Genomic DNA, 69637 nt, shown 5'->3' with positions numbered 1-69637 from the left:
ATTATCGTCTCTGGCGGGTTTCCTGCTGCCACAGCAGAGGTGAGCGATCGCTACAGAGACAGTATAGCCGGCCAAGCCTAAAGTAGTTACTACTGGGCGCTTTGTAGAAAATGTTTGCCAAAAAAACAGAAGGGGAAAATAGACTGAGGAGAAAACTCAATCCAAGAGAAAAGAAAAAAGGAGAAAAATAGAAAGATAAAAAATTGAGATAAGAGAACGTGCAAAGTAGGACGGCGGAAGTAAATGCAAACGCTTCTAGCCACTGCCCAATGCTCCACTTCCATCTCAGCTCGCACGGTCTCCAGGCCTCGCCTCTCTTCCCTCCCCACCGCGCTCCCGTGAGGCGCCTGTCCCCATGACCCACCGTCCCAGTTCCGGTCAAGGGTACCAACGACCTCCACGTTGCTAAGCCCAGTCGTCCAGAGCTTTCCAACCGGGGTCCCCTGAGAAAGATGCCCAGATGTGGGTTCTCTCCGCTCTTGGGGGCATTGGGTGGGGCCTGGGGTGGCCAGAGGTGCTAAGTTGGTCACCTTCATCCTTGAGCATCCTGGTGTGTTTCCCTGGGGAACACATCAATATAGGTGTTTTCTACTCGTGCCATCATCTGGAAAAGGTTGGGAGGCCCGGTTAGGGTCGACCTCCAGTCCTTTTCTTAGGCTCCTCACAGCATTTCACACAGCGGGTCAGGCCCCTTCTTGAGACGCTGTCTCTTCCTGGATATCCCCATTCTTTCCTGGTTTTTCTCCTCCCTCCCTGGCTGCTCCTTCTCAGACTCCTTTCCCCCCTCTCCCCCCCACAGCGTCAATCATTGGAGGGCCCCAGGGCGTGGTCCTCGGGCCTCATCTCTCTCCTATCTACGCTCCTCAGGAGATATCCAGTCTCCTGGCTTTGCAACTGCCCGACGACCCCCGCATCCATCTCTCCAGCCCGGCCCTGGGCGCGGAACTGCAGCGGGGTTATCCCGTCCCGACCGCACAGCGCTTCCTGGAAGTCTGGTCCGCACCTCAGTCTCGACCCCTGCAGACCACCCTCCTGACTTCCAGTCCGACAAACCTGCCCCTCCCCAGACTCCCCATCTCAGGCAGTGGCAGCTCCACGCTTCCAGTTGCTTCCAGCCAACACCTGGAGTCATCCTTGCCTCCTCTCTTTCCCCCACATCCCACGTTGGGTCCATCAGTGAAGCCTGTCAGATCTGCTTCTAAAAAATAGTTTCATTCTGACCACTTTTACCTGCTATACTGCTTGCTTCTCGCCAGGATTATTATTGCTGTCTCTAACTGGCCTTTCTGCGTCCACCCTTGCCTCCCTATCATCTGTGGTCAGCAAAGCAGCCAGAAGGATTCTGTCCAAATGTGGGCCAAGTTGTGTCTCTCCTTTGCTTAAACCCTTCCATTGACTCCTCATGTCCATTCAGATGCCTGTGACCGTTCCTCGGCCGTCAAGGTCAACACGATTCTGCCTTCCACCTTCCTGACCTTATCTCCTTGTACCCTGACCCTTTCCCCCTCCCCTGCAGCCACACTGGCCTCCCAGCAGGTCTTTGAACTTCCAACCAAGCTCCTGTCTCTAGGCTTTGCACATTCTGTTCCGCTTCCTGGCGCTCAGATCACCCGGATATCCCCACTGCTTGTTCCCTCGATTCCTCAGTCCCTACTGGAGTGTCGCTGCTACAGCGGCTTCCCAACCCCTGTATAAAACAGCGACTTCGCCCTGCTCTACAGTGTGGTTCACCACGTCTTCCCACTGTCATGTTGGCCTTGATCACCTGGCTGAGGGGGTGTTGGTCAGTCTACTCATTATGGGTTGAATTGTGTCCCCAACCCAAATTTATATGTTGAAGTCCTAACCCTGAGTACCTCCGAATGTGACCTTATCTGGAGAAAGGGTCTTTACAGACGTGATCAAGTTAAAAGGAGGTCATCAGGGTGGTCCGTAATCCAATATGAGGGGTATGCCCGTAATAAAAGGGGCGATTTGGAGACAGACACTTATGCGGGGAGAATGCCGCGTGAATGTGAGGATGGCCGTTTCCAAGCCAAGAAAGAGCTCCTCTCCTCCCAGCCCTCGGAAGGAACCAGCCTCTGATTTCTCAGTTGTGGACGTCTAGCCTCCAGAACATGAGACAATACATTTCTGTTGTCAGAATAGATGATAAAAACACAACTTTGTACTAAAGAAACTCCTCAAATATTAAATCCTAGGAAGTCTGAAAAGTCAAAGAATAGGAAAGGATGCACCAGAAGAAATGCCAACCCAAAGGGAGCTGGTGCGGCTTTAATAATCATGCATAAAACAGACATAAAGCAGGGACGTTATCAGGAAACGGTCATGTTATTGTTTGGAATAATATATACAAATATATCATTATATGTTACTAATGTGGAATAATTATACATAAATATATAAACAATACATGTAATATACCTCATTAATATATATATAACAAGGGGGTTGCCAGATAATGTTAAAATGTTTAATATTTTAGAAATCTGGAACAATGCTCAACTCATATGCTCTAATAACATAAGTTCAAAATACATAAAGCTGAGTTTCCTTTTTGCCTTGTACATCCCAGACTAAGTACTGGAGAAGCTGGCAACCCGGAAACATCAGACAAAGAATACAGACAAAAAATCCCCACGAGAGCCTGCTCTCTCTAGCCAAAGGACCAGGAAGGGGGCAGCTGAGCAAGACAGGAGTTTTCTTTGGAGGGGGGCGTGAGGGGGATTCATTTTTTTTTTATTGAGTTCATAATAGTTTACATCATTGTGAAATTTCAGTTGTGCCTTATTTCTTGTCTGTCCCCACATAGGTGCTCCCCTTCACCCCCTGTGCTCACGCCGCAGCCCCCTTCCCCCAGTAACCACGGAACTGGTCTCCTTGTCTGTGTGTTTGTTCATCTTCCACAAGTGAGCGAAGTCATATGGTGTTAAGACAGGGACTTTTCAGACAATAACCGCTGTACTCCAGCCAAGCACCAGAGAAAAGCTGTGGCCCCAGTCTCAGCCCACCAGCAAAGGCCGAGGGGGAAACCTTGACTTCCACACCATAACGGGGTGCCCCAACGCCTCAGCTGTGCTGGTGTCAGAGAGGGCTAGGAGTAGGGACGCTCCTTCTCGTTGGGTGGTAATGAGCTGCCTCCTGACCCTGTGCTAAGGTGGAGACCACGTGGGGGGCATGCTCTCCCCCACCCTGCAGCACAAGGGGCTCCTCCTCACCTGGCTGGCGGCCTAGGAGATGTGGGACTTTCGCTACCATCCAGGGTAATGAAGGCAACTCCCACCCCTGTGACATCGTAGAGGCCACACGGGGAGCAGGAACAAGGCACTCCTGACTCTCCCAGCCTGGTGGGGAGCCTGAGGTCCTACTTGGACTCAGTAGTTATCAGGATGCTCTCCTTTACAGGTGTCAGCAGGCACCCAATGGGGAACCTGCGCTACAATCTCACCTGGCAGCAAGGAGGTGGCATCCCTCTTTCCCCACTGGAGCAACGTCAACATAACATTTCAATAACATAATATTTAAGAAGAGCCAGAGTTTCTTTTCTTTTCTTTTTTTTTTTTGAGGAAGATTAGCCCTGAGCTAACTGCTGCCAATCCTCCTCTTTTTGCTGAGGAAGACTGGCCCTGAGCTCACATCCAGGCCCATCTTCCTCTACTTTATATGTGGGACGCCTACCACAGCATGGCGTGCCAAGCAGTGCCATGTCTGCACCTGGGATCCGAACAGGCAAACCCCGGGCTGCCGAGAAGCTGAACATGCAACCTTAACCGCTGCGCCAGTGGGCTGGCCCCAGAGTTTCTTAATATAATGCCCCAAATGTCCAGGTTTCAATAGAAGGTTATTTGTCATACAAAGAACTAAGAAAATCTCAACTGTGAGAATGAATGAGAAAAGACAACACACACCAACAATGAGATGACAAAGATGTTAGAATTATCCAGCAAAGATTTTAAGTCAGCTATCATAAAAATACCCTGAAGAGCAATTGTGAACACTCTTGAAATAACAAAAAAGATAGAAAGACTTAGCAAAGAAATAGAAGATATAAAGAACCAAACGGAAATTTTAGAACTTAAAAATACAGTAACTAACACAAAAACTCAATGGATGGGCTCAATAGCAGAATGACAAAAATATAGAAAAGAATCAGTGAATTTGAGGACAGTATAATATAAATTACCCAATCTGAACAAAAGAGAGAAAATAGACTGAAAAAAGTGAACAGAACTTCAGAGACCCGTGGGGTTTAATGAGAGGTCTAACATTCAGTTGTTGGAATCTCAGAAAGAGAGGGGGAAGATGGTGGAGCTGAAAAAGTACTCAAGAAATAATGGAAAATTTCCCCAATTTGGCAAAAGACACAAACCTACAGATTTAAGAGTTCTGTGGACCCCAAATAGGATAAAAAAAATCTATGCCAGGACACATCATAACCAAACTTCTCAAAAATAAAAGCAAAAATAATTTTGAAAATAGTGAGAGAAAAATGACATCTTCCTCATGAAGAAAAGAATTAGAGTGAAAGCAGAGTTGTCATCTGAAGCTGTGGAAGCCATGTGGCACATTCTCCTGAAAGAAAAGAACTGTGAACCAGAATTCTATATTTAGCAAAAATATCTTTCGGGAATGAGGAAGAAATAAAGACACTCTCAGATGAAGGAAAACTAAGAGAATTGGTCACCAGCAGACCTATCCTAAAGATATTATCTAAACAGAAAAGAAATGATAAAAGAAGGAATTTTGGAATGTTAGGAAAGAAGAAAAAACAATAGGAAGAGCAAAATTATGGTAAGTACAATAGATTTTCTTTCTCTTCTTGAATTTCCTAAATTATTTTTGATGGTTAATGGTTGATAACCAGGGATATCAAAAATTATAAAACTGTCAGATGTGATTTGCAGTGTATGTAGATAAAGTATTTAGGACGCTTATATTATAAATTGGGAGGATAAAATGATGTAAAAGGAAGTTAGAATTCTATAGTTCACTTGAACTGGTAAAATGATGACATGAGTAGATTGTGATAAGTTATGTAATACCTGCAGCAGCCATTGAAAAAAATCATACAAGGAGATACACTCAAAAACACTATAGAGAAACCAAAATGGAATTCTAAAAAATGTTCAAGGAACCCACAGGAAGATAGGAAAAAGAAAACAGAAAAACAAAATAAAATGGCAGACCTAAGCCCTAACAGATCAATAATTACATTAAACGTAAATGGTCTATATAAACCAGTTAAAAGACAGAGATTGGCAGAGTGGTTAAAAAAAAATATGACCTAGCTATGTGCTGTCTACAAGCAACTCACTTCAAATATAATGATGTAAGTAAGTTGAAAATAAAAGTATGGAGAACTATACCATGCCAACATTAATCAAAAGAAAGCAGGAATGCCTATGTTAACGTCAGATGACATTGACTTCAAAGCAAAGAAATCACCAGAGACAGAGAGGGACATTACATAATGGATAAAAGAGCCAATTCACTAAGAAGACTTAGAAATCATAAATGTGTATGCACCAAACAACAGAGCTACAAAATATATGTAGCAAAAACTGATAGAACTGAAAAGAGAAATAGACACATCTACAATTATAGCTGGAGATTTTAACACTTTTTTCAACAATTGATAGACTAGTGAGAGAAATCAGCAAAGTTACAGAGGAACTCAACACCATCAACCAAAAAGATCTAATTAACTTTTATAGAACACCCTACCCCATAGAAGCAGAATGCACATTCTTTTCAAGGACCTACGGACATATACCAAGATAGACCGTATCCTGGGTCATAAAACAAATCTCAAAAAATTTAAAAGAATTGAAATCATACAGAGTGTGCTCCCTGATCACGACGGAATTAAAACGAAAATCAACAGAAAGATAACAGGGAAATCTCCAAACACTTGGAAACTAAACAACACACTTCTAATTGATACATGGGGCAAAGAGGAAGTCTCAAGGGAAATAAAAAAAATGCATTGGGCTGAATGAAAATGAAAATACATCATATCAAAACTTATGGGGCACAGTGACAGCAGTGCTGTGGGGAAATCTAGAACACTATGCTTACATTAGAAAAGAGAAGAAGTCTCAAATCAATACTCTAAGCACCAACTTTAAGAAATTAGAGAAAGAAGAGCAAAAGAAACTCAAAGCAAGCAGAAGGAAGAAAATAATGAAGAGCAGAAATCAATGCAATTGAAAATGGAAGAACAGAGAAAACGAAACAAAAAATGAAATAAAAAAAGCAAAAATGAAAACAAAGTCAATGAAACAAAATCAATGAAACAAAAAGCTAGTTCTTTGAAAAGATCTCTAAAGTTGACAAATGTCTAGTAAGACTGACAAAGAAAAAGGAGAGAAGTCATAAATTATCCATATCAGGAATGAAACCAGAGATATTGCCAAAGACCCTGCAGATGTCAAAATAATAATAAAGGAATATTACAAACACCTCTACACATATAAGTTTGACAACTTAGATGAAATGGACCACTTTCTTGAAAAAACACAACCAATCAGAATTCACCCAATATAAAATAGATAGTTTGAAATAGCTCTTCAACTTTTAAAGAAATTGAATTCATGACTTAAAAACTCCTGAGGGGCTGGCCCCGTGGCCAAGTGGTTAAGTTCGCGCACTCCGCTGCAGGCGGCCCAGTGTTTTGTTGGTTCGAATCCTGGGCACGGACATGGCACTGCTCATCAGACCACGCTGAGGCAGCGTCCCACATGCCACAACTAGAAGAACCCACAACGAAGAATACACAACTATGTACCGGGGGGCGTTGGGGAGAAAAAGGAAAAAATAAAATCTTAAAAAAAAAAAAAAAAACCTCCTGAAAAAGAAACCTCCTGGCCCAAAAGGTTTCACTGGAGGATCCTACCAAATGTTGAAAGAATTCTCCAGTTCTACAGAATCCCTTCCATAAACCAGAAGAGAAGTTGTTTCTCAATTCATTTTATGAAGCTGGCATCACCCTGATATAAAAATATACGAAGCTAAACGGACTGAACCCCAAGAATTGGACAAATCTATCATCAAAGTGGGAGATTTTAACATGTCTCACAAACTGATAAAGCAGACAAAAATGTTAGTCAGTGGAAGATTTGACCAGCACAAATGACAAGCTGCCCCAGTCAACATAAACGTGCATCAGTCGTGCATCCAGCATACATTCTTCTCAAGCCCAGGGAACAGAGATGGAAGCTGGCGTGTGGATACTGGCTGTAAAGCAAGTCTCAACAAAATCGAAATAAATTATATCACACTGACCACATCCTCTGACTCTAATGCAATTAACTTAGAACTCAGTAAGGATAACAGGAAAAACCCATTGGTTTGGAAATTTAAAAACCGTCTTTTAAATAACTCATCAGTCAAAGGGATATTGCGGTTGAAATGATGAACTGAACAATAGTAAAAAGACAACACGTGAAAACTCTTGGACTCAGCTAAAATGGTTCTTAGAACAAAACGCATAGTCTTCAATGTTTACGGTAGAAAATAAGAAAGGTAGAAAATGAGTGAATGAAGCACCCAACTAGAGAAGTTGGAAGAGTAACAAGATTAACCCAAAGAAAGGAAAGATAATATAAAAGTGGGAGTTGGTGAAAAAAATAGGATTTTTAAAAAGTCAAATTTGGTTCTTGGGAAAGATGAATTAAATTGTTAAACTTTGGACAAGATTCACGGGGGAAAAAGAGAAAGGCAGAAATAACGGGATTTAATGAGACAGGACAGTATGAGTATGAAGATGTACAACAGGAAACAAAAGGAAGCCAGCTGGGTGCCTGAAGCGGACGGGTACCATTTTGGATCAACTGGCCTTCAAAGACCGGGGTCAAGCACGATCTTTTTGGGGAGCCAACTTTGTGTCTCTGGGAGCTTCATGCTCATACTTGCCAACAGGCAGCAGCTCAGAGAGGGGCCTGCTTCCCCTCCCAAGGAAGCCCCCAGGAGCATGGTCCCTTCCTCCCACACCTCCTCCTGTCTCGCTCTCCTCCTACCAGAGGTAGAACTGTCATGTCACCACACGGCTGCACCGTGCTGATTTCCCAAGGAGCGACACCATTTTACATCCACACCAGCGATGTCTGAGGGCTCCAATTCCCCCGCATCCTACCAGCACTTGTCATTATCTGCTTTTTTTTTTTTGAGGAAGCTTAGCCCTGAGCTAACATCTGCTGCCAATCCTCCTCTTTTTTTGCTGAGGAAGACTGGCCCTGAGCTCACATCCATGCCCATCTTCCTCTACTTTATTTGTGGGATGCCTACCACAGCATGGCTTGATAAGTGGTGCATAGGTCTGCACCTGGGATCTGAACCCTAGGCTGTGGAAGCAGAGCCTGTGAACTTAACCACTGTGCCACCGGGCCGGCCCCTCGTTATCTACTCTTTGATAGTAGCCATCCTAATGGGCATGAAGTGGTACCTCATTGTGGTTTGGGTTTGCATTTCCCTGATGACTAATGATGTCGAGCATCTTTCCGTGTGCTTATTGACCGTTCACGTATCTTCTTTGGAGAAATGTCTGTTCAAATCCTCTGTCCATTTTGTAATTGGGTTGTCATTTTAATGTTGAGTTGTAAGAGTTATTCACATATTCTGAATATTAGGCCCTTATCGGATATATGATTTGCAAATATTTTCTCCCTTTTTGTGGGTTGTCTTTTCACTTTCCTGCTCTTGTCCTTGGAAACACAGAAGTTTTAATTTTGATGAAGTCCAGTTTATCTATTTTTGTTTAGTTGCTAAAATTAACTTTAAATGAAGAGCAAATATATGCCAAAAAATGTGAAAACTTAGATGAAATGGACAAATTTCCAGTAAAATATAACTTATCTGTACAACCAGTGGTGGACTGGTAAACGCTTAACAATTGACTTTCCAAACACAACGCGCACACAAGCAGAACGCCCTTGTTTGTAGCGTTTACCAGTTTCCGTCGTGTACGTATTCCCGCCACAGCCAGTTTCAGGCTACCAGCGTGACGTCACCGAATGCGGAGGCGGGAAGAGATGCTCACGATGCGCTCTGCAGGGCGGGCGGCCAGCACAGGAAATGGAAACCTGCCATGTCCTCCTGCCAGTGAGGCCCCACCGGCCACCCTCCACCCTGCGAGAGCTGCTGATGCTGCAGCTAGTGAGGGATGACATAAGCAGAGTGCCACCAGAGAGCGGCAGCCGCGGAGCTCATACTCGCTCCTGGCCTGGCTGTCTTTCTGGGACCATTACTAAGCCATGGTCCTGCCTGAGCCTTTAAAGCTAACCAGGCATGTGTAGACTCATGCATCCCAGAATGTCAGTGACCAGTTTCTTGCAACTGAGGTTCAGAGAGGGCCAGCAACATGCCCAAGGTCACACAGCAGGACGTGGGAGAGTTCAACTGGAATCCAAGCCTCTGGACTCCTGTCTCAGCTTTGGGGCTGTGCAAACCCATGAGTTTGGCCCATGAACCCTCTTGAGCTGAGCCTCTGGGGCCCTCGTGCAGCCCTCCACCGGCCTGAGGATCCACTGGCTGAGCACATGCCCAAGGCCAGGTCTGGCTCTGCCTGCCCCATTGCTCCTCCTCGGGGAGCTCAGGGAGCTCCACAGCCAGGGCTGCAGCCGCGGGGGTGAGGGCGGCAAGGCCAGCTGTGAGCCGGGGGAGAGCCCAGCCCCTACAGGACCAGGTCAGTGGGGTGAGGTTGACGGGATGCGCTGGGCACACCCAGAGGAGGTGAGCGTGCCCTGGGGCTCTCCAGAGGCCGCGGGTTCAGCGGAGAAATAAAGCGTGGGCTCCGGAAGCAGACAGAGCTCGGCTGGCACCCCAGCTCCCCTCGTGGGTGCTGCCTGAGCTGGGGCGAGGTACCTCCGCATCTTTGGACCTCCGTTTCCTCTCTTAAAGGCGCCTGCTCTCGGGACGGCCGTGAGACCCGCAGGAGGGAACGTGCAAGCGCTCTGCTCTGGGCCAGCACCTGGTAGGGGCTCAATAAGAACTAAGTCCCTCTCCTGCCCCAGCTGTCTCAGCAGGGCCGTGTCCCTGCTTCAGGGAGCCTGGTGGTGGCTAGGGCAGGGGTGGGATGGAGGGGTGCTGTGACCTTCCGTGCCCCCTGACCCCCATCTTGACAAATTCCTACCACAGCTGGAACCCGGGTCGGCCTCCTCCCGGGATGCGCGGGGCGGGGCAGAGAGCCAGGAGTGGGGGGTCCAGCCCCAGTGCAAATCCCTGAATACCCCAAAGGCAGAAGACCTTTCTGATGTCCTGAGCTGTCTGCACCGGGACCGCTTGATGGGAAGAGCTGCTCCACCTGCCCCAGTGCCAGCGAGAGCCCTGGCCAGGGGACAGGGGGCCAGTGGCAGATCCAAGCCCTACTGCTGATGTGCTGTGTGACCTTGGGCAGGTCACTGCCCTTCTCTGGGTCTCATTGGTCCCTTCTGTAAAAGGCCCTGCCACGCCTCCTTCTGGGACTCAGTTTCCCCATCTGTCAAGCAGGGAGGCCAGCCCCTGGCTGGTTTTGCTCCTGGAGGGAGGAGGCCCAAGGCAGAGAGCGTGTAGAAGCTCTTTGCCAGAGTGAGCAAGTGTGCGGTTTTGTTTTTTTGTTTTTCTTTTTGAGGAAGATTGGCCCTGAGCTAACATCCGTGCCCATCTTCCTCTGCTTTATATGTGGGACGCCTGCCACAGCATGGCTTAATAAGCAGTATGTAGGTCCACCCCGGGGATCTGAACCCATGATCCCCAGGCTGCTGAAGTGGAGCATACAAACTTAACCACTATGCCACTGGGCCGGCCCCAGTGTGCGGTTTAAGAGTGACCCTCATTGTGGTCTCCTGAGGGCTCCTCCATCACCTGGAGATTCCCCCAGGACGGGGGCTGTGCCTCTCCCATTAGATCGGAAGGTTTGCAGGCTGTGCCAGCCCCTTCAGACTGTTCCTTCTCCATCTGTCTCCACCACAGCCAGCACCCAGGAGGCCTGCGTAGTGGGTGGCTGCTGTGTGTGCGCCTGGCACTTGGGGACCAGAGCTGGGAAAAAGGGGCGCACACGTGGACTCAGGGGAAGTGGAGCAGGAATCACGTATTAAAACAAAGCAGTGGGTAGGAACGAAGTGCCCGCCCTGCTAGGCGGCTCTGGCACCGTGAGCTCCCAGGGCACACAGCCATGGTCGGGCTGGGTGATTCAGGCCTGCACCGCGGCTGGTTGGCTCTCAGACTCAGCCAGGCCCTGACTGGTCTCACTGTGGGTTACTGGTTGGGGGAGTCCCAGGGGCTGGGGGCACTGAGATGCTGTTGGGGGAAGGTGAGGGGCGAGGGAGCAGGAGGGGTGGACCCGGTCTAGTCTCCCTGAGTCAGAGCTGGACAGCTCTCTGAGGATCAGCTACCCAATGCTCTGCTGGTACTGCTGTCAAGACCAAGGTCACAGAGAGGATGCCCAAGGTCACCCAACCAGTCTGCCGGGTGTTAGGACTGGCACCCGGGGCTCCTGACTCCTGGCCCAGCGCACCTTCCCCTCTGCCTGCCTACTTCTTGGGGAGTCCCAGGTTGTGCTTTTAGGGAGCTTCCTCTCCCACCGGAGGGTGGAGGGAACTCCCCAGGCCCATGCGGCTGTTAGCATGGAGCCCAGACCCCGGGGGCGAGTCTGGGGCCTGTCTGGGAAGACTTCCTGCCTCTTCTCTTTTCTTCTGGTGTCATTCACCCTCCTTCCTTCTTGGCATTCTTCTCTGGCTCTGCAGCCCGGCCCCTCCTACCAAGAGCAGGGGACAGGAGACTTTGCAAAATTTACCCCTGAGTAAAGGCACAGTGGATACAGAACTTGGAGAGGAGTGAGGGCTGAGGTCGGGGAAGCTAGCTGTGAGCACAGAATCTGGAATCTCCTCGAAGGCTCCACTTAATGTCTGCGGCTGTGAATTTTGAGTCCCTTCTGCTACACAGGGCTGGTGGCTTGTCTTTTTCATGTTGATCTGCAGGCATTCCTTGTATATTCTGGAGGCGAGTCTTTTGTCATGTCGACGAAAATAATCCATAACCAATCTATAAATGAAAATTTGGGAGAGTTTATTCTGAGCTAAAATCTGAGGGCCATGGCCCGGGGCCTTTCTTCTCAAAGAAAGAAAGGGCACTGAAGAAGTGGGGTGCACAGAGTGGTTATATACCCCCAAACAGGATGTTTCACATATGATTCAAATGTCCCTTTTACAATAGTCGCGAGACTGCTCTGTTGGCACAGCAATTGAAGGACACAGCAGGTAGGTCTGCTGTCTCAGTAGACACAGCAGGGGGGCAGGTCTGCTGTCTCGGGCTGGGTGGTCACAGGTGAGCTGGGTGGTCAAAGGTGAGTGCAGCGATCAGTTCCTAGCCTAAGGAAAGATGCTTATCCCTAAGGAAATGCCAATGTGGGGGAAAGTTGTACCTTTATCTTAAGGCCATTTGTTCTTGCCATAGGAAATGTTTTAAAGCAGATATGCAATGCGTGCTCAATGGCCACAGTCAGGCCCTTTTGGAAAAAACAAAGTCGGACCGAATTAGGTTTATACCAAATGGCTTCCTCATATACTCCAATATATCCTATTGCTTGCCATTTTTATTTGTCAGTCAGATACACCGATTATGAGGATCTTCTGCTCTACCTGGAAATTTAACTCATCTAGTCATCAGCCCATTCCAGGAGCATCAGTAACGAATGGGCCAGGCTCTGTCTGTGCTGGGTGCTGGGTACCCAAGTGCATACGATGTGGCCCCTGCCCTCAGAGGTGCTCACCTCTTGGGGAGGAGACAGACATTTAGAATAAGAAAGAAAGAAAGGCGATTGTTGAGGGACCAAGCTCTCACCAAGCTAACGTGAGTTTCTTTACAGAAGTTTTATCCAGGAGGATCTCTTCTGAACCCAGGTAGGGTGAAAAGAAAGGTTTCCCATGTTTGTTTTCTGGGCTGGGTCTTTAAATCCTTTGCAGTGAGCATTGCTTCTAGAAGCTTCCCATTGACTGAATGTGTGCTCACCTGCTGACCTCTCTCCCCTGGTTTCTGCCCTGGTTTTGGGTGTTACAGCTGTACCCACTAGGGTAGGGTTGAATTCTCAGCCTGGAACCCGGTCCTTGACGCTCAGTGGAGGTCAGTCATGCAGCAAAGGAGGCAGTGAGCCTTTGCAGGGGAGAAAGGGTGGGGTCAGGCCTGGTGCATGCTCTGCAAATGGCGTCCAGTTTAGAACTCCACACCTGTCCTGGGGTCAGCGTGTACTGTGTCAGGCAAAGCCAGACTCCGCCACCCACCCCTTGAGCTGCAAAGCCTGAAGGGGACTCGGGAGGCTGTGAGTAGGACAGAGAAGAGAGGCCAACACTCGGAGTGAAAGGGCCAGGTGGATGCCAGGTTGGATGGGCGTGGCATGGAAGCGGGGCCCGGGCCTCAGAGAAGTCCACGGCTGGTTCGTGCACGGAGGGTGGGGCCTCGGCAGGTGGGGGCCCAGCATGTCTGGAGTGGAACAGTCAGCAGAGAAGGGCGAGGCGGACGGTGCTGGACAGGCAGCGAGAGGCCTGGGCTCTAGCTCTGGGCCGTTCCTGGCTTGCCACATGCCAACCAACCCCCCTCAGGGAACTCAGTTCTCTGACCTCGGAAGTGGCCCCCACCAGCTCTGGCATTCTCTGAAGCTTGCCCAGGCACGGGGCAGGTTCCAAGGATGGGGCCAGCATTGGGAAGCCCAGAGGAATGATGGAGAAGCAAGAGGCATGTTTGACCCAAGGATTGGAAACCCCATCCTGGCACATGAGGCTCTTCCATCCTCGTCCGTGGCTCCAGTGTCACCTCCTACAGGAAGGCCCCTGACCTCAGGCTAGACCAGGAGCCCATGGAATTTGGGGCCTCTCTTTACGCTTGTTCATAACGAGCTGCGTTACAATGTCTGCATCTGCATGAGACTCCTCCGGCTCCCAAATTGGGAGCTCCATGAGGGCGCAGACTCCGTCCTGGCCCAGCGCCTGGCGGCCTGCAGACCGGGGCCGGGGGCAGCAATGTGGAGATGCAGGGTACACCCATGAGCAGCCTCGGGCTGCACCGGCCCCTGAGATCTCAATCCCCACCCTCTGCCTTCCTGGGTCAGGAGGCGGGAACAGGGGCACCAGGCAGACCACCATAGCCGTGCCTCCATGGTCCCTCCCCGCCTGGACCCATGGGTGGCGTCTCCCGAAGGCCTGGCAATCCTGGGATTAACCCAAGTGGCGTCACAGGAGGGTGGAATCAAGGACCCTGGGCCCCAGAGGGCACATGGGCAGGTGAGGTTCAGGAGAAGGAAGCCCATGGGCTCTCAGAGACCATCGAACTGTCCCCTGCCTCCTGACATATGCAGACAGGAAATCCCAGGGGGGGCTCTGACTTGTCTGGGGTCTCCCAGCCAGGGAGAGTCCCCCTCTTCCCAGCCTGGTGTGTCCTGGGGTTCAGGGTGTGTGTGCAGAGGAGAGGGGGTGTAGGGCTGGGTGGCTCACGCTGTGGACCAGGACAGGGATGGGCAGCCTGGGGAGCCCAGGTAATGCCGGAGCCCGGGCTTAGGGTCCCGACCGTCCTGAATGGCTGGTGTGACCTGGGTGGCATTGGTGTCTCTGTGAGTCTTGCTTCGCTCACCTGGACCTGCCTTGCTGGGGAGCAAGAGCCCACGGGGAGCCCTGGCGAGTGCTCAGAGTGGATGCTCGGCGTGCGTCCTCCCTCCCTTCCTCCAGCGGACTGAGCACTTTGAGGGGAGCCTGAGGACACACTTTGTGATGTCAGCAAAAGTTAGGGGTGTGGGAACTGCCACCCTGCCTCTTGTCAGCTCTGCATGGGAGGCCAGATTGGAGGGCAGGGAGTAGGGACGTGGAGATGACACCAACGGGGGCCTGGTTCCCAGGAGAGAGGACGAGTTCAGGGTGCCCAGAGCTGACATTCCTGGGAAAGACAGCGGCAGGTGGGCAGGCAAGAAGGATGTGGCAGGGGGTGTAACCAGCTTTCAGGGTGTTGGCCCCAGCCCATCTGGTAAGACCTGGAGCCTCCTTGCCAAGACTTAATGAGATTTACTTTGTTTTGTTTGGAGCCAGGCAGGGTGCCAGTAGAGCTGGCTTCCAGCCTTGGCTCTGCGGCTGGTGGCTGTGTGACCCAGAGCCAGTCACTGGCCCTCTCTGGGTCCCTGTCTCCCTGTCCATGACCTCCAGCCTGAACCCTAGCAGTGGTGGATCCAGTTTAATTGGCTGAGTCACCTGATGGCTCCCAGCCTCAATTTCTTCATTTGTGTAGTAGGGATAAGCACAGGCGGGCTGTGTCCCCAGCACACAGGCCAGGAGCAAAGTAGGTGAGCAGTTCGTATCCAAGTGAGGGAGCAGGAGGCTTGGGGAAGAGGAGAGCCGGGGGAAGCGGGAGCTTGAGAGGGGCCTTGTCGGCCTGGGGACTCGCGGTGCTGCCGGGTCTCCTCTGCCTTGCCCACGGGCCTCTCTCCTGCTCCGTGTCTCTGTCCCTTCGTCCTGTTTCTGTCCCTCCCTCTGTCTTTTTGTTCGTCTCTCTCTCCCTCCGTCTCTCTCTGCACCTCGCTCTGTCTCTTGGTCTCTGTGTCTCTTCTTTTCTCACTCTCTCCCTCTGTTCTCCGTTTTGGGCTTTCTTTGTCTCTGTCTCTCTGTTTTCCAGTCTGCTGCTTTCCGTCTGTTTCTCCGCCCCCTTCTCCCCTTCTCTCCCCTCTGGTGGCCCCTCTGGCTTCCTCGAGCCGCAGGGCCAGGCTGGGGTGGGGAGAAAGCTGAAGCCCTGCTCCCAGGTGGCGCTGGACCCCCCCGAGGCCGCCCAGCCAAGTACCGGGGTCGAGGCGGTAGAGGCTGGACGGCCCAAGAGCTCTCTCAAGGGGCGGCTGGAACCTCTGCCTGGGGAGCTTGGGGGCTGCTGACTGGCTGTGGCATGGGTGGCTGAGAACTGTCGTACCACCGTGAGTCCAGATATTTTCATTTAAGCCAGCTCCCTGATCCTCCGTGGCCAAGGGTCTGGTCCTCCCATGCCTCTGAAATGTGCCAGAGTGACAAGGGGAATGGGAGGGAAGCGGGCGGCATCCTGGGGCAGGGCCCGTGGGGGCTGCTTAAAGGACACAACACTCCCTGGGAGCCAGAGCCATCTCGGAAGGCTTCCTGGAGGAGGCGGACTGTGAGGGACCAGGAGGGAGACTAACCTGCCCTGAGTGCCCACCAGGGGCCTGGCCTGTGCTGGATGCTTTATAAACATCTCCTCAGTTTCTTCATCTGCAGAGTGGGGATGACCACCTGGGAGGGGTCAGGGGGGTGGATTGTAAAGCCCAGTTCCTGAACCAGGAGTGCACGTAAGTCCCAGTTTATAGATGAGGCCAAAGGAGCCCCAGAGGGTCAAGTGGCTGCCTGTGGTCACATAGCCAGTGAACGGTGGGCCAGGGCCGGACCTGCCTCCCGGACAACGCTCTGTCCACTGTTGGTCCAGCCTGCCCTTTGCGACCCCCTCCACCCTCAATGCCCCTCCTTCCCTCTCCAGGTGTGGGACAAAGAGAATGGGCTGTGTGGCCTTGGGTCAATGACTGGCCCTTTCTGGTCTATTCTTGGTGACAAACCAGGCTGGTGGCTTTCTGAGAGGATCTGTGGAGCCCCAGGCTCCTGCACGAGGGCTGCAGGGACTGCTGGAGGGGAGGGGCTGAGCAGGTGGGCTTTGAGTGCACCAACCCCTCCCCCGCTCCCCCCGCCTTGGCCCTGAACGTCTCCTCTTTTATCTGTTCGAAATCTGAACCCCTGGACTTCCAGGTTATCTCCAAAGTCTCACCTTTTCCTGACTTTCTGAGAGAACGTGTGCCCCCGTATCCCCACCCTGGCCATGGGGACCCTCTCTGAGATGGGTGTCTGTCCCCAGGCTAGTCCCCAGCCCTAGGACTCAGGCCAGGCCAAGGCCAGCAGGGACAGGATGGCCTGGGCCCATATCTCAGGAGGCCCCAAGGCTTGAAGGATGTCAGAGTGACAGAGCTGGGCGGCCAGGGCCCAAAGGACCTTAGTGACGTGAGGCAGCTGGGGACTGACTGTCTCCAGGGTCCTCCTGCCATCAGGTTTCTGCTCGGAGGGGCTGGCCGGGGCCAGCAGGCCAGACACAGGACAGGCTAGACATGGGATGGTCTCGCCCTTCCCAGGGCAGAAGTTGGTGCAGCAGGAGGGGCTGAGGCCAGCGGCACCCGCGGCCTGTATGCACCGACAGCACACGCCGTAGCGAGAGCTGCTCCGGCTTCCTCAGAGACGGTAGAATGGAGCAATTAAAACACAAGCTCCGCGTCCCAGGGACTGAGGTTGCAGGTCTGCTTCCACCCTCATTAGCAGGAGACCTTAGACGTGTTGCTTGAACTCCCTGAGACTAGTTTCCTCCTCTGCATAGCAGAGGCGACAGCGGAGCTCACCGCCGAGGTGTGATGCTCGAATGAAAGATGTTGCCTGCAAGGTGCCTGGCACAGAGCTGGTACTGGGAGCGCTCAAGAGACGCTGGCTCCTGTCCCTTCCCTCCTCGTGTGCGTCCCCGGCCCTCAGCACACCCCCTTATTGCGGCTCTTGCAGAATCCTCATTACAGCAAATTCACACGTCCACATTCCCATAACCCACCGTCTCCTGTAAGGCAGCCCGGGACCAGGTCTCGTTCATTTTCTCATTGCCCGGGCCATGAAATGTTTGTGGAAGAAATGAATGATTTGGGGAAGGATGCTGTGTCCTTCTGTGCAACGGTTTCTCCACTGGGGGTCTTGGCAGATGATGTCTGGTCAGCAACACAGGTGGCGAGAACAGCAGTAGGACAGGCCAGATCTCGAAGGAGTGCCTCCATTGGACCGAGCTGCCCTCCTGGAGAGAAGGAAGAGCTTTCAAGGACCCGTGTCAGGCGGCCTGAGAATTCAAGTTTCTAACTCTGGGATCGATTCTCTGTCCTTTACCCCACGTTGCTTCTACCTGGCTGTGTGTTTTGAGGCAAGTCACTCCCCCTCTCTGGGCCTCTCTGTCTCTGTGTGTTCAATGAGGCACGTGGACCATATTTTCTGGAAGGGTTTTTGGGAATGGTTCCCCAGGGCTGAGTGAGCCCATCGAAGGTGCTGGACCCTGGCTGATTCTCCCAGTGGGACCTCAGCTGTAGCCAGGTTGGCTGACACTGGAAGCTCTCTGCTCTAGCAGCTGCAAGGAAGAGGCAACATCAGGGAGGGAAACCCCAAATTCTCCGCCACTCCCTGTATAATCAAAGGTTTGGATATAACAAAGAATGCTCATGGAAAAGTCTGAAGGATCCGAAGCACATTTTTCTATAGACACCCCACCCCAAAATATACCTGTGGATCAAGCCAGACACAACCGTAAGGATGGTGTGGCTCACTTAATTCAATATCCCATGTGTGCCCCATTTATTAAGCCCCACCCAGGGGCGGGGGTGGGCAATTTCCCTGAGTTCTCAGGGCCTGGAAGAGCTGGGCTTGTTTTCCTCAACTGGTCTGGTTTTACCTTGTGAGCACTATGATTCATGGAATTGATTGTATTTCTCTTTTTTCCTGGGCCACCAGGGAACTCACAGCTAAATCTGCCAACCAGACAGGGTGTCCATTCCTGTCTTTTTCTTTCTTTCCCCACTCTTTAACTTAATTCTCTCACTTAAAAAAAAATCTTCCCAGGGCGTATTTTGTAGGCTGTCTCAGTTCTTTTTGTTAGGTTGTGGGATATCAATGCGCGAAAGCGGTGGAGGTGTGGAGTCTTTCTGCGGAGTGGGTGCTGGAGGAAGAGAACTGTGAGTAGGGAAGGGAAGGAGAGGGCGGGAAGGCTGGTGATGGACAGAGCTTCACAGAGACCCTCAGGTCAAGGAGCAAGTCCCCAGCAGGGGCAGTGGGAGGGCCTGGAGAAATATGATCAGGACTGGGGTGGGGCTAAGGGAAGGAGGGGTCATCAGGGGCCTGGTCTGGGAGGCCTTGAATGCCAGGCTAAGTTTCTATTTCTTGAGGATCAAGTAGACCTCAGGCACTTTACAAACGCATTTATGACTTCTCTGTTATTCCAGATCTTACGAATTAGGAGACTGAGCCTCAGAGCCGTTGAATCATTTGCTCAGGGCCCTGAAACCCAAGAATGGCCGAGCCCAGATTGGAACCCAGACAGCAGGAGCCCAACGTCCAGGCTTTTTCCGCTCAGTCACCCTCCTTTGTCCTGGGAGCCGTGGGGAGCTGCAGAAGGCTTTCCGAGGAAGGACATTATCAGATGCTGCTGCCTGTGGTGTGGAATGCAGAGAGCTGGGGACCGGGCAACGAGGAGGCTGCTCAGGTGTCGGCTGGGAGGTGACAGTGGCTGGGAGCAGGGTGGCGGTGGGGGTGAGGATGGGGACCGACAAGACGGGATGAGGCGAGAGAGGGTTGGGAGGTACAGCTGACCGGTCGGGTGGGGTGACAGTTTTGGTGCTGGGGATGAGGGGGCGGAAGACCCAAGAGGCTGAGTGCCTCTGGCTTGGCGCCTGGGGTGGAGGCAGCGCCACTTACTGAGATGCGGAAAAGCCTGCTGGGGGCAGGGAAGCCCGTGATGTGTTGGGAGGCTGCTGAGCTGGCCACCTGTGGGGGTGGGGCTGCCTCTGCCCGACCACAGGCCCTGCCAGGCCTCTGCGGTGCCCAGCCCAGCCCCATACACGGTGTCACCAGCACTGCTGACGTTGCCAGGGGAGCCCTGGATGTCCCAGAGCCGAGGAGGGGTCGGTAATTTCTGAAGGTCCGTGGTGCCCGGTAGAGACCTGGGCCTGGGTTTCGGGCTCCAAGGGGACGTCATGAATTGAGTTGGGTGACTCATGGCCCTCACCACTTCCTGCCATTAGAGCTACTGGCCCCAGGCTCCCTGGTGCTGCAGGAATCGGTGGGTACCCTGCTTCCTCGTGATGGCTGAGTGAGAGCCCCCAAGGTCCCTCCTCCACCCACCTGGGGGTCCAGGATCCTACCCTGGGTGCCAGGGGCACAGGAAGGGGTAGTGGGTGACCTGGGACCTCCCAGAGGGGTGAGTTCATATAAGAAGCTGAGAGGACTCAATAGCTGGTGAGAAGTCTGACTTCTAGAACAGTACCTGTAAACAAAAAGTGCCCAATAGATGTTTTTCAATGAAAGAGTGAATGAATGAAAACCTTGGATCCAGACTTGGCTTCCTGTGACTTTACTGTGTCATCTCGGGTATGTCACTGCCCTTCTCTGAGCTTCAGTTTACCCAGCTTGAAAATTAAGAGGCTGGACTGATGGTCTCTAGGGGCCCGTCCCGCTTGAAGCTGGGGATTCCGGGGAGCAGATGGCACTGTCCCTGTGGTGCTCAGGAGCGCGCTGAGAGTGGAGAAAGGCCACAGGGCAGGGCGTGCAGAGAGCTAAACTCTGCTGGTCTCCTCTCCCGCTCCCTCCATGGCTGCCCTCAGGGAGCTCAGGCGCAGGCTGTGTGTGTGGGGGCCCCGCCCCGGGGTGGAAGAGCCCATAGCTGCTGTCAGCAATCGTGAGGGCAGCCCAGAACCCACTCTGATTGGTCACAAGGGCTCAGGTAGGCAGGTCCCAGGCAGGCCCCAGGTAGCGCATCCTCAGGGGCATCAAGTGACTTCCCCAGCCAGAGTTATTCCCTCCACCGCCCTCCTTCCCCACCAAGCCAGAAACAGTCAGTGCTGGAGTCTCAGATGAAAGGCCTAAGGGCCGGGTCTGACTTACAAATGGATTTTGCTTAACCCTATGGAGGCTCTGTGCTCTTCACTGTTGTCGCCACTCCTCCCATTGTCTTGGACCCAGCGGCTGCACCCTTATGCTTTAGCTGCCTGACGCCTGAAGGCATCTGAGTTTGGAAACTCGGATGTGGCTTGACAAGCCCACATTGTGAGGAGGGAGCCTGGAGGGGGCTCCTAGGTTCACGGGATCCTAGGCAATCTGAGGTTGGAAGAGCCCTGGAGGTCACCAAGCTCTCATTTTCAGATCTCTGCTCCAAAATCCTTTCCCCAGACGGGCCTTCCCTGCTCAGCCTACTCAGAGCAGCAGCCATTACTCCCCTGCTTTACCCTGCGCCGGCAGTCCTCGCCACTTCCTGACGTCCCGTTCGTCCCCTGTCTCTCTTGCTGCTCTGTCTGCCCCATGAGGGCAGGGACTTGGTTTGTCTTACTCACTGTTGTATCCCCAGTGTCAAGAATAATGCCCGGCACGTGGTAGGTGCTCAAAAAAACTTGTTGAAGAATGGGGCAAAGGAGGCCCTGGACATGGTAGCACCAGCACCAGGCGCCCTGCCTGCTACGGTGTCCCTGGGTCGTTCCAGGGACGTCCCAGAGTCTTCCTAGAGTCCCAGGGACACCCAGCAGCTGGCGGGCCTCTCCCGCTGCAAATGAGGCTCCCTGGGGAAGGCTTCCCAGTTGTATGTTCTACCTGACAGAGAGGAGGGGGCAATGATGTCATCTGGGTCCCCCACCCCCGGCTCCTCCCAAATCTGGCCATCCAGCCTGGAACCCCAAGTTCAATAGACCACGACATGGGTGTGCAGGATGTGACTTTCACGGGTCGTGGGCAGGGCACGGGCCCGGGCAGGTCATGGTGTCTTACAAGAACTGTTCTCAGAGCTGGAGGAAGAGGAAGGGAGGCAGGCAGCAAACAGCAGAAGGTGGGCAGGGAGGCTGAGAGAAGGAAACGTTTCTGATTTTTCTTCAAAGAGAGACTCTATTCTTTTTCCAATAGTAAAGGTATTTGCTCACAAAAACTGTTTAAACATTACACAAAAGCATGAGGAAGAAGGTAAAAGGACCTGATACTCTACCTCCCAGGCGTCTAGTCAACAATTACGAGCCCATCTAGAGTTGGCTGGCCTGGGCTCAAATCTTGGCTTGAACACTTTCCAGCTAAGGACCTTGAGAGGGTCCCTTAACTTCTGTCGAGGAAAATAATCCATAACCAATCTATAAATGAAAATTTGGGAGAGTTTATTCTGAGCTAAAATCTGAGGACCATGGCCCGGGGCCTTTCTTCCTAAAGGAAGATAGGGCACCGAAGAAGTGGGGTGCACAGAGTGGTTATCTACCCCCAAACAGGATGTTTCACATAGGATTGAAATGTCCCTTTTACAATAGTCGAGAGACTGCTCTGTCGGCACAGCGACTGATGGACACAGCAGGTAGGTCTGCTGTCTCAGTGAACACAGCAGGGTGGCAGGTCTGCTGTCTCGAGCTGGGTGGTCACAGGTGAGTTGGGTGGTCAAAGGTGAGCGCAGCAATCAGTTCCTAGCCTAAGGAAAGATGCTTATCCTTAAGGAAATGCCAACATTGGGAGGGGGAGGGAAGTTGCACCTTTATCTCAAGGGCCTTTGTTCTTGTCATAGGAAATGTTTTAAAGCAGATATGCAATTCGTGCTCAAGGCCAGTCAGGCCCTTTTGGAAAAAACAAAGTCAGGCCGAATTAGGTTTACACCAAATGGCTTCCTCATATACTCCAATATATCCTATTGCTTGCCATTTCTATTTGTCATTTTCCCCTTTTGATCTATAATCTTTCGATAGAAAGTATTGATGATCAAAATATTTTCCCTCGGCACCAGGGTGGTTGCTGCCCGCCCTGGGCCCATCATGTCCCTTGGTGCTAGGTTTTTATCTCATTTATTTGCCTAGTTGTCCACGTTGGGGGGAAATAGTGGACAAGCATAGAGGTATATATATTAACAGAGGAAGCCTCTCATGGGTTATGTAATTTTCAATTAATTTTAGATTGTTGTACGAACATTGTATATGTGCTTCTCTGTGACTCTTCACATTTACACTGCATATGATCATAGAACAAGTACAGTAACAATAATAATTCAACATTTTTTGAAGACATTAGTTTAAAATGAGTTCTTAGGTAAAGTCTTTATCAGAAAAGGAAATTTGTCCAGGGTTATAAGATAGATCAACCATCTGGAGTCAGCAAGAAACAATTATTCTAGTTTGTATGGTATTTTTACAGCACTGATTAAAGAAAACAACAATTAGTTTGATTATGACTAGTACAAGGATTCCAAGAAGTGATAGAAATAGGAATTGCAATCTGGATCGGAAAAGGGAACTGAGACCGGAAGGGAGCCAACCAAACAAATCAAACTGGGTGTCGGATGGCATAAGGCATCCACCTGCTTCTTCATGTGCTTTAGCAGAGATGACACATTGGAAGACTCATCAGGTATAAAAACACAGCATCCAGTCTGAATGATTGTATATGTACCACCTTGGGATGCAGTAAGATTATCTAAGGCCATTCTATTTTGAAGGACAGCCCTTCTCATTAAAGACATTTCAGTATTTAAATAAGGATATTCCTGCCTGACTATCATTAAGGGCTTCTTGAGTAAATTTAGTCAGAGCTTTCATATGTAATAATGACATCTTTCTTTTAGTCCCAAGAAAGAAGCACATATAGCCGCTCGGTGGCCGTACCAGTGGAACGCTGAACAAGCACATCTGGCCTTAAAGAGAGGGAGATTGGCAACAGGTTTTAACTCAGCCTGACTCTTTCCCTGCTTTTAAAGGAAACTCAGGGCGCAGTGTCTTAGCCATCCAGGCAGTAGCCAAGGCCAGAGATTTGTAATTCCTAACCATTGAGTTCCATTAGGAGTCATTGGATAAATTCCTGCCCTTCAAGTCCAGTCTGTTCCAAATTAATCCCTTTCTTTAAGTATGATCGTATTCCAAACAAGTTATAAAATAGGTATGCAGTTTAAGCATAACAAAGGTGTAAATGAGGAGATATGAGGTTGGGAATACAGGCCTGGTCCAGAGTCTTGGGACAGCTGTCTACAACAGATGTCGTCGTCTTCTCCTCCTCATACGGTCCTTTCCAACAGGGCTGCAAAGAGTCTTATTTGATGTCTCTTTCAATAAATAAATTCTCCTGGTTGTAGTCCATGATCCTTAAGTTCTGGGAATGCTCTGTGAAAGAATCAGCTACCAATCTTTCATTTCTTTTAAGCACCACAATAAGACCATGACAGCGATGTAATACATCCCTTAAGCAAAGTTGGTTCATACATTTCTTCATTTAATTGCATAGGCTGTTTTATTATTATTTCAGCTGATGTTTACAAAAAGGATAGATCTAAGATTAAGGAGCACTAGCACAAGAGCTTTGGGCCGTGAGAGAGTAAATGCTTCTGAAAGCTTGCCAATTAAGTTCTGGTTGGCCGTTAGTTGTTTTTACCAATCCTGAGGATGGAGGATGGTAAGTACAGTGGAAATGCTGCAATATTTGCAAACATTACAAATAGATTCAATTATTTAGCCAGTGAAATGAGTTCCCCGGTCACTATGTAACTCAGTAGGCATTCCCCAAACAGGAATTATCCTTTTCAATAATAATTTACCTAAAGCCATCGCTCTTCTGCAAGGAAAAGCCTCAAAACAATGTGAGAATATACAGATCATTACAAGATATATTTATCCTTGAGATGGTGTTTAGACAAAGTCCAATTGTCATACCTCAAAGGGTCCCTTAGGAAGGGGAAGTGGCCTTGTGACTCATGAAGTGGCTTCTCTGGATTATACTTTGGGCATATAGCACAACACGTAGAGGCTATATGAGCCACTGGGAGAAAGTTTCCAAAAGTATTATTTTTCCCTTTTGCTGTAACCTATATATATATATTTTTTCTTCTTCCGTGGTGATTTCTTAAGCCTGTAGAAGGAAATCTTTTTACTGGGTTAGCAGAGTTAACAGAAAGTAGCAGGCATTCTTGAGGCTGGACAGCATATCCAGCTTGATAACCATCCTTGTTTAATCATTTAAGTAAGACCCATTTGTAAACCAAATTAAACAATAGAATGCAGTTGTGATCTTCTCCCCTTGTGATGTTGGAAGCAAGGTAGCAGGGTTAGAATAGTGAATAATATTTACCTACACCATATAACCTAAGGTTTATCATCATTTACTTCACAATGCTTCCCATGCAATTTAGCAACAAACAAGCCTAATTAGTATCCCTCCGGTATAGGAAGAGAGAACAGATTTCTTTGAGAAGTCCCAGGGCCCTCTGAAAATCCTCAGAGAAATTCTCTTCCTTCATTTGGGTCAAAGGAAAACCTTTATTTAGGACTTGACTATTTGTTTGAGGGAGAAGCTTGTCAAAAATATCAAAAGATTTTTAAACTCTTACTTAAACAAGATCAAGAGGTTGCTGATCTTGTCATTGTAAAACAAGGGTCAATGAAACAATGCTTCATAATATTTAACCAAAATGACAACAGCAAAAAAAACTTTAATAGAGAGACCTCTGTCTTTTTGCACCTAGGAAGTTATCTTAACAAAACATAGATCTTCTGTAAACTTACTCAGAATGAAAAACCTTTATAACTTCTTAATCAAGAGCAGACTAAGAGTTTAAGAAAATTATCCTTTTAAGAGAGAAAGCCAAATTCTAACTTTTGTACCAGTTTACTTTTTCATATTAAAACACATTTACTTAATTAGATTCACTTCAATCTTAGCCAACTTGACCAGGTACAAAACTCTTTTCAGAATTTCTTTCACAAACCTTCTAAAACTTTCTTTCACATTCAGAATTTGTCCAAAGTCCTTTTGTTTTTCTAGTACTTTAGGACAAATTTACCCTTTTTAACCAATCAAACAAAATTTTTCCATTCTTTTTATACCTTCTTTACTGAAAACTTATACCTTACTTTCCTATTAACTTCTAGTAGCTTTAATCACATTTATTAGAACTCTTTAACCTTTAACAGACCGTAGTAAACACTGAAAAGGTAAGCAATTATGAGTTGTCTTTTGTATCAGCATTCTAAATACTTTTCGTAATTTCTAGAAACGTGCCACACTTTACAGTAAAAGACCCAAAGACTTTTAGCATCTCTGTGATGCGGGGTCGGTGAGCCGAGGAGTCGAAAGAAAGATTTCTTAGACTCTCAAGATCTGGCAGTAGTGCTCTTTTGTTTAGAGAATAGTGTGTAAAAGCATGGGGACAGGACCCATGGGCAGTCAGAGCTTCTGCTGCCGCCACTTCTGCTGCCCTTGCTGGCATGGGGACAGGGCCCATGGGCAGGCAGAGCAGCTGCTGCTGCCCCCACTGGCATGGGGACAGGACCCATGGGCAGGCAGAGCTGGTGCGTGGGGACAGGACCCACAGGAGGTCAGAGCTCCTGCTGCTGCTGCTGCTGGCATGGGGACAGGACCCATGGGCAGGCAGAGCTGGTGCGTGGGGACAAGACCCACGGGCAGTCAGAGCTCCTGCTGCTGCTGCTGCCCTGAGTTGAGGGTTAGGGCTAATTTTATAAGGCATGGGTACGTGACTTATTTTTACTGGAAAAAAAGAAAAAGATGATGTAAAAAGTCATTAAATGATTTCAGTGCAGATGGGGTCTGGTTATTGTGCGGTCATATAACTTTAGATACGAATCTGGCCATATAGATCGGCATGTAGGTGAGGATGCCCTGGGCTTCTCTCCCTGGGGCAGCCCTAATTCATACCATAAAAAACGTCCACTGGGTCACATAGTTTGGCATGTAGGCCAGGTCACCTCCGGCTTCTCTAGCTGGGGCAGCCTTAATCCACATCATCTGCAATAAAAAACCAAAAGTAGATAAACTTACCTTTAGTAATTAATGTCTAATATCTTATTTGGAGATGATCTAGATACTCAATGAATTTTATCATTCAGTTAAATTAACCTAGCAAAACTTCAAAATTTCAAGTTACCAAAAAGATTTTGGAAGTTATTTTAAACACACATGCCATAAACTATAATTATTGTTAAAAGTTTATCTATAAACTTTTATTTCATTTATATCTAAACCATTTGTTCCCAATAATGATGTTTAGATTACCTACAAAAACTTTATGAGACATTAGACAAAACTAGTTATCATTTAAAGCTATTATTTTGCTGAGAAATTTCTAACAGACAACGTAAACTTATTTGAATAAAAACCCAGGCTGCATGCCTGCCTCATATTCAAATACCAACAACTTTTGAGGACATGCCTTTTCAATCAAACCAACAGCTTAAACTTTCATTAACCAAAGATTAATCTATATCATGTTAGCTTGAAAGACATTTGAGTTAAAACTTTTTAGAAAAACTTTTTGTAAGCGCTTACTTTAAGTCAATGGAATAGAGCTCTTTAGCAATTGTACCATCTGGAGGTAAAATATAAAAACTTTTGTAACATATATAGACACACAAAAACAACAGACAGAGCAAAGATTTTCCTTAGATTTCTGACGGAGGTGTTCTCATAGCAGACCGAGGTGGAAAAACTTGTTTTCCCAGTTTTTTCCCTCTTTCTCTCTTTCTTTCTTTTGGCCTTAGCAATCTGGCTTGGGATCTCCCTTTGTTAAGCAATTGCAGTCACAGCATGAAGCCAATAGGAGTCTGAAGGAGAGGCTGCCCATTTGGGAATTGATTGGGCTGTTTTAGAAGCTTGATTTCCCACTTCTCTTTTAATTTTGTTTTGTTATAAAGTCCGAACAACTTCTAAGGACAGTGTAATGGGTCAGAAAGTGTGTTGCTTGTGAGTGTTACTCCCTATAGAAAGGTCGTAAACACTCTCTTATGTGCCTCAGTTTCTCCCTCCGGCCGTCTAACACCGCCATGGGTGCTCGGAGTGCTGGGTGACCAGCCCTTATGTGCACGTCCCTGGACGAACCTGTAATTAATTACCGTGAATGAGAGAGGAGTTCCCTATGGGACCGCTGCACGTCACGAGGATTGATCCTCTGACACTCCCGCTGAGGTCCTTAGTCACCTAAGGACGCCTTTTGGTAAAGGCTGGGAGGAGCAAGTGTCCCTTTTCTTCGGAGCTGAACACGTTCAGTCTCTCATTTCTCTATCAAGCAGTTTGTTCGGGCTTTATAAACACAATTCTTTCCAATTTTAAGCCAAATTAAAAACGTCAGCCTTCCCCATTCACTCCCAAGTTCCTCTAGGCTCCTCTGGCCTGGGAACTTCCCTCTGGGCTCCTCTGACCTAGCAAATTCCTCCTAGGTTCCTCTTACCTAGGGTATGTACCGGTACCCCTTGAGACACCAAGTCTTAAGACCTTACCCAGCTCATACAAACTCTTGGACGGTCAACTTAAAATAAGGAGGTCTGGGTTTCAGGAGAACTCACCAGAGTCACCTGAAGAATGCAGTGATCCGGGGGGCTCAATGGGCCCTTATTGGAACCGAATGCCCACTCAGTGTAGATTCCAGGTGGTCTCCAATGGGTTTCTCTGAAATCCTGCTGACTATGCCAAGAAATGTCGACGAAAATAATTCATAACCAATCTATAAATGAAAATTTGGGAGAGTTTATTCTGAGCTAAAATCTGAGGACCATGGCCTGGGGCCTTTCTTCCCAAAGGAAGAAAGGGTACCGAAGAAGTGGGGTGCACAGAGTGGTTATCTACCCCCAGAGAGTATGTTTCACATAGGATTGAAACGTCCCTTTTACAATAGTCGAGAGCCTGCTCTGTCGGCACAGCGACTGATGGAAACAGCAGGTAGGTCTGCTGTCTCAGTGAACACAGCAGGGTGGCAGGTCTGCTGTCTCGAGCTGGGTGGTCACAGGTGAGCTGGGTGGTCAAAGGTGAGTGCAGCAATCAGTTCCTAGCCTAAGGAAAGATGCTTATCCTCAAGGAAATGCCAAAGTTGGGAGGGGGAGAGAAGTTGCACCTTTATCTCAAGGGCCTTTGTTCTTGTCATAGGAAATGTTTTAAAGCAGATATGCAATGGGTGCTCAAGGCCAGTCAGGCCCTTTTGGAAAAAACGAAGTCAGGCCGAATTAGGTTTACACCAAATGGCTTCCTCATATACTCCAATATATCCTATTGCTTGCCATTTCTACTTGTCACTTCTCTGTGTCTCAGTTTCTTCTTCTGTAAAATGGGATGCATTGATATTCCTCTCAGCCTCTCTGCCCACTCTCTGCTATTCCCTTCCTCTTTCCTCTGGCTCTGAGGACATTTCATTTAAGACACCATGACCTGCCCACGACCCACAAAAGCCACATCCTCCACACCCATGCTGCGATCTGTTTGAACTTGGGGTTCCAGGCTTAATTGGTACCTGCCACCTAGTATTGTCATGAGATTAAATAAGTGATTGCACGGAAGGGGCTTATAACAATGCCTGGCACATGGTGAGGGCTATATGTGTGTTGGCTAGAATCTCTTCGTCATCACCATCATTATCATGGTCACCACTGTTGTCACCATTACCATTGTCATCATCATCCTCACCATTATCATCATCATCTTTGCAGCAAGCTCTTTATGCACCAACCTGCCTTTTTCCCTCTTTCCCATCTGTCCGCCCACCCACCCACCCACCCATCCACCCATCCATCCTTCTATCCATCATCCGTCATCCACCCATCCACCCATCCATCCTTCTAGCCATCATCCATGCATCCATTCATCTACCCATCCATCCATCCATCCATCCATCCATCCATCCATCCATCCTTCTCTAGTGGGAATATACTTATATACTCTTCAGGAACCTGCTTTTACGCTCTATGTTGCATTACATTTGAGCAAAATGGCTCAGGTTCTGGTTAACAGGGGTGGAAACCATCATGCCCCCTCTAAAGTGCCCTTTTGCTGAGTCCTATATCCATGGGGTAACCCTAGACTTTGCCTTGGTAACTTCAGGTGCCATGAGCTTTGCAGATCAAGAACAGTTGCAATCAGATATGTTGGCAATAAGAAAGATCGTTCCAGGAAGATCTTCAAAATCAAAAGTAAACAAATAAATGTTACACCATTTTTATGTTTCCTGTCTCCCTAATCAGCCTGGCAGTTCCAGGAGGCAGGGACTGTGTCCTCCTCCTGCCCGTTAGGCTGGCATTTCCCCAGACAGGGGGTGTTTCTCCTCTTCCATCTCTCTCTTTGCCATCCTCCCACCCCGGACCTGTGGATGTTGGAGTTCTGGTTGTGCATCCTTTGTTCCATTCTGTGCAATGGCTCCTGAAATGAGAGGACCCCATGGCTGGGGAGGGGCGTCCTGTGATTCCTGAGGGAACTCCCCTCCTTGTCACCCCCGATGCCCAGAATGGAGGGAGCATATTACCTGTCATTCGTTGTCTCACTCAGAGGTCTAAGAGACACCTCAAGTCCAACGGGTCTACATGGAATGGCATCCCTCTGCCCAACCTGCCCGCCCTCAGCCTTCTCCTCTGTGATGACAACGCTATCCTTTCGGTTGCTGGGACCCCGAACACTCCAGTCATCCTTGGTGCCTCTCTTTCTCACACACCCGCATCCAATCCATCAGCCAAACTTCTCAGCTCCTTCCAGGTACCTTCAGAAGCCAACCACTTCTGACCACCTTCGCTGTTACCCCCGGGACCCAGCCGCCACCACGTCCTGCCTGGATGACGGGGAAGAGCGTCCTGCACCGTCTGACGTTACCCACACTTTACTCTGGAACTTCCTTATCGTCTGTCTCCCCAGAATATAAATGCCGTCAGAGCAGGGACAGGTTTTGTTCATAGCTGTGTCCCCATCGCCTAAAGGGGTGCCCAACACAGAGTAGGTGCTTAACGAATGTTTGTCGAATGAATGAATGAAATTCCATAAATAGCAAGAAAACAGACAGGAGCCAGCGCTTGCCAGAGCTGAAAGGAGGAGATTTCCAGAAACCAATAGCTCTCCCCAGCCCATCGCTCAGAGCTCCTTCTCAAGTGCCCTCCCCACTGGCTGGTGGAGGATGCTCACCTGGGGTGGCCTCTGCCATCGCTGGAGTTGGGGTGCAAGGGCATAACCTCACCTGGAGACGGTGAGTCAGGCGGACCTGGGTGCGAGCTATGGCTCTGCTACTTACTAGCAGTGTGACCCGCAGCCCTGATTCTCTTCCCTATCAGATGAGGGTACTAGAACAGCTGCCAGCATTTCCTTTAGTGAGTACCAGGTGCCGGCACCGTGCTAAGCCTCTCACACAGAGCTCTTGCGATCCTGCATCAATCCGATGGGAGCCACTGAGGGGTTGTAACTGCTCAGGACCACAGGCTGTGAGAGGCAGAGCCGGGATGTGAGTGTGGGCAGTCTGCCTGCACTCTGCTTTGTGTGCTACCTGATCTCTTTAGCATATGAGATAAGATCTGCAAAGCACTTAGCTGGCCCCTGGCATGCAATCAGCCTTTAGGAAACGCTGACGTCATTGCAGTGTGGCCTCAGGCACTGGGAGTCTGAGGACAGAGGCAAAGCTGAGGAAGGGGGCCAGGGGCCGCAGGGGAGCTGGGCAGTCTTCCGTCGGCAGCTGAGCCCTGCTCTTTCAGGGGTCCCCTGCTTAAGACCCCATTTCCCATCCCTCAGAGAGGTCTCGGGCACCTCCTCCTCCTGGGTTGACTGGCCTGAGTGAGGAGGGCTGGGCGTGGAGCCAGGAGGTGGGGATCTGGCTCCGGCAGGCAAATCAGGTCACAGGGTGAAATTAAAAGGGAGGAGGAAGTCACTGACCCGTCAGAACTGGAGCTCCTTCGGGGCGACGAGGTGACTGGGAGAAGAGCTGGGGAGACAGGCTGTGCAGGTGGGGAGCCAGGGGCCCAGGATGGCCCTGCAGAGGGCTGTGCAGCTGTCCTCAAAGAAGCCCACCTACGCCGTGTGTGTGGTGGGAGTCGAGACGCATGTGGACATTCACAGGTGAGAAGTGAGGGGCGCGCGTGGCTGCAGAAGGCTGGGGTAGGACGGAGGACCCCGAGGCAGTGGAGTGGGCGCCTGGTGGACAGGTCAGGCACACTGGAGGATGCTGGCGAGTTGTTTTGACAGCAGAGCGGGAGAAGTTGGCTGTGTAGCCTGGGAGGGAGGGACTAGGGGGTCAGGGCCATCTTGGGGCTCTGGCTCCTGGGCACCAGAGCCAGGTCTTTGGCCTCAAGCCCCTGGAGAGGGGTTCCAGCTCGGAGCCCTGGGGCCAGGCTATAGGGTCTGGGCTCTGTGTTCTGAGGTCTGAGTAGAACTTGTGTGGAGCATCAGAATGAATTGGTGCTCAAGACAGGGACCAGGACTGGGCCTCCCCCCCATTTCTCCCTCATTTCTTGCCGACGACCCATCTCCGAGGTGGCGGGGTGGGGTGTGTGGCAGCCTGAGCCTTGGAGGCCGGTCAGGGTGATTGGGATCAGGAGGGAGTGGTGATGGCATGATTCAATGAGGCAATGAAAGAAAAGAGCTCGGGACAAGACCTGGGGCTCATATTTGCCATGATGAGGATGATGATGCAGTGAGGGTGGCAGTGATGACCTCTGAGGGGCAGCAGAAGCATCAGGTTCTCCTGTTGGCCCAAATCCTCCCTGTCCTGGCTCTGCCCAGATGGGAGCCCAGGGACTTGACACAGCCTCAGTTTCCCTACCTGGCCCCTGAGGGAGCTGGACTTGGGCATCTCTGGGGAAGTTTCCAGCTCTGACGGACCGTCTATGGACTCCATCCCGGTGGGATCAGATGGGGCCGGAGTACCTGCAGGTGGGGGCACTCAGGGCAGCCGTCCCCCTCCCAGAGGAGGCAGGGTGGGGGGGTCTCTTACAAGGTAGATCTAGCTTCCACTGCCCTCTTGGGTCTCAGTCCCTGTGTTCTCCCAGTCTGGTTGTGCCGGGCCGGGATCCCACCTGGCCTCAGGTGAGCCTCTGCCCCAGGTGCCGTCCTAGACGTTTCCTCGGGCCGTGGCCTGGGGCCCAGTGACAGGGCTGGGGAGGGAGAGCCAGGAGCCCTGGAGGCCAGACCTTGCCTCTGAGTCATGAAGGGGGCCCTGGTGCAGGGCTGGTGGCCAGCAGAGCTCCCATTTTCTCCCGCCCTTTTAGCATAGGTTTGCCAGACTTAGCAAATGAAAATACAGGGCGCCCAGTAAAGCTTGCATTTCAGATAAACAACACATAACTTCTTTAGCATATTGCATGCAACATACTCATATTTTTAAAAAAAATCTGCTGTTTAGCTGAAATTCAAATGTAGCTGGGCATCCTGTACTTTATCTGGCAACCCTGCTTTCACACCAAGAGCAGGGAGAGGTTCCTCATGGGCCGCCACCTTCCCGTTTCCAGACCCCTACGATTGCCCCGGGGATTGGCTGTTTCTGAAAGGTAATTTCAGAACCTCAGGCCCTACATGGTGCTGCTGACTAAGGCCAGAAGCATCTGCCTGGGAGCCAGGAGGCCTGGGCCGTGGTCCTAGCTCTGCCGCAGACTTGCTGTGTGGTGCGGGTCAGGTCGCCGGCCCTCTCTGGGCATTTCCACCTCTGAGCGCCAGCAAGATGAGCTGAGTCCCCTCTTCAGTTCAGCGTGGAGGTAGCGCGCCCAGGCTCCGGAGCTGGACAGACTTGGGTTCTCATCCCAGCGCCGTTCGTGGCTGTGTGACCCTGGGCTAGCAGCGGCGCTTCCCTGAGCCTCAGTTTCTTCATCTGATGGATGGGAAAGGTGTAGCACTGACTGAGTCGGGGCAGGATAAGTGGGACCATGCCTGTGCAGGGCCCCTTGCGTGGTGGGTGCCCTGGAAGTGGGGGTCTCACAGCTCTGACGGCTCTGTGGGCTCCCTTTTCTCCAGGATCTGTTCTCCCCACCTTGCCTTGGAGGGGAGGAGGGGCTGAGGACAGATCAGGGTGTGTGTGGTGGGGACGTAGGGCCATGCTGTCTGAGGATGTCCTGTGGGATCACCAGGCACCTTAGTTTCCCCAAATGCGGCCTGGCCCAGCCAGGGTCAGGGGAAGCTGCTGTGCTCTTCACCGGGGCCTGAGCCAGCTCCTTGAGAGACCTCCCCCGAGACCCCTTCAGGAACCTTCGCCCCCGGCATTGGTGGTGACGAGGGTTGTGGCCACTGCGACCTGGGAAACAGTTTATTCTGCAGCCAGTTGGTCTAAACGCAGACCTAAGGAAGAGCTTCCCGCCTGTGAGGTCTAGGACAGGTGGAGGAAGGGGACGCGGAACTGTCAAGACAGGGGAGGAAGGGCCATGGAATTGTCATCCTGGGGAGGTCTCAAGAGGAGCCTGAAGCTCACGCCAGGGCCTGGGCTGCCTGGGAGGAAGGGGCTACACCTGCTGACGACCTTGGGGCTTCTCCGCCCCCACTGCCAGGCGCCTGGCTCCAGTGGGGGCTGAGCAACGGCTTTCTCCTTGGCTTTGCTGGTAGAACGGCGGGAGCCCCCCAGAGAGGGTGTGTGCCGCTCACCTGTGCTGCCCCACATCTGAGCCCCCCAGGAGCGGCAGTAGAGATGGGCATGTGGGGGTGACATCATGGGAAGTGATTAATCCCCCCAGCTGTTGTGTGGACTGGTTATTTGGAGAAATATTTGTGTTTGGGGTAATTGTGTCCCCAGCGTGTCCTAGCCCAAGGAACCCTCAGGAATCCCCTGACTCAGTCAGTGCTGCTGATCCAACCCCCTCACCCCCGTGGGCTAGCTCACCACCCTGACCCCCTTCACCCCAGTGGGCTAGCTCACCACCCTGACCCTTTCACCCCAATTGGCTAGCTCACCACCTTGACCCCCAAGTCTGGCCAGACTGCCCTGGCTGTCCTTGTCCTTCCTTGGAGGTGGTCCCCAGAGGACTCATGCCAAAAAAGGGGGGGTGGGCAGCATGGGGAATCCGTCAGTGGTCCAGCCTGGCCCTCTTTGTCGGCCCAGAACCCGGAATCAGAGCCCCGGGCTGGAGGCCCTAAGCGACGTTAATTTTTTTTGAATGGAGAAGGCTGGCTGGGCAGGGGACAGGGACATCCTCCTGGATTTTTCCCAAGCTGCCTCAGCCCTGGAAAAGCATCCAAGTGAAATGGACTCTTGGACTCAGAGGTTGTAGAATTCGGGCTGACAGGGAGGAGAATTCCGGAGAGGCGCTCAGAGGAGCCCGAGAGGCCCCCGCCCACTTCCTTTTTCTGCGGTTCTCTGTACTTGAAAAAACAAAAATGGCAGGGGCCGGCCCGGTGGCTCAGTGGTTAAGTGCACATGTTCTGCTTTGGCGGCCCGGGGTTCGCCGGTTCGGATCCCGGGTGCGGACATGACACCGCTTGTCAAGTCATGCTGTGGCAGCCGTCCCACATAGAAAGTAGAGGAAGATGGGCATGGATGTCAGCTCAGGGCCAATCTTCCCCAGCAAAAAAGAGGAGGATTGGCAGCAGATGTTAGCTCAGGGCTAATCTTCCTCAAAAAGCAAACAAATAAACAAAAAAAACAAAAATGGCAAAACAAGTTATAAAACCTGTGGTATATACATTCTTAATATTTACCCTGAGTAAATTAACACTTTTAACTCGCACAGAAGAACAATGAAGCCTAAGTGTGCTCCTCCCAGGATAATTACAGGACTGAGGCCGACACTAATTCACCGTGACTGACAGGCTCGGAGCGGGGCCGGACACAGGTTTAAAGCCGGGTGAGGACCTTCTGTCCTCCTGGCTGCATCCTGTTGCTGCTTTGCATTCCTTTCCTGGAAGGAATGTTAAAGTTTGAATTGGAGGGTCCTTGGAGACTGTGAGGCCGGGGTCCTGCGTGAGTTTCACGGGGCCACGACAGCCTGTGAGTGTAGAGTGTGGAAGCGGGATGGTGGGGTGTGCGCGTTCTTGAAACTAAAATATTGGTGTCAGGGAGCGCCTCAGAGGTCAGCCGGATGTCCCTGCCTCCCTGCACCTGGTGCCACCTGCCGCTTGAGACCCCTGGGAGCCCTCCCCGTCAGTCACTCTTTCCTCCCCTCCCGCCCCCTCCTTTCCCCCTCCTACCACCTCTGGTCTTGGACCCTCTCCTCATTCTTGACCTTGTCTGCTTCCCTTTCCAGCTGCCATCACTTCCAACCCCTGGGTCTCTCTTCTCCCCCGAGTCCCTCCCCTCCTCTCTCAGTGGGCCGGGGCCAGCCGGGGCTGGGAGGCTGGAGAGAAGCCGCTCTCCGGAGCTGGTGGGCCCTGAGAGAAGAGTCGAGATGCAAGAAACGGAGTGGTGGTTGCTTATTCATGACGTAGGTTCCTCCTCGGCCCCCAAATGCTTTCCCTGCAATGTATTGTCCGCTCCTTTGCTCTGTTCAGAGAAGTTTCTACTCTCTTCTCTGTGGCTTCTAAGCAGCTATTCAGCTCTGCCAAGTCCTGATGCTCAGAGGTGTTGGGGTGGGATGTGGGGCTGGAATGAACTGGCAAATCCACATGCAGCCGAGGATATCACCTATGGGGAGCCCAGGAGTGGGGGCCCAGCTGTGGCCTGGGAGAGGTGGGGGGTTCCAAATGTCGCCATCCAGGCAGGGTGCAGGTGCCCAGGCCTCAGGGCCGATACGGAGGAAGCTGGGACCTACCCGGTCTTGCCGAGGGCCTGGCCTCTCGGGAGGCACATACCTGTGTCTGGGCCTCCAAATGCACCCTGGGTCCCAGAACAGAGACCCCGGTTGCCCTGCATTTGAGTCCAAGGCCACTGGAAGCCCTTGAAATGCTTCTCCAGCACGTCTTCCTGGGCACATTTATGACCCCTGCTGCCCCCAGCTGGGTCTCGGGCACAGGGCTGGCAGAAGCGGGCCAAGGGCAGGTCAAAAATTCCACAGGAGGATCCTGCAGAGGGTGCAGCTGGTGTGGTCTGAGCCAGGCTGGGTGCTGAGGCTGCTGGGCACAGGGGAAGAGGAGGCTGGGGCTTCTGGACTTGGGCCAGGAGGAAGGAAGGCTGGGCATCGTCCTGACTGAGCCCCAGAGGACGAAGGTCTTTTGGGGCGGGGCCATCTGAAAGTCAATGCAATGACTGCTGAGACCAGGATGGCTGGTAGTCATAACCACCGGCTTGGCGTCTGGCTGGTCCTTGCAGGCTGTGTGACCTTGGGTCAGTCACTTAGCCCCTCTGAGCCTGTTTTCTCCCATGGGGAGATGGGGATGATATCGCTGCCTACCATTTGTACCTGTGAATTTAGCCCCATTTTACAAATGAGAAACTTCATAATCCACAGAGAACGGGCATGCCTTTGTTCACGTACAAATGGGGAAACCGTGGCTGAGGGAGAAGCGAGTCGTGACTGAGCCTCTCCATTCAGGGCTCTTTCTCTCGGGGACGTTCTGGGCCCTGGCCCCTGTTTGCCTCTGCCGGGGAGGCCCCCGGGTGAAGGCTGCCGGCTTGCCCTCTCCAGCCCGCGCTCCTGGGCGGGCAGGGATCCACCTGAAAGGAGGCCTGGCCAGCCCAGGCCCTCTTCCAGGCTCTCCGGTGTGTCCCTCCTGAGCAGTGACAGGGCACAAGCACCCACAACCTCATCTCTGGGAAGGAGGAGCAGAGGGAGGGGACACGGCCACACATTGTACGATTCTAGACTTGGGAGAAAATCCCCACCTGTGATGTGGGCTCTGTGAGGCGCCAGCCCTCGCCCTCCCTGCCCTCTGTCAGCCACAGCCAGCACCCAGGGAGGACCAGGGAGAAGCCATGCCAGGGTGGGGAGTCTGAACCTTCTGTGGCCTTTACCCCGCTGCAGGCGTTTAACAAGTGTTACTGGACACCCGCCCCTCAGCCGGCCTGTTGTTGGACTCTGGCTCACTCTTTAGCCTTTCCTTCCAGTTCTGCATTATTCTCCCTCCTGCCCTCATCCTGCCCTGCACAGTGCCCTCCAGGGCACACTGGTCCTTTGTCACCCTCCCCATACCCACCCCCTCAGCTGGAGGCTGGGTCAGCGCCACTCTGCCCTCCCTGCCCAGACCTTAGGCTGGGCCTAGGGGCCCCAGACCCCTGAGCCCCGTTCCCAGGGGTTGGCAAAGTCCGAGCAGCGGGTGGGGTGGACGGCCTGGGAGGGACTCCCGTGTGACTGCTGTGTTTCTCCTCTCCCTGGAGACCACATGGTAAACTTCCGAGCAGCTGAGATGAGGGGTGGCCTGTGGAGCCCCAGTGGGTGGAAGATTCTGGGAGGCAGGTTGCAGCCAAGCAAAAGGAAAAGCTTTCTAATTATTGAGTGGTCTAACCACAAAGCTTTTCTGTGGCGGGGAGGCCCCAGGGGGCAGAGGGCAGGTGGGAGCCCGGGCTCATCGGCACGACTGTGGACAGAGGGGAGAGTAAGATGCTTATGCTACAGAGCGGCCGCTGTGCATAAAGACTTTCATCAAAGGGCGCTTTCAAATCCATCACGTTGTCACCTGACTGAGAGTTTGGCGACACCTCAGGACGGCACACTGGGGTTGGTTGGGTCTGGGGGCTGCGCCGTGAGACTCCATCAAAGGGAAGCAGCTGGGGGAGGTGTGGGTTGGGGGGCTCCTGGGCAGCAGTTGGGGAGGCAGCTCCCACTGTGTGGCAGCCGGGCGCTCAGCCCAAGCTCCTATGCCTGCCTGTGACACCCCCTTAATCCACAGCCCCACCCACAGACAGAGCCTGAAAGATGATGAAAGGCAGTGCGAACCCCATTTCTGAGGCCCGGGGCACGGTGGGGGTGGGACGCCAAGGGAATGAGAACCCGAGGCAGCCACGCGCCTGCCTGGCATAACGTGCCAAGCACGGCGCCAGTGAGAAACAGCAGCCCCTCCGCCCCCTCCTCAGTCTGCAAGGCTCCTGCTGGGAGAGCCTCGGTCTCTCCTGCACCTTTTCCACCCTGAGAGGCAGCACAAGGGAAGCGACCTGGATGATGGCAACACGAGTCTCGAAGGCCCAAGGCCATGGGGCTGGGAGGCGAACAGGCCCCTCCCGGAGGGCAGGGGAGGTGACCCTGGACCTCAGCCCTGCCCGCCAGCTGCCTTCTGCAGGAAGCCACCTTTCCCAAGGCCCGGCCTTGTAGGGACTCACCCGGCCCCTGCAGCGGAGAAAGGAGTGAGACTGGAATCCCGGCACCCCAGAGAGGGGACCGAGGCATGAGCAAGGAGGGGGCAGGAGGCCAGGCTGGGCCCGGAAGGTCCCAATGGCCCAGAGGAATTGTACCCATTCTTTTTCTCCCTCTTCTTTCATCATCGTTGTTATTAATATCACTATTACTGTTTTCCACCAAGACTCCAAACAGGCAGTTGTGTGGCCATGGCTGTGCCTTAGAGGTGTCAACCTTTGCCCGAAGCTGGGGATTGCCTCCAGGGAACCCCGCTAGCCTTGAAAGGGCTGCGTCTGGCGGTGGCAGTGCCTGGATGGCGTGGGGCAGGGGCCTCCCACGAGCTGGAAACCCTTCTGCTGCCAGCCGGGTGCCATGGGCTCGTGCCCACTTGCTCTCGAGCTGTGTGGCCGTGTGGACAAGGGCTCCGGGGCCAGGCAGACGGGACTGAAATCCCAGCTCAGCCACCTCCCAGCTGGGCAGTCCCGGGAGAGTCGTTCCGCCTTCCATTTGCCCTGTGTCCTCACCCACAAAACGAGGTGCATTGTGCTCCTGGTCCATGCCAGGTGGCCGGCTGGGTGCTGAGATGACAGATGCTGAGTTAAAGAGAGTCAAGTGCACAAAGTCCCTGCGTTCTAGAGGGAGAACCGGGTGGGAGGAGCAGTAAGTAAACATCAAATCAACATAAAATGTCAGGTGGCAAGTGCCGTGGGTTGAAATGAAGCCAGGTCATGGGTTAGGGAGTGTGGGGTTCAAGGTGCCATTCATGTCAGGCTGTCATAAATGGGGCCGTCAGGGAAAGCCTCTCTGAGAAGGAGAAGCGGGAGTGAGCACACAGCCTGCATCTGTGCGCTACACCTTCCGAGCGGAGAGAAGGATGGGCGCCGAGGCCTAAGGCGAAGCTGGCTTGGGAGGCTGGCGGCCGGGGAGGAGCTGGGCCTGCGCGGGGAGGGTCGCGAGGTGGGGCAGCCAGCGTGGGCAGACCACAGGGGCACCTTGGCGAGGTCGTGAGCAGGAAGGACACCACACGACTCTTGTTTTGAGAGAGTCCCTCTGCTTGGGGCTGGGAACTGACGTGGGCAGCAGGAGAGGACACAGGAGATGAGCCTATTGTAAAAATCTGCATGAAAGAAACTGGCGGCCCAGACCAGGGTGCTGGCCGTCGGGGGTGGGGGGAGGGGGGAAGGCCAGCGTCCAGATGCTGTGGGGGCGGAGCCTGTGGGCTTTGCTGTGGACTGGACGTGAGTGCGAGGGAAGGAGGCCAGGGTGACTGGGAGGGTGGAGGAGCCGTGGACTGACATGGGCAGGTTCGGATGGGCAGCGGTGGGGAAGTAGGAGTTTGGTTTTGGACACGTTAACTTTAAAATGCCTGTTAGACACCCAAAGGAGACGTTCAAAAGCCAGTTAGCTACAAGAGTCTGGAGATGGAAAAGCGGGGCTCTGAGCATGGCCACGTGGCAGGTGGAGGTCACCCAGGGGTGAGCGTCTACGGGAGGAGAGAAGCAAGCACCGAGCCCCGGGCCAGGCGGGCTGGAGCTCCGGGGCCAGAGAGGGGATCCTGCCAGGAGCTGAGTGTGTCTGTTCCAGTTACACATTCCAGAGCCGGGGGAGAAGCCACGCATGGGCTCGGTGACTCACTGTGGGAGCCGAGCCAACTCCATCGGTCACCTGCCGCCTGAAGACTCCACCCTGACCGGTCGGCCTCGGTGACCTTTGGGCTCTCCTGGAATCAGTGTCAGTTCAGAGCCAGTGTTCAGTAAGCCTGGGAAAGTCTGATTATTTCCTTGTCCCCAGGGCACGGTCACCCTGGTAAAAAGCTGTAAGTCCCTTGGGAGATGGCTGGGAGAAAGGTGAACAGGACACATTTTTAGCTGTGTAGCAGGGCCCTTCCCCAAGGGGACCTGACTGTCCACGTTTTAGGAAGATTATGAGCCCATTGTCGAACACAGCCATTATTTAAAATTAAACTATACACACTAACAATTAAGTGAATGATAATAAATACTCAAAACGCATCGCTTGCTAATGATTTTACATCCTACCCTTGTCTGTGCTCTGGAGATCACTTCCCTCTGTGGGGTAGAAACAGTTCTATGCTGGGGGCTTTTGTGCCTCTCTCTGCCCCTCCGACTTCAGTGACTTTGTAAGTAACCTGCCCTTGGCCACAGTGCGAGCGTTTATACCGTGGAAATCGGCCAATGCTACAAACGACGACTCTGTTTATTGTTTTACTGATTGTCTAGACTGAGAAAGTGATGGAGGAGAGGCTAATAACACAGACTAATCTTAAACTGTGTTGTTGCTATAGCCGGTACCTTGTGATAAGCACGAAAGGTCGAGGAAGTGTCCTTCCTGTGTCATCTGACTCTGCAGAAAGGTTGCTCACATCACTGTTGGAGGCGTGAAGTTTGACATCTTCGTTACTTCACTTTCATCTCGTTCTTGACGAACAAAAATATCCGTCAACACCTACATCACGTATCAGATTTAGTGATGGTAGATTTACTGGGGGAAAGAATTAGCAGACGGCTGCAACTCCATTTGTGGAATTGTGGCTGAATGGCAACCACAGGTTGGCTGCAGTTACAACAGAGGCATTCTGGGAGAACCAGTGGGCTGTATGGAATTTACAACAGATTTTATAAGAAAGAGCAATATATTGTATTATTACTTATATAATGTGTGCTATATATGCATCGCCCCCTCCACACACACACAGCTGGCAGTTAAACTTTTGCCAGTGCACCACTGCCTGGACTCTCCGGGGTCAGGAGGTCAGGGTGTGAGAAGGAAGCCACAGAAGGGACAGCCAGGGAGGGAAGAGGAGAGCAGGGAGAGGCTCGTGTCCCAGAGGCCAAGCGGGAAAGTGTTTCAAGGAGGGCGGCTGATCATCTGGGACAAACGCCTTTGAAAGCCCACCAAGAGACGAAGAAGAGAAAGGCCTTTTGGATTTGGCAACTGAGTGGTTTCGATGGCGCCGAGGGGAGGACGGCCAGAGGTGGTTTACAGAGTTGGCGGGAAGAAAGGAAGGGCAGCAAGGACACACAGCTCCTGCGGCGTTTTCCTATAAAGGGAGCTGAAGGAAAGCGGGGTGGGGCCGAGGGAGGATGAATCTTTAGGACGGGGGGTACAGTACGGAGTCTCTGGTGCTTGGTGATAGAGAGCAAGATGGCACAAGGCTGGGCGACGCTCTCGAGCAGGGAAAGTGCACCAGGGAGGACTGGGACCGCTCATTGTCCCAGGAGGGCCGGTGTGGACTCAGGCTCCGAGTGGGCGGCCTGGCAGATGAAGCGGTGGGGAGAGGGACGTTATCAACTCTGAGTGGGGGGGCAGGTGACGGAGATTTCTGGAGAGAGGAGAAGGTTTGGAATGGTTTTCTAGGACTGTGAAGGAGGAAAAAGCCCCCAGAAATGCTGTAAGACTGCCGGGCGGTGTCAAGGGTCACTGGAGGTCAGCAGTCAAGAATCTAAACGGGGCAGGGCCAGCTTCGTGGGCGCAGATGTCGAGCGGGGGGGATGGGGGTGTTCACTGTGGCTGGAGCTCTCTTAGGCAGTGTGGTGGAGGGAAAGAAGCACAAAGGAGTTCAGAGCCCAGGGACCTCGATGTGGGATTATGGAGCCTGAGCCGGGCGAAGGGGAGAGAAAACAGGAAGGGGTGAGGGCTGGCGAGAAGGGGTAGACAGGGCTCGGCCCTCAGTGGGTGCAGGTCCCAGCGGGGTGAAGGCTTGGTGGAGCGGGTGTGCTAGAAGGAGGGAGCTGGCAGGTTGGAGGTGGCATCAGAGCGGGTGCTAATAGGGGAGTGTGTAGTGGGTGCAGTTCCTGATAATGACAGTCTAGGGTCTGCCCAGGGGAGAGGGTGGCTGAGCCAGGGTGGAGGATGGGGTCACTGGAAAAGAGGAGGTCAAAGGACTGAGGGGCCAGGGTGCCAGCGCATCACTCACGTGGCTATTGAAATAAAAAACGGTGACAGCAACGCTGGAGACAGTGGCAGGAGCTGGCACCCTCAAGGAGTGAGGACAGAGTGACAATGATCTGGAAGTGACAGTAAGGAACAAGCAGGACCTGTGCCCCACTCTGGGCCCAGCGGTCGTGGAGAATGAGGGAGAAACCTGCCGTTGAGAAGGCTGCAGGGGAGACCCTGCCCACCGCCAGGAGCAGGTTTCTGCCACAGGGCCAAGGTCACGGAAGCTCTCCAAGATGTGGTTGAGGCCGCCGAGCAGATGGTGGTGCGTGAGGCTGACCAGGAGTTGAGGAGGGTGGGAGACAGGGTCAGATTAGAGGACACGAGCCCAGGAGACTCGGGTTCCTGTGGTCCCTGATTCAACAACGATGAGAGCGTGTGAGATGGGGATTCCTGAAGGTGTCGTGCCTCACAGGGAGGATGAGGCCGCGAGTGTGGGCTGGGGGAGGCGGGTCTCGGCAGCCGCCTGCGGGGCTTGGGGGCCCTTTCCAACCCAGCCTCATCTGTGAAATGAGGGGGATAATCCCTGCCTTGAGGGACTGTGGTGAGCATCAGAGAGCCAGGCGCTGAGTGGGACTTGGGGTCATCATAACTATGACCGTTGTCACCATCATCAATGGAGGTGATTGTTTGATGGGGACAGAGTGACCGAGGTGGGGGTTAGCAAATGGTGTCTGGTTTCTCCGGAAGCTGTAACATTTGGGTGGGTTCTCAGGGGCCCAGGAAAAGATGGAGGCAGGAGGATATATCAAAGGCCCCCTCTGGCCTTGGCATCTTTGTGGTCAGGTGGGCGTTTGTAAGTGGACTGGACCTTGAGCGGTGGCCTTGAGGTCGATGGCTCTGCCCTGGGGGATGGCAGTGGAGAGCCCTGACATGCAGGTGAGAGAGGTCACGTAGTTCCTTCGTCTGAGCCTCCTCTAGGCTGTGAGCTCCACGTGGCCAAGGGCCTCCTGGAACCCTGGGGCCCAGCCCCGTGCCCAACACAGAGTCCAGGGGACGAAGAAGGTCAGGATGGACCCCGGGGGCCCTGTTGACTCAGGCCCGGGGCCCCTGTAGCCTGAGTTTGCAGAGCATTGCTCGCAGCCCATGCCCGGGAGGCCGGCCCCTGCTGCTATGGCTGCAAGCAGCTGATGGTGTGAGGGGGGTGTGGAAGCCCAGAGGACAAGTGCCCCCAGCTGGGGCCTGGGGACTGAGGGCTTCCCAGCCCTCCTTCCTGGGGCATCAGATGGATGGGGAGCATTTGCACTGGCTACTGGCAGGAGTCAGGTTCTGTATCTCCACTGGGTACAGTTGGACCTGAATCCCCCCCAGAGCAGGGAAACGGGATCCACTCATTCACTCAGCAAGTGTTTGTGAGCACCCACTACGTGCTGGACACGGTCATAGGTGCTGGGATACGGCACTGAGCAAAACAGACGAAACTCGTTGCCCTTGAGGAGCTGACCTTCTAAGAGAGATGGACGGCAACCGCATGAGCAAGCATCAGAGCAGGGGAGCAGGGAGAGGGAGAGTGAGAGAGAAGGCAGGGGCAAGGGGCAGCGTTAAATGGAGGAGGGTTGGGGGTGCTCCTTGAGAAGGTGACATTTCAGCAGAGCCCTGAAGAGGCTAAAGGAATGAGCCTTGTGAATGTCTGGGGAAGAGCATTCTCTGCAGAGGAAACAGCCAGTGCAAAGGCCCTGAGGCAGGACAGACTGGCAGCTTCATGGAATAGCAGGAAGGTCGTTGTGGCTGCAGCAGAGTGGGCGAGGGGGAGTGCAGTGGGGAGGAGGAGGAGGTTGGAGACGTGGCAAGGGTAGATCAGGAGGGACCTTAGACGCCATTGTGGGGACTTTGCTTTTTACTGAGTGTGATGGAAACCACCGCTTTTGAGCAAAGGAACAACACAATCTGACTTAATCGTGCTGTGTGCAAAACAGACTGGAGGGGGTACGGGTGGGCCTAGGGAGACCAGTGAGGAGGCTGCCCAGCAATCTAGGGGGCGAGGATGGCTATGCAGGCAGCGAGAGGGGGTCAGCCAAGGGGATTTGCTGTTGGGGTGGAGAATTTGGAAGTATCTGAGGGGCAGCGTTGGGGCGGGGTGGGGGTGTCCAGAGGTTTGCGTCCCTGCTCTCTGCAGCCTGGGGCACTGTTGCAGTCGGGCGGCAGGGTGTGGGAAACGCTGTGGCTGGGCCCCAACCCCCGCTCCCTTTCGTCTGTCTCGTGTCCCGGGTTCTGTGTGAGTCTGCGGAGAGGACTCTGCCACTAAAACCCCGCTCGACAGCCACAGCTCTGCTCCAACCCCTCATGTTACAGATGGGGAGTCTGAGGCCAGGGGACGGCGTGCCCAGGGCGGGTCACACAGAGGTCAGTGGAGAGCTGGGACAGAGCCCAGGCTGCCCGGTGCCCAGCCAGACTGGTCTCCTGGCCAGGGGCACTGCCCCCGCTGCTCCCCAATCCTGCTGTTGGGGTGCTGTTTGTGGTGCCTGGCAGCCCCGGCCCGCGACCCCACTGTGGTCTCTCTCCTGAGCCCCAGGATCCTTTCCTCTCTCCTTTCTCTGCCAGGGATGTGCCCAAGGGCGCAGAGACCTTCGGGGTGTCTGAGAGCTCCGGGGTGAGGGTCTTCGTGGTGTACGACCCAGAGCAGGTGACAGTGCCCACAGGCCAGGCCCGCTGGCCCCTGGACGCCAGCGTGGGTGTGACTGTCTCTGTGGACACAGCCAGTAAGGACTTAAATGATCTCAAGGTAAGAGGCCACTTCCCCACAGTAAGGGGCTGCATGTCCCCACCCCTCCACCACCCAAGGTAAGAGCCCCCCAAAGTTTTACCCCCATTCATGTATCATCCCCACTCAACCAAACTCCACAAAGCTTTTGACACCTGTATCCACACAACACGTCCTGACACAACTCCACAGACGCCCAACACACAAACCCACCCCATGCCGGAAGGTCACGTGTGCACACGTGAATGAACGCTCCCGTGAAACACAGCCTGCCTGCTCGGCCCCCAGACTCACGAGCACCCACATGGATCCCTGTTCTCAGCCTACAGAGACCCCACAAAGCAAGCCCCCCGCTCTCGCGTACACGGGACTCCATAGCAACACCCTGTGCGCACACACACACACACACACACACACACACACGCAGACACGCAGACGCACACATTCCCGGACGTGTATGTCTTTCATACCAAAGGAGGGGGAGGCCTTCTCTCTCACGGATGACGCCCTCCTCACTGGTCCCCGGGGTCCCCCCGCCCATGGTGACCCACTGATTCGTGGACGCGGCGCTTTCTCCTCTGACAGGGAAGAGGCAAGGATTGTGCAGCCTTGAGAGCAGGGCCCTGGGGTTCAAATCCTGCCGTGGGCCCCAATCCTACCTCATCGGTGTACAGCTCTGCGCCTGCAGGCAGGGCCCAGAGGGGCCTCCTTATGAAGGGGCCCTGTCCACCGGGGCCATCCTGGGGGCTTCCTGAGATGGCCTGGGTAGAGCACGTGGCGTGGGTCCTGGACCACAGGGAAAGCTCCACGACCATTGGCTGTTATCGCGGGGGAGGGGGTCCTTGTTCCCATTTTACAGACGAAGAAACAGAGGCCCAGAGAAGTCGAGTAACTTGCCTTGTCGATGGCGACAGCTGCCCCTTCCCTTTCTCTCTGACATCCCAGCGGATTCCTAAGGATCCCGCTGCTCCTCTGGGATCTGCCCCACCCCGCCCGGCCTTCCGCGCTCCTCAGCCCAGCCCTGGGGGCCAGGGAGGCGCCACGGCCTCTCCCGCTGGAGGGGGCGGCCCCGCATCCAAGCTGGGAGCCCGGAAGTCCTGGGCCTTCAGCAGCGGAGAACTGGGGTCCTCCCGCTGCCCCAGCCTCTGAGCAGGGCTGTTGGGAGGAGGGCGCACACCCACGCCCCCTGCCACCGCCGTCTCTGAAGGGGCGGCCGTGCTGGCTTAGGGCTGACCATGTCCCCACAGGTGAAGGTCTCCTACTTCGGGCAGCACGGGGGCGACGCCCTGGGCCACGGCGTGCTCTATCTCACCGGCGTCGGTAAGTGCCGCCTCCCTGGCTCTCCGCGTATCTTCTCCCCCCTCCGCGGTGGCCGTTTGAGGGTCTTAGGGGGGCCCCTGAGCGCAGGGCCCGTGGCCAGCTTCCCCCACCGCTAAGGAACTTGGCTTCCTCAGCGAGCTCCCATCCACTCCAGAACCTCAGGAACGGGGACCCCGCAATACTCAGGGCGACAAGAATCTGGAAACGTGCTGCCCCTGGGTCGACAGCTAGACCCACGACAGGGCTCCTTCCTCTGGAGTCCCGAGTACCGCACCCACGGGAACTCCAGGATTGTCACTCAACCTTGGAGGGCCACGTACCCCTTCAGCCCTGGGCAGCCGGTTCCGAGAACTGTGGAACCAGCACCCAGAACCTCGGGCCGAAACCCCAGCCACCAGGGTCAGGGCCACCAAGAGCTAGCCGTTCAGCTCGCGTAGGTGAGCAAGGAATTCAAGAGCCGAAGACCTGGGTCCCGGCACACCCAGAACACAGGGGGCTGCTGGGGCCGCCCGGGCACTGGGTTTGGTCCCCAGAATGGGGCTGTCTGCTTCTCATGCCCCACTGGACGTGGTGGGTGTGGAGATGCGACTGGGCGAGCCCCTGGCAGCCCCCTCCGTCCGTTTTCAGACATCTCCCTCGACGTCGACACGGGCCGCACGGGCAAGGTGAAGCGGGGCCAAGGAGACAAGGTGAGACTCTCCTCGCTACACCAGGTGGCAGGGTTGACAGGCAGCCTGGGGATGGTCCTGGGATGGTCCTCCAGAAGGGTGACTCATTCCTAGGCTCTGTGGCATCCAACAGTGTGCAGAACCCATCTGGGGACAGCCAAATTGGCACCAGTGGGCGTCAGCTTACACTGTGTGAGCAATGTGCTGTGTGACTCCTGTAAAACAGGCACCCTCTCTGAGTCTCTCTTTTGCCACCTTGGAATTGGGATTGGTTCTTTTGCTTGATGTCTTTTCTATTTCCTGGGTGTACTTGGGCTCCCAAACATGGTTGATGCTTCCCAAAAGTTTGTTGAGTGACTAAATGAGGGCTGGAAGAAGACAAGTTTTCTGTAGAAGAGGCCTGCTGGACAGTCCCAGTTAGACCCTGAAGAATGAGGAGGAGACTGGGGTGGGCTCAAGGCATTACTGCACAGGAAGTATCTGGAACCGTCCTGGGAGGGTAGAAGGTATGGTTTGCAGGGAAAGACCCCAGAGAGGAAGCCTGCATCACAAGGCTTTGAGGACAAGATAGGGCAGGGCTGCCATGGATGGCTGTGCAGGTTGTTTACAGCACAAGTTTGCTTGGCTAAGGTGGTGAGTCAGGGCTATGATATAAATCATGTCGTAGGCCTTGGTGCAGAGCACCATTTACCTAGAGGGGTGGATGAGAGTGCCAGATAGGCTGGCAGTGGCCCTGGGCAGTCCCCCAGCCCTGAGTCTGAATCCCAGCTACGTGACTTGGGGCTCACTTCCCAGAGCCTTTCTTCCCTCTTCCGTGAAATGGGGAAAGAGAGCCCTGCCTCGCAGGGTCTGGTGAGGACAAAGTAGGGGTGCGGCAGGGAGAGCTGCAATCAAGCAGGCAGAGCTCCAGCCGTCTCTCCCACCTTAGCTCGGACCTCGTGGCGGGGCCTGCAGGACTGTGGGTGGCCATCAGAGGCATCTGTGGGCCAGGCCCTAGGAGAGGGCTGGGTCTGCAGCCCCACCAAGGTCAGGGCAAGGCAGCCTCTGACCCCCAGGCAGGGCCGAAGCTCAGCAGGCTGGTGAAGGCCATTTCTGAGTATGGTGACATCACCCTTCTTCTTCCAGGGTGTTGGCTGGGCGGGGCCACTCTATATGGTTGCACAGGTTGTTCACTGCACAAGACTGAGGTAGCTATGGGTCTAGAGGCCTGGAGCTCCGGTCCCAAAATCTATGATCCCTCTTTAAATCTTTAGACAAACCCAGAATACAAAAGTCTCCAAGTTAACAAAGCAGCCAGCCATAGCCACATTCAGAAACCCTTCCCAGAGCCCCCTGGCTCCCACTGACCCCAAGACCTCTTGTTTGCCACAGAAAACCTGGCGCTGGGGCCCTGAGGGCTATGGGGCTGTCCTGCTGGTGAACTGTGACCGGGATAGTCTCAGGTCCCAGGGGCTGGACCTCGCCGACAGGCAGCTGACATCGCTGGACGGTGAGTGATGGAAGGGTGTGTGGGGTTGTCTAGGGTGCTGGCGGGGGGCGGTAAAAATGTTGGGGGGGTGGGGGGAGCCTGTTGACGAGGTGGACGGAGGATTGTTTCAAGGCTGCCACTCTCTCTAGACCTGCAGGACATGTCCCCAATGGTGCTGAGCTGTGACGGCCCTGACAAGCTCTTCAACAGCCACAAGCTGGTCCTGAACGTGCCATTTTCTGATTCCAAAAGACTGCGGGTCTTCTGTGCGAGGGGTGAGTGGCCTGGTGGGGCCTCTTCCCTTCCTGCTCCATCCTCTGCTTCCCAAACTCTTTCTTTCTTCTCTTATCCATGTCTCTCCTTTCTTTCCGTCATCTCTTCGTAACTGTCACTACAGCTGGCAACGGGCCACTCCGTCAGTACACAGCACGTCACCCGAGAAGGAGGCTCGAAAACGAGTCCCAATTTACAGAGGGGAAACTGGGGCTCAGATGCATGAATTCATTGTCTCAAGGTCACAAAACCCACTGGGGGCGGAGCAGGCATTCAAGCCCAGGTTTCTCGAGTGCCAACCCCCTTGTCTTTCCACTGCCCACCTCGCCCCCCACTCTCTGGCCTGTCTGCGTGGAATGAGCTCTTGACGCGGGCTGAGCACCGTCCAGGCTGGGTGAGGCGGGTGCAGGAACTAGCAGTGCTGAGGTCCAGGGCTGCTCTCAGAAGCCGGCTGCTCCGCCAGAGAATCAATCAAAGTCTGCGACTTGAGAAAATATACCCGTCCTTAACCCCCAGGTGCCCTTTCTCATTTTCATAAACAGCGAGAGGCTCTCCTTCGTCTTTCTTCTTCCTCCTCACCTCCCTCTGTTCAAACTCACCCAGAACTTGTCATTCTGGCTAAATGAGCCTGGCAGGAGCCGGAATGTTCCTTCCCGGGCACCAGAGGTTTGCAGAAGTTTGGGCAGAGGCCCAGCTCACACTTTCTGTGACGCCAGAACACAAGCAAAGTCTCAGTGAGTGAACTGAAGACCGTCCCTGCTGTGACTGTGCCTGTGCTGGGCTGCCATTTCCCAGACAACCGTCAGGGACGGGAGAAGAGGGCCGGGCAGAGTTGCTACGAGCCAGGTGGTTTTTAAAATAAATTGGGGTGAGAGCCAGCCCTCACGGCCCCGCGGTTAAAGTTCGAGGTGCTCTGCTTCAGCCGCCTGGGGTTTGGCTCCCGGTCGTGGAACCGTACCACCCGTCTGTCGGTAGCCGTGCTATGGTGGCGGCTCACACAGAAGAGCTAGAAGGACCTACAGCTATGTGCTGGGTCTTTGGGGAGGAAAAGAAAGAAAGATTGGCAACAGATGTTAGCTCAGGGCGAATCTTTCCCAGCAAAAAAAAAAAAAAAAAGTTATAAATAACTAAAATAAATGGGAGTGAAATTCACATAATATAAAATCAGCCATTTTAAAGTGAACAATTCAGGGGCATTGAGAATATTCTCAATGGTGTGCAACTATCACCTGTATCTAGTTCCAAGACATTTTCATCCTCCCACAAATATGACCCGTACATGTTGTCAGTTACTCCTGTTTCCCCCACTCCCAGCCCCAAGCAACTGCTAATCTGCTTTCTGACCCCATGGATTGACCTATTTCGGACATTTCACATAAATGCAATCATACTATACGTGGCCTTTGGTATCTGGCTTCTTTCTCTTCGCATAATGTTTTCAAGGTTCATCCATGTTGTAGCACATATCAAAACTTTATTGCTTTTTATGGATGAATAATATTCCGTTATATGGATATACTACATTTTGTTTATCCTTCATCTGTTCATGGATATTTGGGTTGTTTTTACCTTTTTGCCAGCTGCTTTTATCACCTGACCTGGTCTAAAGTTTACACTGACCTCATAAGGAATGTATGTTAGCCCATTTTACAGATGAGGAACTGAGGCTCAGAGAGGTTGAGTCATTGAGCCAAGGTCACACAGCTTGCACGTGGCAGAGCTGGAGAGGAGCTCACGTGGATCTGACACGAAGGTGGCTCTGCCCCTGGATTCCTGGCCTCGGGTTTCCTGTCCTCCTGTCCTCACAGCCCCACGCCCTTGTCTGAGCGCTGGGCCCTGACTCCGGTTCCCCCTAGGTGGGAATTCCCTCTCAGACTACAAGCAAGTGCTGGGGCCCCAGCGTTTGTCCTACGAGGTCAGGCGGCAGCCGGGGGAGCGGAAGGTCAGCTTCTACGTGGAGGGGCTCACCTTCCCCGACGCAGACTTCTTGGGGCTGGTCTCCCTCAGCATCAGCCTGGTGGACACGGGGGTATGTAAAGTGTTGGGGGCTGGGATGAAGGCGGAGGGTTTGGGGGACTAGTCTGGAGGCTCCCGGGCTGGGCAGGCTTGGGGGGGCATCTTGAGGCCTGATGGGGCTCCCTGCAGGGCCCACTGAGTCCTCATTTTCCCCCCAGACCCTGCCGGAGGTGCCCCTCTTCACAGACACCGTGGCCTTCCGCATGGCCCCCTGGATCATGACCCCTAACACCCAGCCGCCCCTGGAGCTGTACGTGTGCAGGTGAGGCCTCCCCGCTCCCGAAGCTCTCCCGCCACCTCTGGACTCGGAGAGACAGGAGGAGGATGCTGTGTCTGGGGCTGGCCCTCACTCAGATGAGATGGATTCATCAAGGCCTCCCACCAGCACAAGCTGGGTACAGGACAGCGGCAGGCTGCTTGGGCCTGTCAGCCCCACCTGCCCCAAGCAGCTAAGGCCCTAGCTGAGGTCACAGCTCCAGGGCCATGGCCCCTGCGCAGCCTGATTGAGTCTGGGCGTGCGGCCAGGCTCTGTGCAGACTGCTGGCGGCTGCAGGAGGCCAGCCCCGCCCTGAGTGGACATGCTCCTGGGCGTGCAGAGCATGTGGGACCCAGCCTCCAGGAGCCGCTGGGTCCCAGCCCAGCCCAGGTCCCTGGCCTGTCTGTCATCTCTCAGAATCCTTGTCAGGCCCCTTGATGGCCGAGTGAGCCTTGACTGACAAGGCCACTCCAGGCCCCTGGATCAGAGGTCAGACCACGGTTGACTTAGAACATGAGCCCAAGCCTGGGAAGGGTGGCCAGACAGGTTCACTCTGCTCCCCTGGGTGCAGGTGCCTGCAGGTGTTCAGAAGGGACTTCTTCCTTCCCATTTGCTCACTACTCCCCACCCCCCCACCCCTGACCCTGACTCCTCTGCTTAGGCCAGATGTGTGGGACAGGAGGACATGGGGCGACCTGCCCCCTCGCTACTGCCTTAACCAGTGAGGTTCAGTCCACAGGCCCCCTCCTCCCAGGCTGCCCGGGCTGGCCCCTCACCTGGGATCTACCCCGCGATGTGATCTGGGGACATTATCCGTCTCTGTCATTAGCCAGTGGGCCTCTCTAGGGCAGGGACTCTGTTTGAACCCCTGGACTCAGGGGCCACATAGGGCCCAGCACAGACTGGCTCAAGGCCGCCCCAGCCAGGCGCCTGCCACCCGGCCCTGAGGCCAAGGCCACAGTCAGAGGCCATTGTTAAGCTCCTTCTCCCTGTGTTTTGCAGTGTGAGAGACTCTCATGGCTCAAATGAGAAATTTCTGGAAGACATGTCTGACCTGGGGTTGAAAGCCAACTGCAGGCTGATCATCTGCCCTTGGATTGAAAATCGAAATGACCGCTGGATCCAGGTGGGTGCAGGAGCAGACCCTGGGAGAGCGGGGGCAGCCGGGAGGGCTGTGTCGCGGGCCTTCAGCCTGGCTTTGGGGAAGGGGGCCTGGGTCTCCCGAGAGCTGCCAGGCCAGCCTGGGTGCCAGGGCTCAGGGTGGGGGGCATGCAGCTCAGGGGAGCGCTTCCCCGCTGCCTGCATCACCCCAGTCCTGCTTCCCTCCAGATGCTCTGGTCCCAGAGTCCTCTCCCGGCTGGGGTCCCAGGAGGACTCACCTCCCCCTCCCCCTTGCCCGCTGCCCCCCGTCCCTCCCAGGTCTTGGGGAGGGTCTGCTGCCCCAGGCCGGGAGGGCGTCCCCCGATCTGAAAACCACACGCAGAGGAGGTCACTGTGGTCTTTCCTCCCCCATCCCAGGACGAGATGGAGTTCGGCTATATCGAGGCCCCTCACAAATCCTTCCCAGTGGTCTTTGACTCCCCCCGAAACAGAGGCCTGAAGGATTTCCCCTATAAGAGGATCCTGGTATGTGGCAAGGGGCAGAGTAGGGGACCCTCGGGTGGCTCCTCCCAGAGGGCCCCCCAGTGAGTCTTGCCTGCTGGTCTTGGTCCTTTGGGGGGGCAAAAGGACAGAGGCAGTGGGACCCAGCAAACTGGGGAGTCAGTGGGAGGTGTGGCAGAATATGTAAATGACATGCAAATTGCATGCAAAGTGCCCCCCCCCCTTCTAGGAAGGGCAGGCTGGCAAAGTCTCCCCGGGGCCCTTCTCCCCCAGCGGGGACTCAACAGAAGGGTCAGTCTTGGGGAGACCAAACTGCCTTTTGGGGGGAACGCACTCTTCCTGAGCCCTCATGGCTCTCGCTTTTATGAGCTGGGGCCTCTCTTCAGGTAATGAATGTTGTCTGAACACCTACTGTGTGCCAGGCACGACGCTGCCTCCTGTGCACAGGAGGGCAGCAAGAGCAGCTCCAGCGACCGTGTGCTGACCTCCAGGCACGCCCCCGTGACGTTCCACGGTTACTCAGTTAATCCACGTGGCCCTTTATGGATAAGTGCTAATGCTATTCCTTCTTCACTGAGGCTCAGAGAGGTTAAGTAACTTGCCCAAGGTCATGCAGCTAGTTATTGGTGGCACCAAGATGCAAAACCAGAGGGGCTGCCTCCACAGCCCCCGTGCTCAACCACCAGGCAAAACCGCCTTTCGAGGTGGGCCTGGGTCCAGAAGCCCACCGCCCCTGCCTCCTTATGGGCCCCCACTCTCCTACCGCCCAGACAACGCCAGTGTCCGGGTAGAGGCTGTGATGGGGAAGTCCTGGAACGTGTGGGTGCCTGAGCAGGGGCATTCGCCCCAGCCTGGAGCGGTCAGGAAGGAGTCCCAGCAGAGCTGACCATGAGCCCTGCTGGACGGGTCTGCATCAGCCAGGTCCTGACCCCGAGCCCTGGGCTCGCCCCGGCTGCACCACTTTTCAGATTTCCGCTCTCATCGTCATCATGTCCTCCCTTCCGATTTTTTTTTTAATTGATATGATTGACATATAACACATTAGTTTCAAGGGTATAACATAATGATTGGATATAGGTACGTCCTGTGAAATGACCACCACCCTAAGTCTAATTAACATCCATCACTGCACGTGGTTACTACTTTTTTCTCTTGTAATGAGAACCTTTAAGACCTCTCTCTCAGCGACTTTCAAACACACAATACGGCATTAACTGTGGTCGCCATGCTGTACATCATGTCCCCTGGACTTACTTATCTCGTAACCAGAAGTTTATATTTTTGTCCACCTTTTCGCTGGCCCCCCACCCCCTACCCCTGGCAACCACCCATCTGTTCTCTGTGTCTACGAATTTGGTTTTTAAAAAAATTTATACTCCACATTTAAGTGATATTTCTCTTCCTCTGACTTATTTCACTTAGCAGCTTCGCCAGCACCCCACAGGTTTTAAGGTGCTATATTTTTCTTACCTCTCACTTCAAAATGTTGTCTAATTTCCACTTGGAGTTTTTCTGCGACCTGTGGGTTCTTTAGACGTGTGTTGCCTGAGTTCCCAACATCTGGGGATTTTCTAGTCGTCGTTCTGTTACTGGCGTGGACTTTAATTGGACAGTGCTCAGAGAACAGGGAGATTTGGGAAAGCGGATAAAGTGTGTTTTTCAGGAAGCAGGGGTTCCCTGGCCTCGACCCCCTGCCCCCAAAGCTGTCCCCGCCCGTCCTAACTGACCCCTCCTTCGGGGGGCTCTTGCTGGTCCTCCTCCAGGGTCCCGACTTTGGATACATCACCCGAGAGATCCTGCTGGCTGGCGCCTCCGGCCTTGACTCCTTTGGCAACCTGGACGTCAGCCCGCCGGTGACAGTGGGCGGCAAGGAGTACCCCCTGGGCCGGGTCCTCATCGGCAGCAGCTTCCCCAAGTGAGAGGCCAGGGCGGAGGGTGGCAGAGGACACGGGACCAACCGCAGTGTCCACCTTCCGACTAGCTCACCACAAACACAGTTCTCCAGTCTGACAAGTGGTCTTAGCTTCCTCGACGGAAGCCTAGAATCAGAGACTCAGAGCCCTAGAATCTGAGCTTCGAAAGGCCACAGAATATTAGGAGAAAACCCACAAGTAGTGGCCCATGGCCCCTTGCCCACCTCGTATTTTATGAGCTTCATAGTCACCAGCATTTTATATATATGTGTGTGCATATACATATAGAGAGATAGATATGTACACATATCTCCGGAGGTCTCATGTAAAAAGCCAGATTTCTTGTTCTTTGAAAAATCGGAAGAGCTGGGGAGGGGGTATGCCACCTGGTGAAGAGGTAGGAGATGGATCTTTGACCTCTCCGCAGATAGCTGCTGTCCTAGCAACAGTCTGAAAGGGCCCAGAGGTCACCACGTGGCTGCCGGTGAGCCAGTGGCTGGCCAGGATACCGGGTGACAGAGGTGACTCAGTGGGCCCCACCCTGGACAGCTGTCACTGGGCAGGAAACCAGGTATTTAGGGGCAAGTGTGCAGACACGTGACAGCACCTGCTAAACCCGGCTGGATGGGCCCCCACCCCGCCTCCAGGCAACGGAAGAATGGGGTGTGCAGCCCAGGGATGCTGGCGGGCCCCCGGCTTCCCGCGAGGAGATGATGTCTGCCACTGGCTGCCTTCTCATTTGTGCGGGGTTGGCATGGAGCCCAGGTGTGCCCCAGTTTGTCCCCCACTCCCTGGCTGACTACCTGGTCTTAGGCCCAGAGCAGCCAGGCAGCCCTGGGAAGGCCACCCAGCCTCAAGTGGTGACCCTGGCGTCCTCAGGGCTCTGGGTCAGGTGAGGTGAGGTGAGGTTTCCTGGCACCAGCCCCAGGTGCACAGCCGGGTGCCCAGGGCTGAGGTTGGCCAGGGCCAGAGGAGAGCGCTCACCTTGCTGTGGACTCATGTGCAGACACTGCTCTGGGGCTGGATTCTGCCTGCAGCCCTGGAGGGCAGAAGGACCTTGGGGCCTCTGGATAGTTATTCTGTGGGGAGGGACCCCGGAGCCCAGGCTTCGAATCAGACGGACGTGGGTTCAAGTCCTGGCTCCGCCACTTACCAGCCATGTGATTTTGGGTCCATCACTTTATCAGGGCTTACCACAGTGCCTGGCACAGCCTTTACAAATGTTTATTGCGTGCCTACTAAGTGCCAGACGCTGTTGAAGGCACCAGGGATGTGTCAGTGGACAAAACAGATACATTGTTACCTGAACAAATTATTTTATACTCCATGCCTCAGTCTTCTTGTCTGTAAAATGGGCCCATGAAGAATCCCCATCTTGGCTGTGTAATCACCAGTACTGGGGATGAAGAACCCATGTTAGCCACCTTCTGAGCGCTTGGGTGTGGGTCGCTGGTCCCCCACGCTGAGTCTGCTTTGAAGCAGGTTGGAACTCACTGGACAAAAGTTATTGATCACCCACTATGCGCCACGAACAGAACGCTTCCCCCGGGTTACCTCCTTTATTCTCACCACGGCCCTGTGGGGTTGGGACTATTATCATCCCTTTCAACAGATAAGGAAGCTGAGGCTCAAAAAAGCGAAGTGAATGCACCTATTCATGCTTTCATTTAGCGATTCAGTAAAGATTTACTGAGACTTCCCGTACGCCAGGACTGGAGCCCAGTGCTGGCGATAAAAGATACGTTCTGGAAGCTCCCAGATTCAGAGCAAGGACCCGGGATGGGAAGGAGTGGGGTCGCCAGTGCAGCTGTGCCCCACTCCACTGGCCCTTGTGTTGAAACAGGAGCAAGGCCCTTGGTGGACAGACGGAGTCCTGAGGCTCAGAGAGGGGCGGCTGCTGCTTAGACCTCACAGCTAGTTAGTGGTATCGTCAGAATCCAGGTCTCCTCCCTGGGCCCCAAACTCAAATTTAACACCAGGCACTGTCCTGTGTTCCTGTCTTGGCTTCTGATCTCAGCAGTGAACAAAACAGACAACCTACATACATTCTAGCAGGGAGAAACAGACAATAAGCAAACAGTAAATAAGTAAGTAATATAGCATTTTAGATAAAGGAAGCTTCAGTGAGAAGCTTACATTTCAACAAAGCCCTAAAGGAAATGAGGGGGTTAAAGATGTGGTTTTGGGGGAGGAAAATGTGCAAAGGAGTGGAAACAGCCAGTGCAAAGGTCCTGAGGCAGGAGTGTGCTGGAGACATTAGACAAATAGCATGGAGGCTGGTGTGGCTGGAGCACAGTGAGCACGGAGGGGCGTCAGAGGGGCGTCGGGGAGGACGACATCAGAGAGCTTGGCAGAGCAGAGTTGACCTAGGTCAACTCATGACCTGGACCTATTCTTTGTAGGTATATCATAGAGTTCTCATGGGGATTAAACACGATACTTAGTGTGGGGAGCCTCAGGCAGGCACACAGGTGCTCAACAAATGCCACATCCATTCTCTTCTGTCTTGGGTTCTCCACGCTCCGCTTCCCACATTTAAAATGATCTTTGAGCAATTCTGCCTCCTGGTGGCGACGCTGATTTGACTGAGAGACCAGGCCTGCTGCCGCCAGGGCTGGAGTCGCCTGGTCCACGCCCCGCCTCCAGGTGGACAGACTCCGCCCCTTCTCAGCCTCACACGTTTCCGATTCCTGCCACTTTCTGTTCACGAACAGTTTCTCAAGTCCAGCTCTTCTCCACCATCTCACCATTTTTAAAGTCTTTAAAAATTGCCAGCACTACATTCAAACAACAGAAATACAAGAAAAATATTTTCCATGATCCCATCCCCAAAATCGAATCAGTGTTGTCATGTGTCACCGCTTGCTGAGTCTCCCTTCTAGTCCTCGTCTGTGACATATTTGAGTCATACAGACCACAGACATTACACAGCTCTTCAAAAGCATCACTAACCTTCATGAAAATCTTTTGAGCGTCTATTCTGCCAGAGGTGCTGGAGACACAGCAGTGAGCTCACGTTCTAGAGGGATGCAAGGCAATCAGCAAGATATCAAATATGCCAGAGAGAACCAAATGCTGTAGAGACAAATAAAGCTGGGAGGAGGATTGTTGCCATTTTCAGAGGCCTGATACAGAAAGAAGGTGACATTTGAGTCAAACCTGGCAAAGCGAGAGAGTGAACCATGGGGTAGGGAGAGTAGGCAACAATTCCTGGTAGAGAAGAGCAGTGCAAAGGCCCTGGGGCAGGAATGTGCCTGGTATGTTCAAGGGACAGCGAGGAGGCTCCAGTTCCCTTGGGCAAGTGGAATGCTCTCCTCTTGGGGGAGGGGCAGGCGAGAACTTCCTGGCCTTGGGGAGGATGCTTTGGGGTGGGGGAGGGACGAACTCTCCGGGATGATGGTCGAGATGGACAGTGAGTTCCTGGGAGCACCTGGGGGCTGGGGACAGGAAATGGGGACAAAAGAGGACCCATTCAGAAGGTTGTCATGAGGCCTGGAGAGGGGGTGGCATGCTCAGGAAGGGCCTGCGGGGAACAGCACACAGTAAGCTTGAGGTGACAGCCCGCTCTCTCCCTCCTGCCAGGTCTGGTGGGAGGCGAATGGCCAAGGTGGTGCGGGACTTCCTGCAGGCCCAGCAGGTGCAGGCGCCCGTGGAGCTCTACTCCGACTGGCTCTCCGTGGGCCACGTGGACGAGTTTCTGAGCTTTGTGCCCACCTCCGACCAGAAGGTACGTCCCCTCTCCTCCTGCCTGAGCCACCTCTGCCCCTCCCCGACCTGATGGGATGGGACAAGGCAAAGCCACCTGGAACCAGTTCACCACCTGTGTCCATCCACAGTGAGCTTGGAGTCAGGGCACCCTTAGGGACAGGCGGTGTGAATTGGGGGGCCTTCCTGGAGGAGGTCAGAGTTCAGGTTAGGAAGACTCTCATTTGTTTACAACTCATACACTCGTTCTCACGCTTACTGGATGTTTGCACTGATCCAAACCCCTGGCCCCAGACCCGAGCATGACCCTGGTAATAACTGGTAACGTCGACTGAGCACCTATTGTGTGTACACTTTTAATTCATCTAATCCTCCAACAACCCCATAAGGTGGGTACTGTTATCCTTGCCCCCATTTTACAGATGAGGAAACTGAGGCTCAGAAGGGCGATTAACTCACCCAGGGTCAAGTAGCCTGCAGGTGATAGGGGAAGCTTCACACCCAGACAGCGGGCTCTGGACCAGCCTGTTGACCACACGGCTTGACCCCCTGACAGTGGTGGCCGGGGAGGGCTGGGCCCCCAGGGAGCAAGCTGCCTGGGAGGGGAGGCCGAGTTCCCGGTGGACGATGTGGGCAAGGAACTCCAGGCAGGGGGAACAGCACGGACAAGGCCTGGAGGTGTGAACCAGCTCCCAGGACCGGGGGAATTACAGCCTGCTGTTTGTGGCTGGTGGGTGGGACTGAGGGAAAGAGGGGGGTCCCATGCACCCTCTGGCCTCCAGACTCAGGCCTCTCCTGAGTTTGGAGTCTCTTGCCTCCAGGGGAACCTGCCCACTGAGCCATTCTCCCCACTCTGTGCCAGGGCTTCCGGCTGCTCCTGGCGAGCCCCAGCGCTTGCCTCAAACTGTTCCAAGAGAAGAAAGAGCAGGGCTACGGGGAGGCGGCCCAGTTTGATGGTGAGTGCCAATGACCCGGTCACCGGTCACCCCTTGGGGACACTGCCGCCTCGTTGCCTGCCCCGGGCACTGTCGATGCCTCTCACGGCAGGCCCTTTGTCTGCGGGTCTCTCAGCTCAGAGTCCGACATCACTAATTTTCCCGACATGTTCCATGCGAGCAAAGGAGTACAGCTCTCCCCTTGTTGGGCCAGGGATCGGAGCCGGGAGCCAAGAGCATTGCCCCAGGCACAGGCAGGGTGAGCCCCTGTGCACAGTGGGCGGTTCCTGGCCCCATCCCAGGAAAGGAGGGGAACAGGAAGCCATGAGCACTCCGGCATGGCATGCCTCTCTGTGCCAGCCCTTTCCTGTCCCCGGCTTTGGCTCTCCCGCCCCCTGCCCTCTTCACAGAGGAGGAAGCAGGCCCAGAGAGGAGAAGTGGTGGCCCAGGGCTGTGCAGCAGGGCGTGGCAGGGCCAGGGGCTCAAGAGCGAGGGCGAGAAGCCAGGCTTGGCGGTCAGGGCCCCTCTGTGGACCCTCCTCCGGGAATTGAGAGACCCTCCAAGGGCCTGGTGGCCCCCTGAGCACCTCCCCCCTCCCCAGCCACAGGCCTGAGTGCTCCCACCTGAGGAGTGGAGCATTGGCAGGCAGGTGGCATAGCCTTTGGCCCGGATAGGCCTGGGTTCAAATCCTGTCTTGTCTCTTGAAGGCTGTGAGGTCAGGGGTGTGTTCTGAACCTCTCAGCGCCCGGGTTTCCTCTTCTCTGACTTGGGGGTGATAGTTAACCCCACCTAGCATTATTTTAAAGGTTAATAATAAATTCAGTAGAAAGCCCACAGCATGGCGGCCGTTCAGTAATAGCTTTACTGTGATTATTAGGCCCTGGGCCCAGGAGTCCCTTCCCAAGGAGTCAGCAATCCACTACCTGGATTTACTTGCAGCCAGAGTCTGGTCCCATCCCCTCTGGCTTTCCCCACCCCAGCTTTGGAAGCTGGCACTGAGGTGGGAGGGAAATCCTGGCCAGGATTATGCAGCCCCAGGTGGCCCCGGCAGAACTCCCTGAGGCCCCTGTACTGTCGTCTTCCTCCTGCAGGGTTAGAGCACCAGGTGAAGAGAAGCATTAATGAGATGCTGGCAGACAGACGCCTCCAGAAGGACAGTCTCCACATCCAGGTGAGGGGCGGGACTGCTGCCTGCTCTCAGGAGTCCCCCACCCTCCAGAGGGAAGCAGCTCCAGGAGTTGCTGGGGTGGAGGTGAGGGGTTCAGCCCTGGGCCTCTGACCTGTGGGTGGGTGGGGCCTCCGGCTGTGGGAACCCAGAGTCTGACGGAAGAGACACAGCCCTGCCAGTCTGATAAGGGAGGTCCTGTCCTGCTCTGGGTAAAGGACTGGTTTCCGTGCAAGCAAAACTGAGTTCTCACCTGAGAAGTCTGATGAGATAAAAGAGGTGCGGTGGATGAACAGGACCTGTGGGGGTGAGGGCTGGGGCGGGTGGGAGTCAAGGAGGCCTGGGAGGTAGAAGGGGGTCTCAGGACCGGGCAGGCTGATGTGCGGTGCAGGGCCTGGCGCAGAGTCCGTGCTCGGTGCACAGGAGGCTCTTGGCTGAGCCCCAGCGGCGCTGGCACCTTCTCCTAAGGTGCCAAGATGGGCAGGAGCAAAGCCATGCTGTGGCTGGGACAGTGTGGTGTAGTCACAAGGACATCTAGAACCAGAAACCGCTTGGGTCCAAACCCCAGCTCCACCACTTCCTAGCTCTGTGCCTTTGGGCACCTCACTTGAGCCTCAGTTTCCCCATCTGGGCGTAGCAATGGCACAAAGCTTTTGTGAGCACCGAAGGAGCTAAAGGGGGCCGTGTGCAGGGCCGGGCACAGAGCAGGCACTCAGCGAGTGTAAGATCCTGCCTGGATCCCTGGCTGCCTCTCCTCCCCCCCCAGAAATGCATTGACTGGAACCGGGAGGTGCTGAAGCGGGAGCTGGGCCTGACGGAGCGGGACATCATCGACATCCCCCAGCTCTTCTCCCTGAAGGACTCCTACGCAGAAGCCTTCTTCCCCGACATGGTGAGCGCTGTCCCTGGGGACTGGCAGGGTCCTGGTGAGGGGAGAGCTGGGTGTCCAGAGGAGAAGCACTCCCTGTCCGAGGGCAGACAGGCCCAGAGGCGGGCGGGGGGCGGGGGGGGGGGCCGCCGACCTTGAGGTGTGTGTTTGTTTGCTTTTTGCACAGATTTAGGACATCTCCAGCAGTGGTTCTCCACTGGGGCGACCTTGCCCCCAGGGCATTTTGGATTGCCACAACAAGGGGGGAGCTGCTGGCATCCAGTGGGTAGAGGCCAGGGATGCTGCTAGACATCCTGCAGGGCACAGGACAGCCCCCACGACTAAGGGTTTCTTTTTTTTCCAAATGGAAAAAGGAAGCGTGGTTTGGTTCTAAATGTTTCGGGCTTCCGTTTCTGGGCCTCAGTGGCGCGCTCTGCTCCCCAGCGGGGCTCCTGAGTCGGGCAGGTGGGGCAGGTGGCAGCTGTCTCCCTGGCTGTCATTAACTCAGGCACCTGACAGGCAGCTGAGCAGAGTGTGATCTCACGGCTGGGCCCTGGGAGGGGCCTGAGCGATGCTATGGGTCCTGGTCATGGTGCCCATGAACCCCTTGGGAAAGGAAGCCAGTCTCCAGCAATCGCATGGCTAGTGGCCACTGTGTCGGACAGTGGAGCTCTGAGGGGTGACCTGGCTCTGGTTCTGGCTGAGGGTGGGGGAAGGCCTGGGCCTGAGCCCATGACCTTGGTCAGCCGTCCTGGGGCTGTGGCCTTGGCCCGAAGCCTCCTCCTCAACACACACACCTCTGTGGGAGTCTCCCAGCTTCGGCCCAGGCCCTGCTAGAGGACCCCGGTATGACCTAACTGGAAGGGCCATTAGGGAACTCTCAGTTAACCCCCTTGTTTGTCAGATAGGGAAACGGAGGCCCTCAGAGGCCAGGGGCTGACTTGCCTGAGGCCCCCCAGCGGGTGAGTGGGCCGGCCTCCAGTCTCCTGAGTCCTTATGCAGGAGGAAGCAGACCTGGGCTGGCGACAGTCCTGAATCCAGCTTCTGGCTCCTCTCGCTGCCCTTTGACTCTCTGCACGCCCTTTTGCTGCCCTCGCAGGTTCTGGCCCATCAGTGGGTGACTAGGGAGCTCAGGGCTGAGGCCGTGGGACTGACCTCTGGGAGCCTCCAGCTTCACGTTGGCCCCAGCTGGGATGGCCCTGCAGGGCAGCCTTGAGGGCATGGAGTGTGTGAGGACAGAGAGTCGAGGGCAGCCCACGTCACACTGAGATGACCAGCACCACCCTCCAGGCAGCGGGTCTGGGCGCCCAGGGCAGCTCCTCTTGCCGTCAGTCTGGGGCTGGGGTTTCCCCTAAGAAACCTCCACCCCCTGCATGGGGGATGTCCCTTGCCCAGCATTAGGCCCCCAGCCAGGGAAGCAGAGGTGCCACCAGACAAACCCAGGTGCCCCCCAAAGGGCTCCCAGCCCCAACTCCTCAGCCCCCCCAGGCAGCCACAGTGCTACACTCTGGCAGAGAATAAAGAGCATGGGTTCTGGCATGAATCGGACCCAGATCAAATTTTAGTCTCCCCCTCCTCTGGCTGTGTGGCCTTCATCATGTTTCTTAACCCATCCAAGCCCAGGCCTCAGAGGGAGGCTGTGAGGTTTAGCGATGATATATCTGGCACGTAGAAAATGCTCAATAAATGGTAACGATTATCAGGTCTTCCAGGGACAGTTGAGCAAGCTGTATACTGCACAAGTGCACCACACCTCCGAGGACATTCACATGGTGGACCTTGTGGATGGGTATACTTGTACACATTTCTGGCAGGTGATGGTAGAATCTCACTCTAATGAAATTGTTATCATGTGACAATTTCCTAATAGATGGAAGAGTGTTGGAGGAAGGGGTGAGTTTAATTCGTATAAACTTACCACGTATGTTGCTCACTGGCAACCCTACCTGGCACTCATCCTCACTTCCAATCATGGATCTATTTCTTCTCTGCTTCCGTAGAACCTCCTTCTTGAGTGAGCCCAGCCCCGGCAGCCCAGGGATGCTAGCAAGGATGGGACAGGCCCTGGGGATGGGTCCACCGGAGCCCGAACCCAGAAGGGGTCTCCATCTATGGAACATCCCCAGCCAACTGGGCTCCCCTTGCCCTCTCTCTGCAGGTCAACATGGTGGTCTTGGGCCAGCACCTGGGCATCCCCAAGCCCTTCGGGCCCGTCATCCACGGCCGCTGCTGCCTGGAGGAGAAGGTGCGGTCCCTGCTGGAGCCGCTGGGCCTCCACTGCACCTTCATCGACGACTACTTATCCTACCACAAGCTTCTCGGGGAGGTCCACTGCGGCACCAACGTGCGCCGGCAGCCCTTCGCCTTCAAGTGGTGGAACACGGTGCCCTGAGCTTGCTCCCCACCCACCCTCCTCTCTGCCCACCTGCCAGGGAGCCCCACCCAGGGCAGGGCGAGGAACCTCCACTTGGCCTCCATCCTCTTGGAGGGGCCTCGGGCACTGCTTCCCAAGTGCCTGCAGACCCACTGGCCACCGTGGGCGCCGGGAGACCGGGATGGACACCGCACAGCCTCACCCCCGGAGCGAGGCCTCGCCTGCCCAGCCCGAGAAGGACCGCCCTCATTCTTTCCTCTCCTCTCCCCGTCCACAACGCCCAGAGGTTCTGGAAAAGACCCACATGGCCGGCGTGGCCTTGGCAGGTGCCCCGCTTTAAATGGCTCTTCCTCCGCTCTGACACCCCACGTCTGCACCAGGAACGGGGCCCAGAGAGCCTGGACTCTGGCGTGAGGGCCCTGGGTCTAGGCCACCAGTGGCTCTTATAGGACCAGAAAGGGGGACATGAGGCACGTCTTTCTCCACCAGCCACCTCCTCCTGCGGGGGTGGGGGTGGGGGGGGCCCAGGCTGTGACCTCCTAGCAGCCCTCTGCCGTATTGACATAGGCAAATAGGACAGGAAAACCCAGCGTCTGGGGGCCTGTTTTAAAAAGAAAAGGCAACAAAACCCCATTTAATACGAGACTCTGTCCTCAGAAGGTGCTTGTTACCTGTTTGGGAAGCCTTTAATTACGAGCGCTGGCTGCTTCCAGCTTCAAAACACTGAGAGGCCGAAACGCAGCCTGAGGAGCGCAGACAGAGGGCCCGGCAAGAGGAGAGGAGGCCAGGATGGCCCAGGAGGCCGAGGCAGGATGATAAAACCTGGGGCCTGGCCGCTGCGTCCTCGGCTCCCGGGCTCTGGGTTTGGGACTCCGAAATTGAAGGGGGCCGGCTGTTCCAGGGTGTTCCTGTCCCAGGGGGCGGGGGCCATTAGGTTATCTCTGAAGGTGGGGCTTAATTTCCTTTAATAGTCTTTAATTAGTCCCCTTCACCCTGCAGGCAGTGGGAGGGGAGGGCTCCCTGGTCCGAGACCCTGCGGGTAGCTTGGGCTCCACCCATGAGTAAACCCCGTGGCAGGCCTGTCCCCTCCCACAGAAGGGAAGAGGAAGCCTCCACAGGGGTTAATAGCCGGCCGGTGAGGTCACCCAGACGGAGCACAGGCAGGCGCCTGGCCAGTGCGGGGTGAGCATGGGCACGTGAGAGCAGCCTGCCCCTGCCCCATGGCCTGCGGGCTGTCTCAGGGCTCGGAGCCGCTGGGCCTCTGCCCTCTGGGTTTTCAGGGGCCCCTGGTGAGACCCAGCTGAGCCAGCTGCTCTTAGACTCTTAGCCACAAACACTCACCAAACCAAGGCTCACCTGGAAACCCAACACCAAAACTGATGAAACCGGAACGGCTCCGGTTGAAGGCGCGGGGGCCGCGTCCCTGGATCCTCCCGTTCCAGAAGGCTCTGTGGAACCCCACTCACAAGCCCCTGGTCCAGCCTGTGCACTTTCTGCTCATCCAAGGGTGTGCAGCCAGGGTGGGCGGGACCCCCCAGGGAAAGGGCTGGGGGAGGTGCGGGGGGAGGAGCTGAGAGAGCGGAAGGGTGGGGACCCAGCCGTCCAGAGTGGCACTGAGGCGGGGAAGCCCAGGAATTGCTGCTGAGGCTGTTGGGGAGCCCTGATGTCCCCCGTGAGAATGTTACAGGTGACTGGTCACCTCCTCTCTGATTAATAAAAACGTTGATGTGCCTTTCTTCAAGGGCAGCCTCCTTAGCTTCTGTGGGTTGGGCTGTGGGCAGGAGGGGTGGGAAGTGATGGGCGCAGGCCCTGCTTCCAGTTCCACCCCCAATCCCACCAGCTCCTTGGCTCAACCTCTGCTGGCCATGGGCAGCCCCTACCTGGCTGGGAGAGCCTCCAGGCCGGGCAGCAGGCCAATTCAGCAGGACAGTTGGCACTTGCTCGTTGCCCTGAAGCTGACTGCCCTGCTGAGATGGGTATCGGGAGGGGCGGGTCCTCCTCTGCATCTCTTCTCCTTCCCTGGACTATCTCCTCCATCTCTCAGGGCAGAGGCAGGCTGGGTCCTGTCGGTGGAGGTGGGAGGTTCCCGGCAGGGCTAGTGCCCAGGGCCACAGGCCATGACGGTTCTCTTTCATTCCTGCCTCTAAAGCTGCTAAGTTCCCCAGCCCCCGTGGTCTGACTTCAGGGGCCCAAGAATATCGCCACTCTCATCCTGCACTTGCCGCTGCCTCCTGTTGCACCCTTTGACACCCACTAGCTCACTCTTTTACTTTATTTGTTGTGGACTAAGAGGCAAAAAGTTGCTGCCCATCAGTCATTGACACTTTAGTCTGAATGAACAACACACCTGTTTCTAAAAGCTGGTATTAACTGGGGAGAAGTGAAGGTATGGATCTCCTTCCAAAAGGAGATATGAGCTCTGAGTGGGAGGCTGGTCCTGTCCCCAGCACAGTGGGCCAGAAACCAGGGGGAAGCCCCCTCTTTTTTTTTTTTTTGAGGAAGATTAGCCCTGAGCTAACATCCATGCCCATCTTCCTCTACTTTATATGTGTGATGCCTGCCACAGCATGGCTTGATAAGTGGTGCGTAGGTCCGCGCCCAGGATCAGAACTGGCGAGCCCCCAGCTGCTGAAGCGGAATGCGTGAACTTCTCCACTACGCCACCAGGCCAGCCCCAAGCCCAGCTCTTTTTGCATCTATTTCCCACCTGTGCTCACAGCTGTGCAGGCTAGGGAGATGGTCTGGGGCTCCCTCCTGAACTCTAACTCCTACCCAGAGCTGAGTCAGCCACCAAGCCATTTTATAGCCAAAAAGTGGAGCTGTCACTGGGCCCGGCAGCCCCGCCGATCCCCCTGAGAAGAACCTCCTCTCCAGAAACTGGGGTGGAGGAGCGCAGTCTCAGAGTCCTGCTGAGACCCCTGAACGGCAGGTGCACCAGCTGGCGACTCTGAGGAGTGGGTCCTGGTCTCCCTGCCTCAGCTTGTCAGCACGGCCAGGGTGAAGGCAGGAAACCTCTGTTCAGCACCTCTGAGCCTCGCCGGGCAGGGCGTGTCCCCGCCATTATCTCTGCCGGGGCTGGTGATTCGGCACATTCTCTACAGATGAGGAAACCAAGGCTCCAAGAGAGGGGACGTAAGCCCCCAAGGCCACAGAGCCGGTGGTGCGTGGTGGAGCGTGGGTCTGAGCCCGACACTCCTTCCCCAGAGCCCTCACTCCTGCTGTTCCAGCTCCCGAATGCTCCCTCTGGCCTCAGTTTCCCCACCTGACAAGTGAGCCTTTCTACTCTGACATTCTAAGCTCCCTCGGCCGGAGAGGGTCCTCACCTCCATCACTTCTCCCTTCCAGAGGCTTCTAACACTAACAACAGCGGTAATAAAATAACGCCACGCTCTGTACTAGAGCTCGGCCCACGTTGTCCCATTGAAGCCTCACAGCAACCATTTTTCAGATGTGAAAAGCGAGGCACAGAGCAACTAAGTGCCCATGGTCACCCAGCCAGGATGCGGCTGAGGCAGGGCTGAAACCCAGTCCTGCCTCTAAAATCTACGCTCTTGAGAAAAAGGCTGGTGTTTCTCAAAGTGCATCAAAACATTTGGGGGTGCTTGTAAAAGATCCAGATGCCAGGCAGCTCCCCTGACCCGCTGGATCAGACTGGAGGGTGGGCCTGGGGATCTGCACGTCCACCGGCTCCCCCAGCAGCATAGAGAAGCTCCCCACTAAACCATAACGTCTCTGAAGACGCAGAAAAGGGGGCGAAGAGGATGAGTGTGGGAAGTGAGGAAGGGGCCCAGATCAGTACCCCACATCTCTGCACCACCCCTCCAAGGCCGCGGTGCCCGGGCCAGCTGCCTGTGGGGACCTGCTCCCCTTAGAGCCAGAAATTCACTCCCTTGCCTAGGAACCTCGGGAGCAGAGGGTTCATATGCAAATGTGGGGTTCCTTCCAGCCAATCCTGAGCTCCTGGTTCCAGGAAGGGGCTGGACTCCCAGGACTGGAGCCAATGAGCTAGCATCCCCGGCTGGAGGGGCGGGGCCGGAGTCTTTTAAACCGCGTGCCTAGAGGCCTGTGGGGAAGTGTCCGCTTTGGTGGCCCCAGCGCAGTCCGAGGCCAGCATGTCGCTGCAGAGGATCGTGCGTGTGTCCCTGGAGCATCCCACGAGCGCTGTGTGCGTGGCTGGCGTGGAGACCCTCGTGGACATTTATGGGTAAGAGCCAGGGGCCCGGGGGTTTGCAGGCCCGTGGTGCTGACCCCCCTCTCGCCCTCCCCGCCAGCTGTGCAGGGTTTCCAGAGGGCTCCAGCCAGGCTTGGCTGCCCTTTCCGGAACCTTGGCCTTGGAAGAGCCGCCAATCACGGAAACTTGGGTCCTCGCCTTTCTCAGGCGGTTTCTTGAGGACTCCAGCCAGGGGACTTGAAGTGTGGGGGGCTGGAGAGGGTAGACGGATTTGCAGTGGCTGAGCTCCCGCCAGGGGCTTGGAGGGGCTGGTGCCATGGGAAGTTGGGCACTTTTCTCTGTCCAGAGGATCCTGCAGGCTGGGCTGAGGGTCTGGCGGGGCACATCAGAATAGGAAGAGATATACCTACCCACCCCCCCTTCACCCCAGCCCATGAGCTCTGAAAATGGAGCATCAATCATTTTTTTAAAACTCACTTATGCTTACTTAGCACTTACCAGGAGCCAGACACTGTTCTGAGGGCTTGACAAGCCTCCTGATTTAACACTGGAACTTTTACTCTCAAATTGAACTTTCACAACAACCCTATGAGCTAAGTTTATGATTGGCTTCACCTCGTTTGGCAAATGAGGAAACCAAGACACAGAGAGGGCAAGCCACTTGCTCAAGTTGCACAGTTACTAAGCGGCAAAGCCAGGGTTTAAACCCATCCGTGGTCAAGAGTCTTATGCTTCTAGCTGCCTGACACCTTGAGGAGGATCTGCTTTCCTGCAACCACTCAACACCCATGAATGATGCCCCTACTGTGTGCCATGGCCCTGTCCTTAAGGCTCACGGCTGGAGGTGAGGCCCACCTTCTCTCTCTCCCTGGAAGAAAAGAAGGAGCCATTTGGGCAGGGTTTCAGGAGCTGGGCTCTGGGACCCACCAGGGGGCTGGCTGCTCTGGCCTTTTGAGGCGTCTCCAGGTGTCCCAGCTCCGAGGCTTTGCTGGGGACACAGCAAACCAGGGAACTGAGAGAGAGGAAGGCAGAACCATGTCACTGTTCCCATCTCGCAGGCCAGGTTCCTCAACCTCGGCACTACTGACATGGTAATTCCTTGTCGCGAGGGCTGTCCCCTGCACTGTGAGAGGCTGAACAGGGTCCCTGGTTTCTACTCACTAGATGCCAATAGCACGCCCCCGACTTGTGACAACCGACAATGTCTCCAGACTTTGCCAAATGTGCCCTGGAGGGCAAAAATCACTCCCAGCTGAGAACCAGTGTCCCAGACTAAACCTTTAAAAGTTGGAGTGAGCTTAGTCAGAAGCAGAGATGGCGTTGATGCGAGGGCATTAGATGAGAGGGGGTGAGGAGCTGGTCATGGGAGGGAACCAAGTCTGGAGCAGACCAGCCCAGCTAGGTCCCAGGAGCTAAAGCCTGGTCGCTGGTGGGTGGGCAGTGAGGCGTGGGAAGGGGATTCGGTGGCTCCTGAAGGAGGGGGTAGCCACGAGGCTGTGCCAGGAGGAGTGATGAGTGAGGAGGGGTACCCAGGCCGCCTGGCGCCACCGCCTTCTCCAGCGCTGTGTGCCCGCGGGGTGACTCACCTGCCCTGG

At 54.4% G+C, this 69637-nt stretch overlaps 2 protein-coding genes across 3 annotated transcripts in view; both read left to right on the top strand.

Moving 5' to 3' along the window:
* The first annotated feature begins 31209 nt into the window (after window positions 1–31209).
* On the top strand, window positions 31210–65597 carry PADI1 (peptidyl arginine deiminase 1). Of its 2 annotated transcripts, XM_046661524.1 has the most exons (16): window positions 31217–31586; window positions 45149–45329; window positions 46556–46628; window positions 47256–47317; window positions 48668–48785; window positions 48914–49039; window positions 50894–51066; window positions 51212–51315; window positions 52312–52435; window positions 52828–52935; window positions 54675–54826; window positions 58407–58551; window positions 59392–59485; window positions 60556–60635; window positions 61396–61521; window positions 63656–65597. In XM_046661524.1, exons 1-16 carry the CDS (start codon window positions 31495–31497, stop codon window positions 63887–63889), a joined length of 1992 nt encoding a protein of 663 aa, XP_046517480.1. In that variant the 5' UTR covers window positions 31217–31494; the 3' UTR covers window positions 63890–65597. The 2 variants fall into 2 exon arrangements, 1 of the variants encoding a protein (XP_046517480.1); XR_006888643.1 differs by lacking the exon at window positions 63656–65597 and having other exon boundaries at window positions 31210–31586; window positions 59351–59485; window positions 61396–61457.
* Window positions 65598–67952: 2355 nt separating this feature from the next.
* The window catches only part of PADI3 (peptidyl arginine deiminase 3), a 31673-nt gene continuing 29988 nt past the window's right edge, over window positions 67953–69637 (top strand). The window contains exon 1 of the mRNA XM_046661523.1: window positions 67953–68075. Coding sequence (XP_046517479.1) covers window positions 67984–68075 — 92 coding nt within the window. The 5' untranslated portion in view covers window positions 67953–67983. The remainder of the gene's footprint in view (window positions 68076–69637) is intronic.

The sequence above is a fragment of the Equus quagga genome, chromosome 5 (assembly GCF_021613505.1).
Source record: "Equus quagga isolate Etosha38 chromosome 5, UCLA_HA_Equagga_1.0, whole genome shotgun sequence".
In the NCBI taxonomy this organism is placed as follows: Eukaryota; Metazoa; Chordata; class Mammalia; order Perissodactyla; family Equidae; genus Equus; species Equus quagga.
This window is presented reverse-complemented; position numbering and strand designations above follow the sequence as displayed.

Coding starts and splice junctions, on each gene's coding strand:
- PADI1 (XM_046661524.1), top strand. CDS start 31,495: ATGGCCCTGCAGAGGGCTGTGCAGCTGTCCTCAAAGAAGCCCACCTAC. Junction 51,316..52,311: donor CTGGAGCTGTACGTGTGCAG/GTGAGGCCTCCC, acceptor TGTGTTTTGCAG/TGTGAGAGACTCTCATGGCT. Junction 59,486..60,555: donor GGAGGCGGCCCAGTTTGATG/GTGAGTGCCAAT, acceptor TTCCTCCTGCAG/GGTTAGAGCACCAGGTGAAG.